Source organism: Hippoglossus stenolepis, chromosome 17, assembly GCF_022539355.2.
Source record: "Hippoglossus stenolepis isolate QCI-W04-F060 chromosome 17, HSTE1.2, whole genome shotgun sequence".
In the NCBI taxonomy this organism is placed as follows: Eukaryota; Metazoa; Chordata; class Actinopteri; order Pleuronectiformes; family Pleuronectidae; genus Hippoglossus; species Hippoglossus stenolepis.
In genome coordinates this window covers 19,023,479-19,084,426 of record NC_061499.1, presented here as the reverse complement: position 1 = coordinate 19,084,426, position 60,948 = coordinate 19,023,479, and the positions used below count along the sequence as shown (strand labels likewise).

The 60,948-nt window shown below is 41.1% G+C and overlaps 2 protein-coding genes and 1 long non-coding RNA gene across 3 annotated transcripts; all 3 read left to right on the top strand.

Moving 5' to 3' along the window:
• The first annotated feature begins 4,396 nt into the window (after positions 1–4,396).
• LOC124855029 lies at positions 4,397–19,787 on the top strand. Its single transcript, XR_007034967.1, has 3 exons — positions 4,397–4,542; positions 18,969–19,005; positions 19,599–19,787. It is a non-coding gene; the product is annotated as an uncharacterized LOC124855029 (long non-coding RNA).
• Positions 19,788–24,245: 4,458 nt separating this feature from the next.
• Positions 24,246–38,783, top strand: hivep3a (HIVEP zinc finger 3a). Its single transcript, XM_035183784.2, has 6 exons — positions 24,246–28,383; positions 28,809–28,987; positions 31,071–31,228; positions 31,317–31,391; positions 32,890–33,446; positions 37,473–38,783. Exons 1-6 carry the CDS (start codon positions 24,556–24,558, stop codon positions 38,013–38,015), a joined length of 5,340 nt encoding a protein of 1,779 aa, XP_035039675.2. The 5' UTR covers positions 24,246–24,555; the 3' UTR covers positions 38,016–38,783.
• Positions 38,784–51,986: 13,203 nt separating this feature from the next.
• Positions 51,987–55,252, top strand: edn2 (endothelin 2). Its single transcript, XM_035182040.2, has 5 exons — positions 51,987–52,165; positions 52,765–52,918; positions 53,090–53,203; positions 53,809–53,892; positions 54,005–55,252. The coding sequence occupies exons 1-5, from the start codon at positions 52,096–52,098 to the stop codon at positions 54,102–54,104; spliced, it is 522 nt and encodes a 173-aa protein (XP_035037931.2). The 5' UTR covers positions 51,987–52,095; the 3' UTR covers positions 54,105–55,252.
• The last annotated feature ends 5,696 nt before the right edge of the window (positions 55,253–60,948 follow it).

Genomic DNA, 60,948 nt, shown 5'->3' with positions numbered 1-60,948 from the left:
GCACTGGGCTACATCAGCGCAATGCCTGCGACCCGATTGTACGAAAACCAGAGTCCTTTTAAAAACATGACACTTTTATATTTACTCACCCGTCTGCAAGCGTGCATCCACGTTAAGAACACGACTGACTGTGCGTTTTAACAGCGAATGTTGCTTTATTTCTCGGCTTTCACACTACCTCTATTTGACGATTTCATATCGACCATGCGTAGTCTACTTGAAGTTCGGTGGAAGATCACAGAGCTAAAGGTCCTCATTTACTCAATTTGCCAATGCCGAACGAACACCTTGACCTTCAGTCATCAGGAGATACAGTTCGTCTTGTGTTTTAGTATACGCCTCAGGCTCTGGAGCATATTTAGTCTTAAATGAGTGATTACTTTAAAGGAACTCGGCGTCGCCTTTCTTCTCCACCACATGCAACAGAAGGCGAAAGCCGTGTACTCCAGCAGCAGCAGCATCACTGTGGCTGCACACCGCCTCTCTGCTGCTCGGACATCGCTGCGTAACCAGCCTGCAACGCAGCCAACATGACATCATGCGTGAGAAACAGTCCCGTTCTGGGCGGATTCTGCTTATTTATTTATTTACTTATTCATTTGTGGCCGCGGGATCTAATCGCCGATAACATTACATAATCACTACTGGGCTTAAATTGGGGGCTTGATTTGGATGTCGGTGGCGTGGCCAAGTGGATAAGCTTTAACGTCCCATCATGCTACAGTAAATTTAGGCATGGGGGGCGATCTTTGTTTCTGTCCCAGTTGAAATGGTATAAGAATAAATATGTGTGTGCATGAGTCGGTGTCCACACAGAGGCAGGAAATGACCGAGTGAACATTACAACTCTGCAGCGCTGACACTCTCCTCATTGCAATGAGGCGCGCTGGATTGGAGGGCATCTGAGGACAGCTGTGGTGCTGGCAACATTGCTCTGCTGCAAAACACTTCACACAATAGGACACTTGTGTTTTCCATCTCCTCAAGTGAACAAGACTGGTTTATTATAACATCTTGTGTTCTCTAAACGCACACGACACGTCTGTGCACGAAGTTAAGCAATAACTCTTGATGTGTATATTTAATCTGCGTGATAAATTTGGATGTTGTCATGCTACTAGCTTTGGGAGGGAGGGGCAAGCATGGCGCTGGAACAATTGTTATTTTCAGAAGCATTTAAAAAAACAAAATGTAAGTCTATAAAAAATCTGTAGTAAAATGCATCACGGGATCCTGGAACCCAAGGTGCCCTCTTCAGACCGTTTTTTTTTTCTGACCAACAGTTAAAGACCTATGTTCAGTTTTCAATGATAAAAAACAGACAAAAGGAGCAAATCTTTATACTATATTATAACTATATTCAACCTAATATTCAAGATGTATGCATTTTAGGCAATGTAAACCTCGTTATTAAGCCTTTTAAACACATCTAATCTCAGTTTCACTTGTTTCATGCAAACTTGCATAGATATATAACATACATTTAGTAACGTAGTTTACCTTTAAAAGCCTAATCCAAATGAATGGAACATTTTAATGCAGTTAAAATTCATATATCTTAAATATTAGGCAAAATAATATTTGAGTAAATTTAACAAATTTTACTTGGTAAAGGATTAAAATGCTTGATTATAAAAACAATTCTACCTTATGACTAATAGGTCAATCAGCATGCTTTGAGTTTTTATTGATCACCTACCGTGTAGTCTCATCTTCTCTGTATCTGAAGGGAAACATGGTGACAGGAGGCAGTAATGAGGAACAGATGCACACAATGACTTAGTGCAGGGTGAAGCGACTTATGACAGTTTTACAGTAAAATCTTTATTGTTGAACCACATGAAGTGCTGTCATCATTTAACTCGAACCCCAGGCTGCCGCTCTGTGTGTTATGTTGTCCTGCTGTCTCACTGCGCAGTGACGGGGTCAGATATTTGTCATTCCGTTGTCACACTGCGTCCTCGACGGGGGAATTTCTTTCCCCAAAGGACCTGTGGAAAAAGCCAGTATCTGTGATTGTGGTCGTGTATTATCATTTTTCCTCTCCCCGGTGTTGTCCTTCACCTTAGGAAGGATGCACAGAGGGGACATAACACTCCACGACTGTGTGCTCCAGCAGTGGGGTGTGATGCTTAGTACCTGCATCAATCACTCACCCGCAAGATGAGCAGGAGGCAGCGACTGTCATTTGTTGTCGCAGGATAGCTGGTGAGGGGAACATTGACCTCATGTACCCTTTGATAGCATTAGACATCATTTTTGAAACTGATCACGTTCCTTACGTCATAAATCTGTCAGTTGTAACATGAATATATACACATTTCGGGGGCAGTTTAACACAAGAGCAGTGAGCTCGACGTGAGGAGTAGTGTTCTGTGTGCGTGTGTAGTGTCTGCTGTCGTCCTGGAGGAGCTTTGTGAAGTCTGACAAAATAACCTTGAAGATGACATTGGGATTGTGCTGTTATCTCGTAGCAAAAAGCTGGTGTTATAAAGCAGGTGTGGAAGCGTGAAAGACATGAGCATGTACCAGTCTGCTGTGGTCTGTCCTGTTCAGATGTGACATTAACATGCGTCCTGGGTGATCGGGTTATGACAGGACAGCTCTCAGTGTGTCAGTTCACATCTGAGAGCAAAATGTGTCTCTTCATGTGTCTCCCATGACCACTTGTGATTGGATCTTTTCCCCCGGCTACATCATTGCTGCTTGCAAAAATCTAATGTTATCATTTTTAGCCAGCAGGAGGCGGCAATGCACTTCCTGTGCCTAATCTGCCAGAAATTAAAAGAAGAAGAAAAACATCTGAACATATTATCTAATCACTCACTAATCACTATATACTGAGTTCGCATTTTCATTGTGACGTTCGAATGATTAGTGACATTTTTTTTTACCCTATATAGTGGACTCATCGTTTCCCACAATGCATCGTGAAAGTAGTGTACAACCGATGGTCATTAACCAAGCAATATCTACCATAATGCATTGTGCTTGTGGCAGAGAGACAGAGAAGAGAGGGCAGCAGGAACAGTGCGACCTGTTGTACAAATATAAATAAGAGCAGAGCAGTGATTCACAGCAGAAACTGCAGCAGACAAGTTTATTTCTACATTTCAAGATGGTCATTATTTTACCTAAGTGCAGTCCATCCCCAATTTGTCTTGGATTCCACATCTTCTGTACCCCTACATTAATATACATGAAAGCAGTTTTTCTTATCCATCTCACACATTTTTCATCTTGTTTTATAATAATCAACATTTTGGGTCCTTTTTTTATCCTGTAGACTGTTTTAATGTTAAATCTATCTATTTTCATGTGATTATAAAGCATGTTGAGCTTCTTTTTTTGTATGGAAGGTGCTATAGAAATATAATGTATTATTATTATTATTATTATTATTATTATTATTATTATTATTAACTGCTGAAATGCAGTGTGCCAGCACTTTAATCCATAGCAATTTACCAAGCTCTGTGCATATCAAGCATGGACAAAACCATCATCACAGCCTTTATGGACACTGTAATCCTGTTGGTTTGTTATGGATCCCTGTAGGTTAGAATTCCCCCCTAATGAGCTTAATGTTTCATGGGTGCTAAAGTGGAAGCATAATGGCCTTACTGTGGCACTGATAGGCCCGAAGCCCAAATGGCTTTCATTGTGTTTGCCACTGGAGCCAGAATGGTGTAAGTGTTTTTTTGACACTGGGCATTAGCAACACGGCTCAAAGGGTAACCAGTCTCAGAGTTAACTCTGCCCGGCTCGTAACACACGCAGTGGTGGTATGATAAACATTTATGCGTTGCACAGAGTCTCCGAATGTGTCCTGAAGTCCCACAGCGTGCTGCTGCATTATAAAACTGCATACTCTCTTGGATTTTGCAAAGGCCCTGTCAAAGGTCCCTCTGTTCAGTGAAGGGCAGCGGAGCCTGAAAAAGGACAACATTGATATTCATACAGCTTGTTCTTATGGAGTCACCGGTGGGTGCCTCATCCCTCAGGTGTCAGTCATTACAGTGTCCTCGGTAGCAGGTGAAATGTGAGGGCACTTGTATCGCTGCAGCTTCACTGATGTTCTCCAGGCACTTAGCAAAGGGAGAATTCGCCAAGTAAACATACGGTCGGAACCCTCGCTGAAACATAAAGTGTGGTGAGGGATTGGAAATGTGTTTACCGAGGGAAAATGTGTCTTCGTCCTTCATAACTTTGCCAAAGCGGCCCCTTTGAGGACAAAGTGAAAATGTCTTAATGACTTAAATAGTTCCTTCAGATATCAATCATGTCATAATTAGGGCTCTGTATCATTTGTTTAAAGTTTGTCAATCTGTTACTCAAATGTTGGTACTTAAATAATACTTATTTTTGCCATTATCCTTAGGGGGTCAGTGTCGGATGTTGGAACAGTGTCTGAAATCCCATCACCCACACCTTTTTGATGTCTGACTGAAACGTGGGGATGCTCCAGATAGTGTCACTAACTTTCTGTAAATGACAATCCAGCAATCACGCTCCCTCTTCAGACATTGATCGGTAGAGAAGGTAAGCGTCTTCTCTCTCAAGCAATTTAAAAATGTGAAAGCACACCTATCAATCATGACATCCTGCTCTTTCTATGACAACAAGCTTTTTTCATACTGAGTTTGAGTGTTCAGAACATCTTTGCCTTCAGACGAGGTCAGTCAACATGTCACATGAACAAATTTAATTTAAGCACATCCTGGCATTTATTTTGGACATAATTTCCTACAAAAGCCTTCATTCAACAAAAGAAGCCAAAGTTCTTAAATGTTCTAAGTTTCTTGGTCACTAGTTTTACATTTTTTTATTTAAAGGTTAAGTTTGTAAGATTTAGGTGAAAGGGATCTATTGGCAGAAATTGAATATAAACTAATCCTAGTGATGTTTTCACTAGTGTGTTTCATCAAAATTGTACAACTTTTTGTTTTCTTTATCTTCTAATTTAAATCGAGAGGAGTCGGTCCTCTCTACGGAGGCCGCCATGTTTTTTACAGCAGCCCAAACTGGAGAAACTAAACACCTTTTGAGTTTTAATGACAACTGAAGGCTACCACAGGTTCTCTTTCAAGTTTGGAAGGAGAGGGTGAGGTGAGGGGTGTTCACCTGCAACATGCAACTTCACCACCAGATGCCATTAAATTCTACACAATGAACCTTTAAGTCAAACCATCAAAGCATATGTTGATAAGATTAGAAATCTGACCATGGCCAACAATTAGCTGTTGTTCTTAATTGTCTGAATCTTTTACTGCTGTGTTCTGGGTTTTACCAGTAGAGTTGAGATAGCTCAAACTCTTTGGTGCTTTAGTGTGTCAAATACTTGATGGAAGGCTGCAATTTATGATTGTTTTCATTGCTGGCTAATTTGCATGTTAATTTCTTCATTAATCAGTTTGGTGTCAAACAATTAGAGATGTTTTTATTCAAATTTTTTTCCCCATATCAGTCGATATCGATATATCACGATGTAAATCAAATCACTATTTCTGTCATTTCTGCATCAGGTGGTAAAAAATATTAGTGGTATTACCTGTCTTTGTGGGAACATGCTTTCAACGCAATTTGCCAAAATATCTCCACTCTATGAATTCCTCTGACCCTTTTTAACATCGTCCTCGTCTTTTGAGCCTCGGGCTGTGTCCGTTGAGGTGTCTTCTTCAGCAACACTGTCGATCGAGTTTTCCTTAACATTTTCTGTCGTCATTTTCTCTTTTATCTTGCTTCCACTCCTGACGTACTGGTGTGCACGGCTGCAGTAACCAAAACATTAGCACGTGTGCTGCTGCCAGCTGCTACTCCCAATCTGTATTGCTAGAGGAAACAATTTTAGAGGAACATCTTCACAGAAAATAGTGAAAACTTGCAATCAAAAACTCAAATGCATTCAGTTTACAGGATTAAGAAAAATAGTCACATTTGATAAGGTGGCGAAGTGATTACTTTTGGTCTTTGGCTTTGTAACTTTATCTTTAACTTTATTTAAATGGTTAATTGATCATCCAATTTGTTGCCAACAAATTTTAACTGTTCATTTTTATTTTTATTTAACAGTTTAAATAAATTATTGCAGTTATTTTATATTGGTTGGTACCAAAAGGTTTTGTGTTTTGATACACAGTCCTAGTTAATATATAAACTCTAAAGGGTTCTTCTACTGGTAAACAGAGTCAGTTTGATTGTGAGCATCCTCTTGCTCCTAAGAGGCCAGTACAGGATGTCACAGTACAAATTGTGATCACCATGTGCAGTTTAAGTAGGAAGTAGGAAATGACTGTATACCATTTCTTACAGTGGTTACAGTACACAATGCTGAACTTGCATTCCTCTAATTCGAACAGATCTCTTCCCAGTGCAATATATCATCAAACTCCATGTCCTTGCCTCGAACATGGAAAACAATTTTCACTTTAAGCGACTCCTGCAGCCATAAATCATAGATTTCTTGTGCAAAACCTTGCGTTTATGATTTAAGATGTGTCACGTAACCAGCAGTCACATGCGACTTATAGGATGCGATTCGCACACACACGCGCAACTGCACTTATATAAGGGTAACAACATTCCAGCTAGTCATGCAGTGGGAGACCCAAGGGTGGGCCCTGGTCATCAATCAGGAGGACTTCCCCCAGCCACAGAGGCAGAAGCTGACATGTCAAAACTGCCATAAGCGAACAGATTTCCTCCCTGCCAGCAACCGGCCAAAGACGACGGGATAGGAAATTGACTCTCATCCTTGTTAATGAAAGGACGCACTTGCATGTGTGTGTCTGTGTGTGTTTACATCCTTGCCCACGCATTTGCTTTTCCCTGGAAAATCTTGTGTGTGTGTGTGTGTGTGTGTGTGTGTGTGTGTGTGTGTGTGTGTGTGTGTGTGTGTGTGTGTGTGTGTGTGGTGTGTGTGTGTGTGTGTGTGTGTGTGTGTGTGTGTGTGTGTGTGTGTGTGTGTGTGTGTGTGTGCGCGCGCGCCTGGGAGCCTGGGAATCGAAGCATGTGCGTGCTCACTGCGAGTTGTTCTGCCTTTGGCTGCACTGCAGCCCTCTGCTGGAAGGGGTTGGATGCCGTCAGTGACCCTGGAGGCAAGCGTATGGACCCAGCTTGGGTTGCGCTGCGAGGTGGAAGGGCCTCTTGTTTCTGTGACCCCTGTGGAGAGAGCAGCCTGTCAGGCAGAAGGCCTGTCAGCTGCAGTTCTCATTCACAAATCACCTTGTGAATGCACACACACACATGCATGCAGATAAGCCACAAAATGTCCCCCTGTTCATGTCTAACCCTGCCTCTGCTCCTTTAAAACATTTAATTCAAGCTATGTAAAAATTGTATTAGACATTATTACAAATCTTTTATCAGATTCATCGTATAAATTAATTAATGTTTTACTATTTCTTTTACATAATTTAATGTCGTGTTATCATAGGTTTCGTAAAGGTTATATCCAGTAGGCAATTTGTTGTAGGAGGAGGGGAGATGCCATCTGCCTGTGTATGCAGATAGATATTTTTTTTCAGCAGGTGAGCATCCTGTAGTAAGTGCTGATATATAGGCTACATATTAGGATCCACTGTTATTATCAAAGTTGAGACCGAATGGCATCAAAAAGAACAGGAGGACATCACTCTTTGCCTTGCTCTTCCCACACAAGCACACTGAGCCCTTTGTGTTTTTATTGACACCAGTGTTTTACCTTCTGTGGCAAGTAAAATGTATGCTGTGAAATAGGTCCAAACCAGGCTTTTTTCCCTGTTACCATGTATTTTAAACACGAAACCTTTTGAAAGTGGGAGTATAAGTGCGGCTGGTATGTAGGCAGCTTATTATGTTATGATGAGCTGTAAGCACATCAACATATGACTGTATAAAGAGCTCATGGTGAAATTTGTAGCGTCCTTACCCACCCAGGAGACATGAAGCAACAGTATAAGTCTTTCAGAGTCTTGTTTCTTTCCAGCTGATGAGTGCAAGTTGAATATTCACTCTTCTTATAGCTCCTTTTTGGTCTCCACCAATTCCTGGGGAAAGCATCTGTCTCTTATAGCAGCTGCTACATGTTCACCTGCTTGTCTACCTCTGTCTGTCTATGTGTCTGCCTCTCTGTGTGTAGTCTGGTCAGGTAGTGTACAGTATGTTTGCGATAGACCTGTTCACTGCAAAGAGCTGCCTGCTGCTGAAAACGAGGTGGATGAGAAGAGTCAGAGGAAACCAAAACAGCGAAGTGATGCTGACTGCTGAGTTGCTGATAATTCTCTGTGGGTCACTTAGCACGTGTCTTTCATATTACACACAGCTATTTGATCCACTGTTGATGTAAAGATATTGATTAAAGTAACTTTAGCATGGTGTGGACACATGCACTTACTGGAGACTTACCACAGTGACGTCCACACCTCAGTGTTGCCTCCTCTCCTCTGCTTACTCCTGCTGACATTAACATTGTGGATCAAGGTCAATTTTATCTGAGTAGAGAGAGGACTACTGTATGTAGTACTAGACCGCAGGCTTTTGTATTATGTAACAGCCGTTGTGTCTATTTTTCTGGATTTGTCCCACAGTATGTCTTTTGTTCATGATCCTCCTGCGATAAAGATTGCACCACTACTAGATTCACACAGAGATACTGCTGACTCAGCAGCTACCTGCAGGCGGACCTGAGTATCATTGGCAGCCACGTCTCAATCACTGCTTTGAATCGTGAGTTTATGTCAAAATATTATCATCGCCTCAAGTAACACTATAGCTCCTCTTTGTCTGTATGTGTGGAGGATATAGATTCCTGGACAGGCAGGCTCTTTGGATCACTGCCTCATCCCTGTCTGTTGATTCAGTGTTGGTGAAATAAGAGAACATATGGCTGCTCTCTCCCTGCATTACATCACCTTGAGATCCAAGCCGATTATTTGCATTTACAGTACTGAGAAAAAAATTGGATGGATTTGCTGTGTTCGCTGCAAAAACTGGCATGCCTGGCTTCCCGAAATGAAGTGTGTCTTAATGAAGTGGATGCACAAAAGGTCAGCGACTTTTTTTTTTTTTTCTGCTTGGAATGAATGCAGGCTGGGATGTACTTTTATACTCTGTATCCCGCTTAACCCAGCGCACAGCTCAGCCAGATGCATTAGGCTCAACAGTGTTATTATTGATCCATCCGAGTTATATCACATCATGCAGAGTTAGTGCCAGCTGTACACATTCAGGCTCCTGTGAAGACTTTGCATGTGGTTGTTATCGGCTATTCACTGGTTTCCATTAGCTTCTCTCCCTGGCTCTTTTCATGCACTGATGCACCGTGGACGCTCACTGCTCTGATATTAGGAGTGATTTGGTTCAAAACATCTTGATGGCATCTTGACCTCAGCCAATGTCTCTTCTTACCAAGCCAAAGCACTCTCAGTAGAAGCTTGTTGCTTGAGCTGGGTATGGAAGCTCAGTACTTTTGGTACAGACCAGATGAAAGTCTGATAGATCAGTCTACTAACTAACTTCATCTAGAATTTTCTGTGCCACAAAGTCATCATCAGTTGATGGAATTGCCTAGTTGTTGTGGAGAATGATCTGTTGAGAAAAGCTTTCCTGTACATGTTAACGACAAGTTAAAGAAACACTTTGTAACTTTTGCCAAGCAACAGCAACCTCTGCAGCCACTTGTGGTAATTACCTCTTTTGGGCTCCAAGTTCGTGCAATTAGGGCAGATTCCATGAACAGAAAGTGTAGTCACTAGTTACAACCCAAGTTGCAGCGGAGGCTCAAGAAGTGCACAACCTCGTCTAACTGCCTACCTTTCACTGTATAAGTTTGATATAACGTTTTGAGCCAGGACAGCAAACAGTCGTGATTTTGTTGAGTGGCTAGGTGTCCCTCGCAGTGAGGAAGCAGCAAGCAGATTGGCCGATGTGGAGTGGACTGGCTGGGGTGTAAGGTTTAACCATGTCCTGAATGTAGACTGGGCCCGATCCGTTCGCAGCAAGGTACGCAAGTACTAGTGTCTTTAAGGGGATTTCAGGCAGCCACTGGTAACCAGTGAAGGGAGTGGAGGAGCGGTGTAGTGTGAGAGAACTTAGGTAGGTTGAAGAGGGAGTTGCAGTAGTCTAGGCGTTAGATGACGAGAGCCTGGACCAGAACCTGTGCTTTCTGAGTGAGAAGGGGACATATTCTCCTGATGTTGCCCTTCCCTGGAAGGAAAGGTAGCTCGCTCTTGTCAAGGTTGATTTTCAAGTGGTGTCCGGACATCCACTGAGAGATGTCAATTAGACAGGCAGAGATTCTTGCTGCTACCTGCATTTCAGACCGAGGAAAAGAGAGAATTAGTTGGGTGTCATCTGCGTAGCTGTGGTAGGAAAATCCATGTGAGTGAATAACTGAGCCAAGAGAGTTGGTGTACAGGGAAAAGAGTAGCTGGGCCAGGACGGAACCTTGAGGGACCCCAGTAGTGAGTGGACAAGGTTCTGACATAGATCCTCTCCAAGTTACCCTGTAGGCACGGTCTTTGAGGTAGGATGTGAGCAGGGAGAGTGCAGAGCCTGAGACACCCATATGCTGAAAGGAGGAAATAAGGATCTGGTGGTTCACCGTATCAAACGCAGCAGAAAGGTCCAGAAGGTTGATCACAGACGAGAGAGAGGCTGCTCTAGCAGTGTGAAGAAACTCAGTGACAGCAAGGACGGCAGTCTCAGTTGAGTAGCCTGCCTTGAAACTAGACTGGTGAGGACCAAGAAGGTTGTTCTGGGGAAGATAGTAGGAGAGTTGATTAAAGATAGCACACTTGAGTGCTTTGGAAAGAAAAGGAAGAAGAGTAGTTGTTTATTTCAGACGGGTTGAGGGTTCGTTTCTTGAAGAGAGGGTTCACTCTTGCCTCTTTAAGAGAGTTAGGGAAACAGCCAGTTGATAAGGAAGTGTTGATAAGATGGGTGAGAAAAGGAAGACGGTCGGGAGCAATAGCCTGGAAAATGTGAGAAAGGATGGGGTAAAGGGAGCAGGTGGTTGGGTGGAGGTTACCAGAGTAAGAACTTGATTGGGAGACGGGGGTGAAAGAGAATAGAGTAGGGGATGAAGATGTGGTTGATGGAAAGGTAATTTCACAGTGGCTTGGGGAAGGGAGGAAGGAGGAGAGGAGCTGGGGGGTCAAGGAGGATAGAAAAGATGGAGAAGAGTTTTTTGGGGGTTGGAGAATGAGGACTTTTGTCTGATAAAAAGAGCTTTTAGCTGCAGAAATAGAGGCAGAGAAGGAGGAGAGAAGAGATTGATATGTAAGCAGGTCGTCAGTGTGTTTTGATTTCCACCATTTCCTTTCTGTTGCCGACATAGTGTCGGCACGCACTGAGTCAGACAACTACGGAGCTGGGGAGGACTTGCGCACCTGCCGTGAAGTAAGAGGACAGAAAGAGTCGAGAGAGGAGGACAGAGTAGAGAGGAGAGTATCTGTGGCAGAGTTAGGATGTATGAGTGAGAAAGAGTAAAATGAAGGGAGGGCTGATCAAACAGATTAGGCCAGAGAGGAGGGAGAGAGGAAGTGGATGTTGCGACGGACAGTACAGAATCTGTTGATGTAATAGGGTTGTCAGATTGGGAGAGTGAGAGAGAGTAAGAGATTTTACAGTGAGGTTGGAGGTAGAGCAGTTTCTGGTGAATATGAGATCTAGGTGGCTGCCAGCTTTGTGAATAGCTGGGGAAGGAGTGAGCGAGAGAGCAAAGGAAGGAAGTAAAAGTAATAAGTCAGACGACTTCTCTGTCTGGATGTTAAAGTCACTCAGAAGGACAAGTGGAGGGCCATTTTCAGGGATGTTCGAGAGGAGGACGTCTAATTCCTCCAAGAACTTGCAAAGGACCTGGTGGATGGTAGAGGACAACAATATTGAATTGTACCGGATGAGTTACATTCACAGCACGGCATTCAAAAGAGAGTGGAGTAAAATGTGTCAGCGAGTAGAGAGAAAATCTCCATTTGGGGGTGATGAGTGGACCACCACCTGTGCCAGTGGGTCTGGGTGTGTGGGTGAAAGGGTATGCTGAGGAGAGAGCAGCAGGGGTGGATGTGCTGGTGTGATCCAAGTCTCAGTGAGAGCAAGGAAGTCAAGGGATTGCTGGGTAGTAAAGTCAGATGTGAAGTTTGTCTTGCGGGTAGTTACCTCACAGGTAGAAAGTAAATCAGAACTTAGCCCTAGAATTAGAATACAATTAAAGCAACCTTAACTAGAACTGGTTCTGGCTATCTCACACCTGAGGGAAAAGAAAATCCTAGCTCACACATTCCTAGGTAGGAAAACAGCACAAACAAAGCAGTCAAGTTAACCTAAGACAGCAGATACAGTAACAGCCAAGCAAAGAAGCCAATTTAAAGAAAGTGCTCAGCTTAAATTCAAGCAGTCCAGCAGTTGGAAACCCAATGCCCACTATGTGATGCAGTCGAAATGAAAAAAGCTGATAATCTTTCACAATAGCTGCATTGAAATAAAAGAGATAAGAGGCTGAAATTAGGGAAGCAAATCTCCCTGGATCTCACCAAGTTTAGAGTCTGGAGCTGCTACGTGTAATGAAGATTTGGAGAGAGTGTTGGAGGGAATTTCCTTTTACAGAACTGATATTGTTTTTGAATGAATCCCACGTCGGATCCAACACCTTACACATGAATTCTGTTCTGGTAGTTTTCCCAGTTCACTATGTTAGTAAGAATGGATCTTTTTGTTTGCTTTCGTTCTCCAAGAATTCATTGTTCAAATCCCAGAAATGTTGATTTACGCAGAAGTAAGAGATGTAGGCAATTCACCTGACCACAGGTGTAGCCTTTAGCAGTACGATTCTGTCATTTTAATAGTGATGAGTGTATGCAAACAGTGTCACTGTTTCAGCCAGAGCTCACACCGAAACCCACACTTACACCCTAAAACCACCAACGCTCGCAGACACAGACGAACTTAGATGTGGGGACAGATATAGCAGGCGGCTGGTCATTTTTCCTATATTTAGCTTTTCCTCTCAGCGTTCTCAACTTGTTTTCGCTTTGCTTGCACAATGGCTTCCATTCTATGGCTCTTTGTACCTCCTTCCTTGTTCCTGATTTGGTATGCTACTGCTATAATTACATATTTTTCCCCACTTTTCAGTAAATGAACCTGTGGTCAGTGAGTCTCTGACTGTAACTATCAATATAGCAACTATTTGTATTTATAGAGTGATCACCCTTGGGTTAGCTATATATAGAACATACATTGGGGACAGTGAAGTTTGAAGAGCAGAAAAGTCATATTGAGCATGAGTGTGTCCGGTAGTGGGTGTGCACGTGAATGCTGGTAAACAGAAAATATGCGACTTTAATGGAACAATGTCTTCCAAATTATTATTGTTAAGTGTGTTACTATTTGTTTGTCACATATACAGTATGTGGCTAATTGTTTGTGGGGTTTCTATACTTCAATCAACTTGTATCAGCCTGCGTTGACCCAGGACATGCTGCAACATCAGCCAGTGTCTGGCACAGCTTCCAGCGGCCTGTAAGCAGGGTTTTTCCTGGCTCAAAATAGAGATTTGGTGGTGGACCACCCGTGCAGATCAGTATGCGGAGCATGATTGACTGAAACTGTTAAAGGATTGGTTCACGCTTTGGTGGTACATGCTGCACATCTATCAATCAGCTTCTTCTTATTTTGACAAGGATAGGGCAGCATTTGTCTGTATTTATTTATGATACTGAAGCCTGTTGTCGCAAATAAAATACAGTAACATTTTACACTGTATATTGCAGTAACAAAAATAAACTGCCCTTAATATTATTGACAGAACTTGGAGTCACATCAGACAAGCATCTTTTAGAAGTTGCTGTTTCAATACTAACCGTGAGAAAATGGTAATATTGCTGATTTGTTCCACTAAAACTCCTTCATAGATGTTAAAATGTTCTAACATAAATCAAAACAACAATTAATGTAGTAATATGATGATAAACTTTATTACAGGCTCTAGACCCAATAGCAAGACATACACCATAAAGAAAAAAGAAAACAGATACATAAACACATACAAACATACTCTTATTCATGAGAGTCTTAAAAGGCACCCATACCAATGTTTCCACAGATATGATTGATATCTGACCGAGCTGCACCTGGGGCTTGTGAGCATCATTATAATACAGGTCTTAGGTCTAATAATTAGGTCTTATTGATATTATGATAAAAACCCTTTTTTTCAAGTTTAAAGACAGATTTTTGCTCCTGAGTGAAGGTTGTTGTTATAAACTCTTCTTTATGAGCACAGAATAACAAACAGTAAAACATTTTATAACCTTTGTTATATTGCTATTTATGAAAAGTACATTGTGCTAATTATTGAAAATGTTTTATTGCCTAGCTCAAGTATCGCAGAAGATCCTTTGGACAGTTCTCAGTCTCCACTTTAGCTGCGGAGTTATCTAATGTTATCATTTCACAGACTGACAGAGAACACAGGGTGAGAAACTCGTGGAATGACATGCAGTAAATGATCCGGTTGACCCTTATCCATGGTCCAGCTGCTGAGTGGTATGTGCCCTAACCATTTGGCTAATGGGTCACCTTCCCCACTTTTAAATAATTTAATTATTTTTTGGGTATACAGGCTCATTTTTTAACAACAAATAAACAAAAACTAATTGTTTTGTCCGGAAATCAGATTTTAGGACAGGATTTTTTTGCAGGACCGAAAATAAAACCCCATCAGTCACACCTTGGCACACTAAGCAGTAAACCAAATAAAGACCAGAAATCCCTCAAAACATTTTGCGATGCAAACATGCAAAGTACCACAATATTTTAATTATTGCCCCTTGCGTACATACACAGGCCTCTTTGGTCCAAAAAGGTACAATTGTAGTTGCATGGAATTTGTATGTTATTGGAACATTTGGTAGTAGGGTTTGAACCAGCACCACCCACCACAGCTGAGCCCTGCACAACATCAGTCAACACAATCCCTCCCGGAATTGTGGCAATCGTAGACTACTGTGTGCTGGTCACACTGCTGTTTTCTGTGGCCATCACGGCAGGTTAAGATTGAGAAGGGCATCTGTTCCTTTCTGGTCGGTGGATGTATGGTGATGCGGGGAGGAGGGTGGGGGGGTCTCTGGTCTGTCTGTGGCTGGTCGTCTGGTGGGGGGCAAGGGGAGCTGTGGTTATGGTTATATGTTAGGATTTATTTGCTGGGTTTACACACATGCAAAAAGGTAGACACTGTTATTTTTATAGTCAGCTACATACATGAAGAAGGCCCTTCTTCTTCTTTGCTCTCATGGAACCGACAGTCTGCTCTGGCAAAGGTGCCTTTCAAATGAAACACGCAGTCGTCCCACATGTTAAACAGTGATAATCCATTTCAGAGCTCATAAAGAAGGACACCATCCTGTACTGTACACAGACAGCTACAGTGACAGACTCTGCTGTCTCTGCGGTGTTCTAGGGCCATATGTGAATATGTGATCTGCTGGGATGCGGAGGAGGACGCTGTCTGGGGTTTCTCTCTCTTCTTTATTGGTACCGTGCCCAGAACCCCCCTCCTACCAGCCTATTTTACTATTATTGACCTTTTAGGTATAATCAGATACTGACTGGTCCCTGTTTTCGTACCTCCAGTTTGATGGAGCTTCATCTCTGACCACAGAGAGTCAGTCAGACTTCTAGGTAGAGGAATGATCTCGTTGTGGTACTAGGGGGTAGGCTTGGGTGATGACTATAGTGAAAACATTCTCCTATAAAGGTACTTTATTTTTTCATATGTTCTTTAAGTGTACACATAATGAATTATATTCTATATGAAAATACTAGCCATAGTGTTTTAATTTACAGAATAAAATCAATTCAAAAAAGTGAATTGCAGTTTCAGGTATAGAGCTGATCCATATTTGTCAACCAATACCTTAAACCTGGGTTAGGGTTAGCATTACATAACCCTGTAAACATAAACCCTACTACATCACCGTTGCCTTGTTAAGTTCAAAACAGTTCAAATGTATTCAATTTGTGTTGATATATAGATATATTTATAGCATAATAGGCAGGAATCTAAGTTAATACTTTTTTTTAACTCAAACAAGTATATCTTTATGGTTGTTGTTGAATTAGACCTGATTGCAAAATTAAGTTTCATTCAAATATGTGATGCTGATGATCATCATCAGTTACAGATGAGCTTATTGATGAGATGGACAAAAAGAGAACAGATTTCCTGAATTGTGACATTTACACATAATAATGTTACATTTTTACATAAGTCCACACAATAACATAAGTGGTGTAGTGGCAAATAAAAGCTGGGTTAAGTATGTACCTTCTTATTATTATATAGTCAGTCAACACAAAAACGACAATACAAGCAAAACACTTTCAATTTCAGAAAAGCAGTGGTGTGTGCTTTAGAAGTAAAAGCTTTTTATTTGCCCTACTTATTTAAATGGTGGCCAATCTGGAATCAGGAAGGTTCACTCTCTACATCTGCATCTTTTAAAATAGGACATTATTTCTATTCAGCCACTGCTAAATGTTAATGTATTGTGTAGCTCCAGGTACAAAATGAATTCCCAGTGTTGGGCATGGAGAAAAGAGGACAGTTTTTATCTAGTTGTTTTCATCCACTTTCCTGCCCTGAATTCCTAACAAAGAGAAATAGTCCTGTTGAGGAAATGTGTGTCTGTGGTAGCATGATATTCACAGTGTGACAAGGCCACGGAGACAGGACTCAGCTGCAAAGAGGCAATCCTCCCCTGTGGACCAGCTCAACACTGGCAGCTCTGTCACCTACAGAAAGGCTGACATGTGGAGTAAGACCGATTTACTCAACCAATATTAGTCTTCATGTCGTACTCAAAAAATATGACAACAAACCGCAATATGTTGAATGCAATAACCACCTTTATTTTCAGCAGATTTACACCTCAGTCAACAGTAATTTGTCTTCAATAGCAGGGTGTTTGAGATGTTTTTTTTTTGTAAAAACTTCAGCAAAAAAATATTTCCAGTCTTGCCTCCACCAGTTTAATATTCTCTGTAAGACGGACCCAAATACTTGCTGAGAAGGACCAGGGGCACTCTGCAGCTCGCAATAAATTATTGTTTTGCAGTGATAACATTTTTCTGTGATTTTCTGTGATTTTCCTCATGCCAAGAAAAAACTACGGGAGTTGTGGCTGCAAAGCCACCATCATGGACAGTTCCATGTAAAATCCAATATTAGTTCAATAAAAATTGATCATCGCTAATTTAAATTTATATTTAACTTGTGTGAGTCTCAATGGGGTAATCACCAACCACAAAAGTACACAAACACACAAAATGTGTGGTTTTCCTGTGATTTACTGCTATTTAAAGCTGGTGTGAATGCAATTTTGACATTGTGAGATCAAATGCTATCTAGCAATCGCACTGGATGTGAATCGTTAAAAATATCACTTTACATTTATTGTAGAGTTGATTTTTTGTTGACAAGTAGCCGGGTTTCCATCCAAATTAAAAGCCAGAAAACCATCAAATGTGAATTAATGCACATTTTCATCCATTGCTCTAAGCCTATGTGAATATTTGGAGTTGGCTCATCAAGATAAACAACTGCTGGTGTTGATTCTCCAATAAATTATATTCTAAAGTAATAAGAATGGTACCAGTCAAACTTTGAATTAATGAAAACCCTGTGGAAAATGTGATGGATGTTGTTTGTGTTGATTTAAGGAAGGTGACTTTCTCCTCATCAGTCCAAACAGATCTGGTGTTTTCCCCGGTGATATTTTATATCTCTTCAGTGGAATGGAAGCTTCAGTAATGATTTATTTGTCGTTTACATTTGACCTTGTTGCATTTTGTGTCTATCTATGGTCTATCCATACTCCAATTGTCAATCAAGAATAAAAACCTTGACATTCCAGCTTTATTCTAATCTTTTAGCATTTATAATTTTAAATACACATAAAAACATGATGGTAACTATAGAAACCGTTTTAGTGGTGACTGTTGGTTTCATACTCTTTCTAAATGCTCTTTCAAATGGTTAAAACTGTCTATTTATCAGCCTTAATTCTAAAACTTCAATATTCGAGCCTGCTTTCACACGCTATTTCTAGTCCCATGTCACAAGGACTCTCTGTTGCCTGGTGCAGGATGGTCACCCTGGGCTCTCTTCCATTCCCCTCTCAGCTTCCACTTTTCACGCCCGGCCAGATGAGCAACTGACCGCCTGCCTTCATCCCACCGGCTGGTATTCCCTCACTGCTCCACATATCTTCAAGCTCTGAGCCTTCTGAAAAAAATCAGTTGGCGGAGGGGTGAAAAAAACCACATGGCATGAAAGAGCGGAGGGTGATGTCAGAGTTGCCTGGACTCGTTTCAGCCGGACCCCTGGCAGGAGCATGAACACTTGCACTGTGGTGTGTGGACATTCTCCAGAGCTGCTCTTAAAAAGCCGAATGCCTGTGCCTCTCTTTTTTTTTTTTTTTCACGCCGGTCCTTATATGTTTTCAGATTTTCCAGGGTTTTCTTTGAATGCAGCAGCAATAGCTCTCCACCTATGCTGGAAAATTAGACCTGAATGAGTAAACTGTGTTTTAAAAATATGAAGTAACTCCCTCTACTCCCTCTCCCAGTCAAATTAAAACACCGACCACTCACCCTGCCCCTCTGCCTCTCACCGCTCTGCCAGCTGTGCAGCCCGAGACCGCTGCCAAAAGAAACACAAGCTTACGTCAACTTCCAAATAAGGAGCTGCTACTTCACTTTGACCTGAAAGAGAGACACTAAAGGGGGGGTGTATGAAAGAGGTGGAGATAGACAGGCAGAGTGTGTACCCTCCTCCTCATTCATACGCATAATATACTCAGCTACCTGTTTGTCAGCCCAGTGCACGTAGAGCCGAGACTCTCTCTTCACCGTCACTCTCATTCATCCTTTTTTGTCTCTCCTTCCCTTCACCTCTCTCTGACTGTCCCTGCTCTCCCTGTTTCCAGTCATTCACAACAGGAGGACAACACCACCTGCTACCAGGTAAAAAAACCAAAACATTGATATCTTCTTCTTTTTTTGTCATCTGCAGTCGTTTTTGATGTGTGTGAGGTGATGTTGGTGACGTGACGTGAGAGCCAGGGGATTTTCTCCATTCAGGTCTTTGTTATTGCAAAAGGCAGCTCCATCAATGAGCCAGTGAATGGTGGAAAATACGAGTCATTTGTGGAATCATACTCAGAGCGTCAGACACATTTGAAATGAGCCGAATTTTTTTGCCGTTTTAAACATATTCAGACTGCACAGTTTCTGCAATGAGGGTGTTTGTGCTGGTGTGTTTTTGCATGTGTTACTGCATGTGTTAGTGCATGTGTGTGTGTGTGTGTGTGGGGGGGTTGTGTGTGAATGAAAGGAGAGGGAGAGTGCATATAGTGAGCGGGTCGTGGGCTGTGTATGTAGTAACGCTCACTGCGCGGACAAGGAGTGAATGAGCTCCCTGTGTTGTGCATCCAACCTCTTATGCCTGGCATGTCCTCCTGAGCGCTCTCGAGGCTCTCACACACACACACACACACACACAGAGGGGTGTCTGTGCATGCACTGACTCCCAGAGGGCTCTCCTTCTCTGTCCCCAGAGAGCGCCGCTATCAGGCTGCTGATGAAGCTGCTTTCTCGGAATTAACAGCATTGCTAATGCTCAGCTGATGAGGAGGTGGAACCACAACAACAGATGAGGGCATTCAAGGTGTTGCTTAGGTCAGACAAGTCAATGAAATACCCACTTTTTGATTCAACATCGATGCTCTTAATGCCAGTGTTTAAGATAGAACCTCACTTTAGAAAACCGTAAAATGCACATTTTATACATAGATATGTTGTATTTGAGTTTTTTTGGCATGTTGCAATATTGTAGTTGAATGGTAAAACAAAAAGAAGGGTTTAAACAGGCGACTTTAGGTGGATTGTTGAGAATAATGTGGCTTGTATTGTCATGGAGATTGATCCAGTGTTCTTTGTCATCCTGGTGTGTGCATTTCCTTTCTGTTTCCCCCTGGAAGAATGAAGGAGTGTGTGGGTATAGTACAAATTCAAGACTCCCAAAGTATTGATTTTCTTTTGAGATGTGTACCGTTCCCTCTACAAAAAGCCGTAGCTTCTAGGAGGGAGGCACCTTTGCCCGCCTCCCTCTCTCTCTCTCTCTGTAGTCGGTGAGGATGCTGGAAGATAAATTTAGCCCTCCAGCTCTCCTTCCATCTGCCACCACATGGTTTAGGGCCGTTACCATAGGAACCACCGCTGGGTGTCCATTTGTGTGAGAAGAGGAAATTCACAAGATTTTTAAAAAGCCATTTGTACAATATTCGCCTTCTGTGGTGTGTGAATGGATGCAGCATTTCACAAATTTATATAACACAGTTGTATTTAGCATAACTGGAGGTGCATTCTGCAGATTGTAACTGTATGCACACACTATTTGTAGTGATATATTGTGTTACTGTTAGGATTGGGTGTTGTGTGGTGTATGGGTCCATTATTGTAGCAAAACTATTGTCTCAATCCTATAATGAGATTTGTGAATGTGTACGTGGATCTGCAAATCTGTATTGTGTGTGTGTGTGTGTGTGTGTGTGTGTGTGTGTGTGTGTGTGTGTGTGTGTGTGTGTGTGTGTGTGTGTGTGTGTGTGTGTGTGTGTGTGTGTGTGTGTGTGTGTGTGTGTGTGTGTGTTTGAACATGTGTAAAAAAAAATCCTCAAATCTGTATTTAGAATGTGTGTGTGTAATTAGATTTGCAAATATGTACAAAAACAGATCTTCAAATATATATTCAGATTTGCAAGTGTATTGATATCTGTAAATAAGAATAACTTTATTTGTACAGCACTTGTCTAAACAAGGTTACAAAGTGCTTCACAAAAAGAAGAATGAATTATAATAAAAGGTATTTACTTCAGTTCAATTTTAAGGGCCAAATCATAACATAATAAGGTCAAGACCTTAAAATCTATAGAGAAACCCAACAGTTCCCAAATCATTTAAATTATTACAATTCATTGCATATCATTTAGTTGATGATTTTATCCAAAGCGACTTAGAATAAGTGCATTCAACCATGAGGGTACAATTAGTCTTTAAAAAGCCAAACTACAAAGTGCTATATGTGTAGACAAACTCATACATAGAAATGAATGGCTGTATTTTGCTTCAAGAGCTGTAAATACAGACAATTCATCAGTTTCTGCTCAGGCGGCCTCTCAATTGTTAAAAGTTATTTTACACGTGACTTTTGCTACACTTCTGCCGTGGCAGATCCGCAAATACGTGCCGCGATCTGCAAATATGTGTGGAGATTTGTCTGGGATTTCAGGAGCTGCAGCTTTCACACCACTCTGATTACACACAGACGCATTGAGACTCACATTTGTCAAAAGTTTTGCTACAATAATGGGCCCATAGTAGAGCAGAAACTGTATGCTTTGTACAATAATTATATAAAACCACCAGGCAACCAGTGTAAAAATGAGACATACCAAATTGGTCATGCAAAGAGTTGAATTGTAACTTCATCACGAATGTCATCTCGAGTGAGGCTTGTTTCAGATCAGACATTTTGGCAGATAGTGTGATGGGTAGGTGCTGTCTTGTATTTCCACAGTATTTCACCTCCATTTGGCACATCTTGTGTATGTGTTTTTATTTTGTCCAGCTCTTTAAATCTGAAATTCAGACATCTTGTAGCACATGCCCTGGCCACACTACACTAACAGGGTTAAAGGGTCACATATCCACAGTGAAAAGGACTGTAAAAAGTAAACAGTGAAATGCATTTCTGGATTTTTGAATTAATAATAGATTATTTGAATTAAGATCGATTTAAATCAGATTTTATTCAGCCCCATCAATATATAGGCTACTATAGTACCCTGTTTACAGGTGTTAGTACCCTGTTTATAGACTGCCCGAAGCCCAGTGAGACCCAATCAACAGTTTTATTTTCTCTATAGACTGGTGTAGGCTAATGTTCATGGGCCGAAAAGGCACAGGTATAATTAGTTAAACTAATGATGCCTGCATTCCATTAATTCCATGAAGCTGCTGATGAGCACTCTTACTCACTGGCATGTCTAACTGGAACACTGAAATGGAGCAAGCCATACATTATTATTTGCCAGATCAAGGCCTATTGTTTTTTGGAAAGGATGTCTGATTTGGATTTAAACAGTGATCTACCTTTTTAGCATTGCAGTACGACAGATGGACCAAAAAAATGGATGCAGCAAAATCTGAGGTATTTTTATTTTTTTTACCAATAATCCTTTTCATCAAAAGTAAGTCTGCTAGCCTCAGACACAGACAAGGCCAGATGTTCTAATCTGATTTCTTTTTAATGCCAAACCCCTAAATTTATTTACTTTTTTGTCTTTTCAACTTGTCGTCTTCGGCCTGAACTAATGCTGACTCAATTGAGGTGACTTGAGGACATTTATCAGACTTCACTCAGTTCCCTCCAGAGCCACAAAGTGTGTGTAGTAGAACTCCCCAACTGCTGTAAACACACTTTGATGTAACCTTGAGGGTTGGAGTTTTCCTTTAAGGCGACATGTACGGATTTTTGATCAATTGTTGCCATAGAAAAACTTTGACATTCTGTCCTCATTAAATAAGCAGTGATTTACCCAAGCAAACAGCTGTCTCACTTTAACACTGAGAACATTTCACCTAGACTTGTGCTCTTCATACGCCTTACAACGGTTCACCCAGGGAGAATCACAAAGGCTGAGAGCTAAGGACAGGGGGAATACAGGATCCATGTAGATAAAGGTGCTGCAGGTTCATTTGCACTATGAAAGGTATAATGAACACTCTTTAGTTCACTCTGGAACAAGTGTGACACATGCAAGTGTAAATTAAGAGATGCATTGCATGATGCTGCTTGTTTTTTTGTGCCATTTCTGAGCAAGTGCTGCATCTGAAATGTATTTCACTCCAGTCATTGTCACCCTTATGCAGGGTATTCTCTGAACGTGTCAGTCTGAGCTGTAAAGCGTTATATTCAATAAGACGCCTGAGTCTCTGACTCACCTGCAAAAGCTTTTAGTCTAGTTACACTACCTGTCTGACCTACATAGCACCTAGTATTCTCACTGCAAGAGATCTGGTGCTGTGACATTTGAATGTTCTCTTGCAAACTACGAAAATCACAGCTTATACCTGCTTTTTCTTATGAAGAAAAGTATTGGTTCAGTATTCATCTTATGTTACCATGTATACAGTTCCCACAAGTTAAACCAAAGATGTTTATAAACCTGTTATCAGTAATTTTGAAATAATTCAGCAACTTTGCTGTCCTCCACCAGAATGTGGGTGTTGAAACCAGCTGGTCAGTGCGTGGGATGCCTTGTTTACTGTTTCTTTATGCTGCCTCAAAAACAGTTTTCTTCAGTATCTCTACCCAGTCATCTTTCATCTTCATTTGGCTTGACCTTCTAAACATCAGTTTATCTGTGAAAATGATCCATATATGCCATGAAGTAATGAAGCAGGTAGAGCCATTCACATGTGCTCTAATGCTGAAATATTGTCATGTAACACCGCCAGACAGTGATATTTGCTGGCATAACGTGTTAATCATGCAGCAGTAATTAGAGTATGTTAAAACGCTGCCAGGTTCACATGATGCCACAGTCCCTTAGTTAATCCCTGGGTAATTAACTATGCAAAGAAAACTTAAAGCAAACCAATTTCAAGGTAATACATGTGTCATTTTGATTTACTGCTGGGAATGATGTAACTCCCTCCCCAAATAAGAGAATCTATATTTGGTGTTTCTTGCAGCAGGATGATCTGACTTCTATTACGGAAGAGGTTGTGATATGTAATGTGGTGCTGTGCAACAGGAACACATTGTTGTCCATGGCTTTGACATAAATAATGCATGGTTGATTAGTAAACACTGAAGACCAGGACAGTTTCAAATTATGTTGTTATTCAGATGTTCGTGTCATAGTCATTGCAATTACTTATTTCCCCCCCAGGAAATGTTATCAGAGATTGCTTTTACTTGCTGCATGCTTTCATATTTTTGTACAGAAATATTACATAAACAGTTTCAATTTCAAAGTGTTCAGCAGCCAGGGGCATGTGGAAGCTGGATGTTATGACACATACAGTTATTATGTAAGACATGAAACATAAATATCCATATTTAGAAAAGGTTTATCTGTAACTCAAACCTGAACTGTACAAACTATTCCATATAATGAGTTTTTTGTCTTCACAGATCTTAATGTTGAGAAGACAGAAGAATCATATCTTCCACTGATTCAACTGTGTGACTGGCTGACTGCTTTATAATGGGATGCTTTAGGTCAGCATGGCAGCGGACGTCCTCCACAGCGACTGGCATATCACAGCTAAATTGCCTTTTGCCACCATTTTGCATTTGATGGTATCATTCTTCTGTCAAGCAGTAACACTTTAGTAACACAAGTGAAAATTATGAAACGTGACCGTCAGATGAAGTGGATATAAATTGAAGGAATTCACCAACATTAAGTTGTTCCACTTGTCTACCTGAGGCTGTCCTCCCATTTTATGGAGGACTTGCATAGTCGCCTGACGACTGGGGAGCAGTCCGGAGGTCAAGAACATTGTCAACCTGAGTCTCCTCACCGTGGCCTGCAGCCTAAGTCTCCCTCCGAGCCCAAACAGCAGACAAGCTCCCCAAAGCACCATGGCATGCAACAGCAACCCAAACAGTCCAGAAGACCGCATCCTGAACGTAAGCGTCTCAGGCATCAGCGGCAAAGCACTAACTCAGATACAGTGCCGGAACACAAAAATGAAGCAACAACAGAAACAAAAGGAACCACAGTTCCTTGTGACAAACTAGCAGTTGACCCAACCCAATCTAAAGCAGAAAGCCAAGAAAGCACCCCAAAACAGAAACGAGAGCGTAAGCCTCAGAGACCAGGAAAATATGTCTGCACTTACTGTGGCCGGGCATGTGCAAAACCTAGTGTCCTACAGAAACATATTCGCTCCCACACAGGAGAAAGACCCTATCCCTGTGCCCCATGTGGCTTCTCTTTTAAAACCAAGAGTAACCTGTACAAACACCGCAAATCGCATACCCACAGGGTGAAGGCAGGTCTGGCACTTGGGGAGCCAAGAAATCTCGAGGAGCAAGTCACCGAGTCAGAAGATGAAACCAGACAGCTATCATCCACTTCTTCCCTTACTGAAAGACAAAGCAGTGTAACCTTGATGAAGAGTCATGAAACAGACAAGGCCAAAGATTGTACTGCAGGAAGTGATGACTCCAATGCAGTAAAAAAGAGATTAGCTCTGCGTCTAAGTAGAGGAAAACAGACTCCTCAAGATTCATCGGATGAGAAGAATTCATCTCTTATTTTCAGCAGTAAAGGCAGTACAGAATCAGGCTATTTCTCTCGCTCTGAGAGTACTGAGCAGGCACAGGACAGTCCCCCCAACACAAGTGCCAAAAGCTATGCAGAGATCATCCTTGGCAAATATGGACGTCTCGGACACCTACAGAGGATGTCTCGTCATCATAACCAGCAGCCCTCAGATCAGAAGGAAAAAAGCATCCCATTTACAGTGCCCAAGAAGCAGGTCATTGACCATATTACCAAACTCATCACCATCAATGAGGCAGTGGTGGACACTAGTAAAATTGATAGTGTAAAACCAAGGAGATTCTCGCTCTCTAGAAAGAATAGTTCAGAGACTCAAAAGGCTTCATCTATTAAAGAACAACTTATTCATAGCCCTAAAGCTGGAGATCCCGGCTATAAAAAAAACAGTGGCTCCATCACCATGGGAGTCCCATGTGAAAAATTTCATCATCAGTCCTTGGACCAGCCACCTGGCCAAACATCCAACGCTCCTCTGGTGAGAAGTCACTCAATGCCATCTGCAGCTAGTTCATTTGATACCTCCAGTGGTGGCTCCAGTAAATTTCGCCAAAGTCAGTCCTTTGATGAAAGGCAGCCTTCTGAAATACGGGCAGCCCGGCGTTATGGGATGCTAAGACGGCAGCCTGCTATTGAAATTCCACTTGGTGCTGAACTTACAAAAGAGGACCATGAGGGTTCTCACTCATTTTACCCTGACAGCAAAACCACTACACCTGACCACAAGCAAAGTCAACCCCAGCCATATGAATGCGAGGCCTGTGGCACTGGGTGCAAAGATTGGGAAGGTTATAAGAAACACAAGCAAAGCCTGTGCTTAGCACATCATCCCAGAAATGAGGTGGTAATTAGTCAAATGGCGTTCTCACAGTTAATTAACCATGCAGTCAGAGTAGGAGCTTCAACTGTGCGCAAGAGGAGGAAAGAGGAGAGTTTTGAATTTGATGACCCTTCCTCTCCTTCATTACCCTCTCCTGCCCTCTTGTCTGGACAGCTTAAAGACGACAGCAGTGTAGCTTATGAGGGCCCCAGAAGACCTACTTTGCAAACCTGTTCAGTAATTCAACATACTAGTTCATTTGAAAAACAAGAATCTTTGTGCAATGAGAATCAAGGCCCTGAGGTAACAAAAGACTCTCCACCTCATGAAGAATGTCAACTGCCCCCTCAGAAACAACCCCAACAACAGTCAACAAAACTTTCCACACGAAAGCTGGTCCGACAACACAGTGTGCAAGTTCCAGAAATACTGGTGACAGAGGATTCCAACATGAGCACAGTGACCTCTGTAGAGCCAGCCCCCACAGCAAAGCCTTCGGAGAAGCCTGATGAATTTCAGTGGCCACAGAGAAGCTCCTCTCTGGCCCAGCTCCCTATAGAAAAACTTCCTCCAAAGAAAAAGCGCTTACGTCTTGCTGAGGTTGCCCAATCCTCAGGAGAATCCAGTTTTGACTCAATATCTCTTCCCCATAGCCCTAGTCAAGAGAGTAGTGCATCCTATGCATCAAGTCGTTCCACATCCTTTGAGGAGTCAAATAGACCAGACATGGAGACCGCAACATCATCGCCACTGAGGAGATCCAGAGCTTCTCACATGCTCACGGTGCCTGGACTGCATCAGCACAGAGAGATGAGGCGTTCAGCTTCTGAGCAGGCACCTCATGACCCCCAACCAAGTATACTAATGGCTGAGACCCGCAGCAAGTCTTTTGACTATAGCTGTCTGTCCCCTGAGCGCACTGCAGTTGGCTGGAGGGAAAGAAGAAAGTGTCTCCTAATGAGACACACTGCTATTAGAGATCCAGATGAGGAGGAGGAGGACCAGTGCAACATACCAAGCCTTAGTCCTGAACGTGTCACAAGTAGCACATCTGCTCAAGCAAACCCAACCTCTTCGTGCAGCAGTAGGCCGCCTACTTCTCCTGTTTCAGGTGACACACTCTTGCGTTATCCAGTTCCTCAGTGGAAACTTGGTCAAAATATTCAGTTATCAGGCAGCACAGAACTCTTATATAGTCACGGCCCTTCTGTAAATACTGTAAAAGAGGAGACCTCACACATCCATACAGGACAGCCCCCTCCTCAAGCACCACAGCCCTATCTCACACCCGGACCATCAGGGGCAGCCAGAGCTCGCTACCTCCCCATGTCTACAGGGCTGAAGCTAGAGATTCCCTCACAGCATGACGATTACTCAGACACTAGAGTAAGTCTCTCCTACAGTCAACACTCTGCTCCTCACATCACTTCCAGCCTGGAATTACTGAGGCCGATGGCAACTCCTTCAGTAGCAGTGCGTCTCCAAACAGACACCCTCTCCCCAGCATGTGCCATATACACTACATTGTCTCAGTCTACATCTCTGAGGCCCCAGAAGACAGTTGATGCAGTTTCACACCATGCAGGTATTCCAGCAGCTGAGTACAGAAACCACAGGGACACAAGTCCAGATTATCAGTTGTGGTCTGATGATGGTCTAAGGTTATCAGGCTCAGGGGGCAACAAGCGCATGCTTTCCCCTTCAAACAGTGTAGAGCTCCCCCCTGAGTCACAACAGCAGCAGAAACGTGTAAAAGAAGAAGAGGAAGCGAGGGAAATGGCATGTGTTGACAAGGCATCAGTGGACCCATGTGGTCAGGAACTTAAACAAGATAATCAACCGTGTCCACCAGGTGTTTGTTCTCCCATCACACATGTTGGACGTTCTTTCCCCAGTCTGCTGTCCAGCACCTGTCATAGCTGGTGCTATTTAAACTACATCAAACCAAACCCTTCTACCCTTGATGAGCAGAAGCCCTCTGTGTACTCATCGTGGTCCACTAGCAGCTATAATCCCAACCCTCCTGGCCTCTCCAGCAAAACAGCTCTCTCTCTGCTGCACTGTAAGCAGAGGCTCAGTCCCTCTATCTACACTATATCCACCATGTCAGTCAGGACAACTGAGTCAATGGAGCAAGAGGACAACAAAAGACTATGCTCCACTGAGGTAATTACTAACCTCTGATTACAATTGTCTTGCGATCTATATTATAATGTAAAAGAATGTTGAGGAGCAAGTATGTTTAGCCTTAAAGTTAAATTGAGTTTGAGGTTGGTAGATTAGCATGGTGTCCTTGCTTTTTTTCCAATAGTGAAGTGTAAGGTTTCGGCAAACTTATATATAAACAATATTTTTGTTTAATTCCCTTGGCAGCCTCAATCCCAAAAAAGACTTAACTATGATTTAACTTTGATGGAACTAAGTACCGGGGAGCTGAGTACAAAAACAAGCAAACATGACACACAAAAGGAAAAAGATGTGCTTTAACAAATGCTATAAAATACAACGTTCAATGAGAATTCCCAATTTTTGTCTCCCTGGGCATGCTGGAGCAGAATTGGTGAATTTGCCCATGTCTCTTTCGAGTGTAGGTCTACAACAGCCAGTCATACGGCAGAGACCAGGAGGGGACAAGGAAGGGGCAGCTGTCGGCAGGAGACATCAGGTCAGACGGAGACGAGGTAAAGGAGGAACAGAAGAAAAAAGTGGAGGAAGTCCAGTCATGCTCCAGAAATAAAGAACCTCCTGAAGTTTGGATCTCTGAGGAGGGGTGAGTGTGGCCTTAACTGATGACATTAGTTTTACTGATGACATATTGTCATACCTCATGACTTGAAGGCTTGCGTCACATAGTGTGGTGTGTTTTGAAAACACCAGTGGTTGGCTGTCTGCACCAACAGAGCCCGTCTGTTGAGGGGATGAAGCCAGGGAGCTACCCAGCTTCCTCTGCTCCTGCAGAGATGAATTTATACAAACCATCACAGCCAGTCACATGGAGCGGCAACCCATTTTCAATCTCTCACACTGACCCCAATGAATTGAGTAGAACATTACACGTGGACATACAGGATAGCATGAAATGGAGCCTGCTATGTAGAATGGGATAAGATCAAGATTTGTAGATTTTAATAATCTAATACTGTTGTTCATTCCACTAAACAGCAGAAAACAGTGAAAACGTCACATCACTATTTTCTCAAGTGTCTTTTTTTAAAATCCCCCAAATCCCGAACTTACAATAGGAAAACTTATGTCTGATTGGCTGTCACATATCAATTACAGCTATAAAAGTTATCTCAAACAATGACGCAAGATTTTAACATGTAGTAGTGTTCTACATCAGTGTGCAATACAGTATATTAATTGGTATATTATAATGCAAGTTACCATAGCAACATTACTTAGCACTGTTACCAGATACTCTCTCTGCATCGGACCTAGTGAGTTAACATTATGAACAAAAATGGTCTAAGACTGGAATACAGCCCACTTTATTATGTTTTGATAAGTGGCAACAGCATAAGAGAAACAGTCATCTGACAAGAGGATGTAAACTGATGCAGTCCTTGTATATGTTGTATGGTAAATGGTCTGTATTTATATAGCGCTTTTCTAGTCTTTTCTAGTCTAGTCTTGATGACCACTCAAAGTTTTATAGTACAGTTTTTTTGCTATTCATACATTCACACACACATTCAGCAGCACCTTTTCAATGAGGCGGGGTTCAGTATCTTGCCCAAGGACACTTCGGCATGCAGAGGGGGAAGACTTATCATTATTCTAAAAACAATCTAAAGAGAGCTGCAGTGTCGCAGAGTTTTCTTGGTGTGTCTCCTGAATTCGCTACATGTGTCACTCAGTACTTTTGAACAAAGCGATGCAGAGAGAGGGTATAGAGGTGCCATCTGTGTGTTTCTTTCTGTGTGTCTGTGGATAAATCCCTGTTGTGAAAAGAATGAGTCATCCTCACACCTGCACGCTTTCTCCGTCTCAGTCGTTCTGAGCCACAAAAAGACAAAAACTATGGCAGAAAGCTTGTCGAACTCTGGCATTTTTGTACTGCTGCCATTTACGGGACGGCAAGGATCTTGGGCGTGAATAGGTCCTATGACTACAGCTGCTCTATAGCGAGGGAAAGTAGCACATAGGCACGGTTGAAAAAGTGTTCTCTTTCATGAACTTGAACGTTTTTTGAGACTGTAAAAGCAACCGTTTATGATACCTGCAGAGTTTATCCAGCCGTGAAGCGTGAAGTGAAAATAGATGGAAAAACTGCCGATTATAATCAGAATGATTGTTTGTCGTAGGAATGTGTTTTCATTTTCAGTGTTTTTTCATGCTTATTTGGAGCAGCAGCTGGTCGGGGCCAGGGTTTCCCTCCCTCTCCAAACTGTTTTTATTGGCCGGCCGCAGCAAAGCCCGGACCTTGGGACACATCGTAGTCTCCCCCTTGTTTAGACTCAGTGGTGGTGTGAGCTGTGATGGGGTTATAAGGCAGTGGGAGGTGGGCGGGGGGTGTCTGGTTTTGGCTTATGAAAGCGGCTCTGTTGAAGCTGAAGTGGGTGCCTCGCTGAGAGACCCTCAGTGTACATGGAGTGTTGCACCCCAGGCCCTGCTGCCACGGTGTGAGCTCACTTTGTAGCAACGTCCAAACAGATAGCGCACTCACACTGGATAAATACAGGCACTAAAAAGCTGCTTACAGGTGCTAAATTACCTGCTGCCTGTCTTTCAGCTCCAGTTACCCTCATTGATTGTTACTATCATTCAGAAAGGAGCGGCATCAATAGACAACTGACAGGGAAACGCTCTAAGGAGCAAACTGAAACCTCTTGCTCTCTTTGCACCTACAGATCAAATGAGAAGTATGGTCCAATGCGTTGTGGAGGTGGTGGGAAGTGCCAATGTGAGGATTGCGGGTTCCCCCTTAAGAATGCTAGTGTTCTGCAGAAGTGCACAAAGTCCCCTCCCTGTAACTGCAGTGAGTGTCACATTGCCTTCAAAGCCAAAGGTAAAGGCAGGATAATAAAAAAATACTACACCAGGATTTTTGATGCTTCTCTTCTGTTGATTTCTCACTTCTTCTTGTGTATCTGCAGGGAACCTCACCGAACACCTGAGATCTAAGCCTTGTGGAAAAGAAACCTGTTGTTATACAGATGACAAAGTTAAAGGTATGCTATGTTTTTTATTATTATTTTTTTGTTTTCTACTAACTCACTGTTTATATTTGTGGATTAACCAGAACTAGCATTTTCTTATGTGGACGTGTCAAGTGGCGCAGATTTATGTCTGACTCTCTTTTAAAAACATGATTTCCTTACTGTGCTAATTTGATCAGTTATCCTGCACAGTTCTGGGATCAGCTGGTCATCTTTCTGTTATAATAATAGTCATGGTGACTAATAAAGATGTGTTGCTATTTGTTTTTTATCATGCGTTTATAACAGTATTATTGAGTGTGACTGTACAAAATGCATTTTTTCTTCATCCAAAACACAGACTCATTGGATTTTAGTTCCACTATTACAAATATATTGTTATTGTGTAACAAGCTAAATCTTCAAACTTGTATTTGAAATAAAATATACTGTATATTGGGTATTTAATAAATATGCCTCCAGACCAACTAATTAAAAACCCTTTGGTTTAGTCATTGTTTGTGAAGAATGTAAATATTCTTAACAACCTGCATCATCGTTCTGATGATGGGAAGCATCAGGGGTTTTGAGCAAGGTCACCATATTGAAACAGCTACTGCAACACACAGTAAGCTAGCAGAGGAAGTTTAAGCTGGTTTACTTAAAGGTAAGGTTGGTAAATTGTTTCAGCCGAAGCAGAGACGATTGCCAGAAGTTAGCGTGTCCCGGAAAGGTTGTCTTCTAGCAGTTGTCAGGCAGTGCATGTTCATGTGTTTTGAGGGTGTAGCTTTAGCAAGAGGGCTGATGATAGGGGGTGGGATGTATCTGTTGCATATTTACAAAGTGTGGCCTGCTCTAGCTAGCTTCTCCATATTACAAACCCCTCGCTTTAACAAGCCCTATATGGTCTTTTTAATCTGATATCTGTGCTGGATGTCATGCTACCAGGTTATATGGTCTTTCTCATAAATGTGGACCTGTGTTCCCACCTGGGAGAAATATATGGCATTCTGTGTGAGCGATCAGTTATTTACTGTAGCCAAGTGACCAAAAGTTTAGAGACCAGAGAGGGAACAAACAAAAACACAAGGTCAATAAACTTTATTACCACTGCAAGGAGACGTGATGTCTTTCCTCGGCTTGTGAGCTACTGTCACCAGTGCAGTGTGTTTACTACAGGGATGTTTTCATATGAAATGAATATCACACAGAAAAGATGGAGCTCACTCACAATTTGAATTGCTCACCTGGTGCATAAGAGGCTCAATCCACATGTTCATTAGTCCCTGTTCAGCCTACAGACTTTACATTGTAGGAAAATGTTTGTGTTGGCGTCAATGTGCCCACCAGTTAGTTGAATCCATGCGGACACTACACTACAAGGCCAATGAATACACATAGTCATCACTAAGGTGCTGTATCTATCCCAACATATGTCCGGTACACTTGATGTAGAATTCTAGTTAACATTGAAGTGGGTTTGGCAAGCAGGTGGCGAGAAAGTAAAATTTGTTGAAATTTCCTGCCCTAGGAGTCTGTGAAGACCGTCCACTTCACCCAGAGAAACAAAAAGATCCCTCTGATCTGGGTAAAGGTGGACATGATGAAGATCACAATGCAAAGGACAAAGATGGTAGACTTGAAGACAACTGGCCCAAGGCTTCTGAAAGCCAGTTGATAGAGCCTGAACCCAGCCCATCACTCATACTCCCCCCCAAGGATTCTGCCCAGAGGAGCTCGGCCAAAGCCAGGAGGGGCCTTTTCGCCCGCAGATGCCTTGATTCTACAGTATCTGTGTCCTCCAGAGGCTCCTGCTCCCCTAGTACTCCATCCCTTACTCCTCGAAGGGAGCCGTCTCCACCTCGTAGCCCATCACCCATGCCTTATCCCTCCTCCTCCCTCTCACCATCCAGTTGTCATGTCTCCACCTCCCCGCTGAGACCAGTCTCCCCCGTTAGAGGTCTTTCACCTGTTATGGTCCAGCCCCATGGAACGTACTCCTGCGGGTCCCTGGGCTCCCTCGCCGACATCTCTATTCGGCATCGAACCAGTCTTCCTCCATGGGACCGACCGTCTACAGCAAGACTGGTGAGTCACTTCAGCTTTGGTTTCAAAAACATGGTGGCATAACATCTGTTGACAGCATTTTGATTAATATTCTACAAATAATATTGATTATTTCTAGTTGTATTACCGTCTGGATTTTGCAGTGTATAATTAACACTGGTCAAAACATGGCTTTCCTTCAAACCACAGTCTTCGCTCACCTGTGACTCGATCCATCTCTGTTAGTTTAGCCTACAGTTTTAAATATATCAGCTTTTGGCTGACAAAGCTAATCTTGTGTGGCTCAGTTGAATCCCAATGAGTCAACACCTAGAACAAATATAGATAGCCTGGTACATATGAGGTTATTTTAAAGTCGTACATTTATTGGAAAAGGAAGGAAAGGCAACTCTCTTGTTTTATATCACTCACGACCAAAGCCTGCAGCTCCCGGCCTTAAAAAAAGTAGACACAACATGTTTTCCCTGGGCAGCCGCTGATAAAATGAGAAGCAGGCCTATCGTTAAATACCAACTATTGAAACCACATGTCCATGACAAAAACCACATGGGTGAATATCTCAGTTCACCCTAATAAAAATAAAAAATAAAACGTGTCTGCTCAAAACTTGTGGTTATGTCATGGTGTAACCTCACCACTTCCTCTTCACACTAATATAGGTCTCACAGGAGGAGATACTAATTTACATCCTCTACAGGTTCATTTTTTCACATCTGTACACAGAACTTTCTTTTCACATAAGCTACATCTGTAAACTGGTTGTTTTTGGAACGCAGAGTCATATTTATGTCTAAATATTGGATGCGAGGACCTACCACCTACAATGAACCTGCCTCTGTGAATGAGAAGACCCTTCACTGTCCTTAGCTGCTTTCAGACATGCACTGAACTCCAGAGATTATCCGCACTACAAATTATCTGTGGGCGTTCACCGCCTGGCCCCAGAGTGTAAAGTCCGCAGAAAGTCACGAGAAATCACTGTGAGCACACAGCATCTCCCTCTGGATTCACCGCGAACGAGTGGGGGGGTGGATGGCGCTTTTAACATGCGACAGCTGCAAAATTGAAAAAATCGAAAAGAAAAGAAATATCTCTGAGAAAAATAGCGGAGCCGCACACGTCGAAGACACCGACAGATGTATCAAAAGAGTTTGTGGTGATAAGAGCCGACACCGGTGTCTGTGTGTACTAAAGAAAATCACGTGATCTCCGCAGCAGAATTAATTTGTTACTTCCTTTCTCTGTTTGCTGCACTCGGCTGCTCCACCTCTCGCCTGAATAATGCGGAGGATTTGTTGCTGTTTTGAACGCCTCTGTGCAGAGAACCTGCGTTGTGCGTGTTTGAAAGGCATTTTACAATATACTGTATGTACTATACAGTATTTTCAACAAACTTTATTATATGATTTGGTTTCAATATTATTTTGCACACCATCTGTAAAATGTCCCACTCATTACATATTTTAATAATCGAACATCAAAAAAATTGTATAAACTTTTTTAAAAATATATATTTATAGTGGTATCAACTTAAAAAAACTGTATTGTTCAGATAACAATTTATTTCTGCTTTCAAATATTAACACATACATTATTTAATGAAAAGGTTTCTAGGGTTAGGGTTAGTTGTTACGAAATTATTCGGGCGTTGATACATTAATCCCCAACTGATGATCCTTTCTTTGTGAATTGGAGGATGTTTTCTGTCCCAAGTTGTTGTTGTCATTGAGTTTTTCCAAGAAAAATCGGGTAAAGTTTGTATCCTGGAAGTCCAAAGAAAGTGCACTTAAGGCCTTCTGCACTCACTGACTCTCTTTGTATGGGAGCGTGTCCATTACTTCACTGAGTGTGCCAGTGCAGGAACATCCAGACATTTGGATTCAAGCATGGTACCTCACCAGGAGACATGTTTGTTGTTTGTTGTTCCTGTCTGTGGTCTCATTAAACTCGCTCTCAGGCAAGGTGCCTCATAATGATGTCTTTAAAGAGTAACTCAGCAGCAGTCTGAGAAGCACTGTTTTACTGGGTTGGCTGGTGTGTACATTGTTGCACCTGTAACCACACCCAGCGGTGATGTCACAGGGTCCTGGCTTACACCTGTACATCAACGACATTAAACTACTTACCGTAAATAAAGTGGAAAATGAAGCCAAAATATCTTAGACAGGGCGCTGCGTTGTTGACATCATTTGGAGCCAGAGTCTGTGAGTAATGATCATGGAGTAGAGCCACAGTATCGAGGTCCTGCACACACACAACCAATCACGAGTCAGTCTCAGCTGTCAATCATGATGTTTCACCCTGTTTTTATGTCATCAAATGCCTCATTAAAACCAAACTTATCAAAAACGAAAACACATAAATATACACATCAGTGTGATAATAACTACTTTTGATTTACTTGAAGTGCTTAATTGATCCTGCAGGATCAGTGGTGTAGATAATGGATTGCCCATGTCCTCCCTGCCAACATGGAAGAGGTGGGGTGTATGACGTACTATGCAGCCAGCCATGCTTCTTAAAGCAACTGACTCAGAATCACAGAAAATAGAAGTGATTTATTTTTGCTATAGTTACCTTTGATGGTTTCCCTCGTGGACTGAACTCCAGACATTCTCCTGAAATTTGTGTTGTTTGCTTCAGAAAAATTGGGATAAACTAATAATGAAAACTGAATTCATTCACAACTTTATTCCTTAAACATTTTGAAATAAGGCATTTTAACTTACCATCATTAAAGACTGCATTAAGGTGTAGTGAGCCAGGACTGCAGCCAGGAAGCCCCACAATTGGCTGTGCGTCTTCGTGCCCGTCTGGTTGTGGTTCTGCTTCGGGTGGTAAGGGGATGCCATTTGCCATAGGTTGTGCAGGACACAGCACGCCAGGATTATGCTGCACATCTTCTCAGGTGTATATAGGAGCTTGCCGCCAGCGGTGTCCAAGCACATCCATCGACCCTTGAGCTGCCCAGATGTGCGCTCCATCACGGCGCGTGTGTGGGTATGGATGTCATTGTAGCGCCCCTCTTGAGGGATTTGAGGGTTGGAAAGTTGGAACAGAACTATATACTAAATAGAAATATCAGATTTTTGTCACTACCAATTAACCAGTTAAAAAGTTTAAATCAACTACAGATTTCATGGCACTAAAAATGATTGACCGATAAACAATTTAAGAAAGTCAAAACTTACATTTCAATATACATTCTCATATACTTTATTGTAAACTATCTCAACTGGTATAATTTGAAGATTTTAATATGATGAGGATGAAAGGGTTATTTAATATATTTGGTCCATACATTAGTAAATTTAATTATTGTTGTCTATTAAAGGCTTTTCTTATTTAAATAAATGGAGTTTTAATATACTATGAATTTAGTTAAAAGGGTGAGTGTTCAGATTTTCTAGGACTAGCCGGGACTTCATCATTTGTGCATACTCATAGTCTGAGGAAGTCAAACGTTCGTACGCACGGTTTAAACACAGATTTGTGCGTACCAACGCTGGTGTCGAATGTACTTTAAACATCAATTTATACGTTATGACCTGCCTCCTGCATTCTCTACCCAGACGCCACTCCTCACCTGAACGCTCCTGTTGTCGTGAACACCTCTGACGTGGGAATTTGCCTAATGTGAAAGGCAAACTCCCATTTTCTGGAGTTCGTGTCTGGAAACGGAACTAGTCTCTTTTTTAAAGGGAATGAAGGAATAAACAAACTGCCTCGACCTCTCACCACATTTTGACACATGAACATGCTGAAGTGTTGATGTAATGTGAGTCAATATGAGGCTGTTTAACGATCTCTTTTACAACTGTTCTGTAACTCAGCACTTCTCCAGAGCTCGGCTTTCATAAGTTGTTTTCTCAGCACAGAGGCTTAGTAATTGATGAGACACTGCTATTGATTTTCACTATGAACATTTTCATTTAAATCTGCTTTGCTAATGTTCTGTCCCTCTGTATCCTTGTTTAGTTTCTGGTGTAATTACCTAATTCCTCCTGCAGAACCATTCAAGTTTCATCTCCTCTTGTTTTGTTGTAGTCGGTGGATGAGGTTGGTCTGACCCACATCGCCCCGCATCCCCCGAGGCTTCAGGGAGCCTACAACCTCCTGAGTCACCTCCCTCTGCACTCTCAGCAGCCGAGCCGGGCCCCGAGCCTCCTTATTCCCATTGGGGGGATACACATGATTCAGCCTAGGTCCCCCCTCCCTCTTTACAGACTGGTGTGCAGCCCTACAGCAACCACAGCTAATCCCACCGGTACAGGGTCCTCCTGGAGACAGAGTGGCGCTGTGAAGGGGAGGTTTTCTCTGCTGCAGCGGCAGGATACTCTCCAAGAGACGTCGCCCGACAGCGGAGCCAGCCCGGCAGACCCCGTGGAATCGGGGGAAATGCCCAGGAGCAGCCGTTCGGACTCCCTGTCACACAGGAAGAGTCGAGGATACATCCAACAACTGTCGGGTCCAAGTACGCAGGTGAGGCCTGCGGAGGTGAACACGGACGCACATGTTACAGAGAGGTGTGTTTGCCCGGAGACCACCCAAGGCCAAAAAAAGACTCCTTCCTCCCAGACACAGGTGTGATTGGGGGGAGAGTCTGAAGGGACAGTGCAAAAGACTGAAAACCAGAGAGTGGTTTAGACTCCAAGGAGAAAAGGCAAGAGCACTTGAGCACCGCTTTTGAATGACGCTGTTATGTAATTATATGAATAATATATATAGACACTATGTTAGATATGCAGTATGTTTTGTAAATCTTTTTTTACCCTCTTGTTTGATGTCATTGGTGTTAATTTATTTATGTGCTATTATGCAAATTCTGTACTATATGCAAAAAGCAGCTGGAATGAAAATAGACCGTTTTAATCAATTACCCTATTTACCCCTTTGACAGCTCTAATATACTATTGCTGTGTTAATGTACTGTATTACCAAAATGGATATAGAAAGGTACTACAACTATTTATTCATCCTGACCAGTATTTTGAAGTGCAATTTTACGTCAAGATTGTGGTTTTAAAATGTCATTCTTAAAGGCTGTGATTATTATTATTATTATTTGTCAGTTTCTTTGTCGTTGTTGTTGTCGTCTTTGTTTGTGTTTGATGAAGCAGGGTTTACGATCACCTCCTTTTTCTAAAAGAAGTTTGGGATCAGGACGTTTGGAGTGCACTGACAAAACAATATCCAGAGGAAACCTGTTTCATTAACATGGTAGCTACGGTATAGTTTGTTTTTTCTTTTCATAAACAGATACATGTATTTTTGTGTTGTTGCTTTTATAAATGATACAATCACTGTCATTTTCATGTTTACCATTAAACTTCTCATTTTTACAGATTTATATTAAAATTGTGGTGCGTGTGTGGTTTTTGAGTCACTTACAACGACGGATACATTTTCTCAATGTAGGGAGGTGAAGGTCAGTCAGAGGCTGAAGGTAAGAAAGCCACATTTAAATGTGATAAACCCCTTTATGCTGTTTAGCTTTATTTCCTGTGAAAGTCACGAAATTGTGGGAAAATTCTTTATGTCAAAACTAGATCTGCTCTAAAATTAATTGGGTTCTTCCCTAGCCAATGCTCCATCCCTTCACCAAGTATAGTCCAAATCAGTTCTGGGCTTTTTATGTTTTGTGTGTCCTGATGAAAAATAGGTAATATAATAATCATTATTTATATAGCACTTATCGAAAGATGGTTACAAAGTGCTTCACAAATCGAAGCAATCAGATAAAACTCAAAGATAAATAACAATAAAATGAAGTAAGAAACAGTAAAAGGATAAAATTAACAGAAACTGAACTGCATAATATTTCCACATGGGAGCATGTAAAAAGAGAATAAAAATGGTCCTTAAATTGACCCTTGTGGAACTCCATACTTGAACTTAGTAAATGAGGACATATGGCAATTACTGGACACACAGAATTTTCTATCTGTAAAAAAGGACTTGATCCAGCAGTACCTGAGATGCCCACCCATTTCCCTTGTCTATCTAATAAGATGCAGTGGTCAATTTAATCAAAAGCTCCTCTTAAATCGAGTAGTACCAGGATAGAACACATCCCAGCATCATAGTTCATTAAAAGGTCATTTGTGACTTTGACAAGAGTGAGAAGAGCAGTCCCTGTGCTGTGGTGCTGATGGAAGCAAGATTGGAAGGTTTCCAAAATGTAATTTCCTTCCACAGCGGCAAAGACCTGCTTAGCCACAATCTTTTCCAGTATTTTAGAAATGAAAGGTAGTTTTGAGATGGGTCTATAATTTATCTAAAATCATGTGATCCAGCCAAGGCTTTTTTAGAATTGGCTGAACAACAGCTGTTTTGAAGTAATCTGGAACATAGCCGAGTGATAGTGAACTGTAAAATTATTGATAGTAACCAGGGCCCAGTCATTTCAGTAACGTTAAATAAAAGCTTAATTGGGATAAACTAGAATGGCACTTGGGACAGCACGCACCTCCACCTAGGAATAAGGTCGATCGGATCCCTTTTGTCTTAATACCTCTACCAAAGATGTTATGTTTTCATCTGTGTTTCTTGTTTGTCAAAAACTACCAAACCGATTTCCATGACATCTTGTGGAGGGGTGGGGAAGGACTCAAGGAAGAACCCAATACATTTTGGGGTTGATGTGGATAAGGATGAAGACGTAAAGAGAGTTTGTTGTGAGGATAGCCGACACCGGTGTCGATGGGGTGTCAACAAAACCATGTGATCTCTGCAGCGGAGTTATTACGTGATGTACAGCCTCGTACTCTACCCTGTATTTTGATGCAGAATAATAAGCAGAAAAACTAAGTAAACATACCTTAGTTAAGTAGATACATAGTCTGTCAGTGTCTTTCAAAATAATATAATTAAATCTAATAAAAGGATAGTGCTGTGGATAATGTGTTTTCCAGTTAAAATACAAAGGAATAAAATATAAATAGATATTTAGTTTTTTTTACATATAAATGTTTGGTTTTCATCATTTTGATTGTGGACCAAACATCAGCCACAGCACTGGTTATTCAAAGTTTATTAAAAAAGAAATCACAACAGTCACAAAAACTGCTCTTCAATCGGCCTTTGAATAAACATGTGTGTAGCTGATAAGAAGAACAGTTCTTGAGATATACAAGTCACATACTGACAGAGCTTTCTGGAATCACTAGACAGAGGAAAGGTCACTGTTATTGATAGATCGTTCTTTTTCATTTTCTAACATACAGGTAGATGGAGGAGGGGAGGGAAGAGGGTAAGGAGGGTAGGGGGTTAAGGTGTAAGGTAGTGGGGGGAGCTGGGATGAGGGGATGATTGACAGGGCAGAGGGAGAGAAAGGATGGGAGAGGAGATTAGGAGGGTTTGAAGTTGAAGAGAAAACAGGGGAACCTCCTCCTCGTCGTCCCCTCATTCTCCTCCTCTCTCTTCTTCCTTTCTTTCTTTTTCATCTTCTCCTCCTTCTTCCTTTCTTTCTTCTCCATCTTCTCCTCCTTCTTGCTCTTCTTCCTTCCTTTCTTCTCCTCTTTCTCCTTCTTGACCCTCTCCTTGTAGCTGTCAGTCTTCAAGGCCTGTTCCTGAAAACACAGAGACAACATAAGTTTCACTCTTTTCTTTTTCAAAGTCTGAATCGGAAACAAATCAACAATCCAATATTATTCAATCAGGATGAGTTGGTGTAACGTACCTGAAGCACAATGTTCTGCTGGATCGGGAGTTTTATGGCGTCCTCCAGCTTGATTTCCTTTTCTAGGGACTCCTCGTGCTCGGTGGACCTCCTTTCATCTAAGTCTCTAATTTTTTTTTGCAGCTCCTCTATTTCCTCGGACCTGCCCTCATTTTTGAGGATGTAGTGCTGCAGCTTGTCCTGCTGGAGCTTCAGGTCTGCATTCAGGGAGACGACCTCGACCTCTTTCACTTTCAACCTCATGTTCATGTTTCTGAGCTCCTTCTCCAGCTCCTTCTTTTTGGCTTTTTCAGACTCCACGAGCTGAATCAAGCTGGTCAGGTCGTCTTTGGACTTCAACAGAAGTGAGGCAGAAGACTCCAACTTCTCGACCATCTTCTTCCTCTCTTCTCCCAGGAAATATTTTCCATGGTGATCTGCTTTTTGAGAGCAGCGTTTTCAGCCCTCAGCTTCTCCAGCCGTTGGTTTTCAGCCGCCAGGTCTTTCACCCGGGCATTTTCAGCCTTCAGCAAGGCATTTTCAGCCTCCAGGTGGCCGTTTAGTACCTCCAGCTCCTTCAGCCAGGCGTTTTCAGCCTCTAGCTCCTCCAGACGGGCGCTTTCAGCCTCCAGCTCCTTCAGACGGGCGTTTTCAGCCGCCAGCTCCTGGTTCTCCCTCTGCGAGTCCTGGAGGGCTCGGCGGAGCCTTTTCTTCATGCTGCACTTGTGTTGCTCATCTCCTGAGCTGTTGATCCTCTCCATGTCGATTAACAGGTGCTGCAGTGTAGCAAGAAGGTTTCTGTAGAGTACTTTCTTCTGTAGCTGTGTACAAAAGTTTTTGTAGAGTATTCTCTTGTCTTGTGATGGTCGAAAGTCACTGGAGAGAAGTTTCTCGTGTGTCTGATGTTGGCTCACGGTCGTCGTGTCTGGTTCCACTGACAAATGTTTCTCTTAAATAGGTGAGCTAATTTGCTATGATCTGTTTCATTCTACAACACTAGTATGACCAAGACCATAGACTGTATATATAGATGGACGTAGGGTCCGTGGCGTCACCCGTTGGTTTCTGAAGAGTGAAAATTAGGCTAGTAGTAGGCGTTCACCCGGCGCCATCTTGCCGGTGCTGACTCCTCCTAGTTCCTGGCTAACCAATAAATGGGCAAAGAGGAGGAGCACGAGTGAAGACTGACAGCTGAGCCACGCCCGCAGAGCTCAACGTTACCTGGTTAGCTCAGGCTAAGGAGCTAGGCTAACGATGTAAAAACTGAATGTAGCCGACAAATTTAGTTTTCACTAACACGCTGTAAACAGGTTTAATTCTGCTCTAAAGTCGGGCTTTTTAACATGGGAGTCAATGGGAATTGACTCCTTCTTGGAGCCAGCCTCAAGTGGCCACCCAGTGAACTGCAGCTTTTTGCACTTCCGTATTGGCCTCATCGCTCAGCCCGGGATGTTGCCCCTTGGGATAAACATGTGATTCCAGGAAATTTCTTTTCACTTTCTTCAACATTGTGATATAGAACGTAAACCTTGGCTTAAATCCTCAAAGCGCATGTTTTGTGAGTTTTAAATCTCCAACAAACTACGATGACGATGAACGGGACAATCAATGTCCCAGTCTCACAAAGCAGGTACCTTTCAGCTCGACCCTGGATTTTCAGCCCTGCAGTGTTACCTCGAGTGAACGCTAAGGTCAGTTGCTATGGTAACTCATACGGCTGTGAATATTCAGTCTTGAATTAGCCTGAACCAGGACTACAGTGTTTCAAAATGCAACTCGGGGCTAATGTGAGGAGACAAATGTGAAGCCTGGTTTATTTCATGATGCTGAAACAAAAGGCCCAAGATGTCAAGTGGAGATCACATCAGTTCACAGAGAGGAATACAAGACATGTCACGACAAAACTGCTTTTCACAGCCACAGAGAAGCATATATTAATATAATTAAGTCTAATTAATTATTCTTTTTTCATTTCTAGGCACTGCTTCTTCATTTACTCCGTCTTCACATATTTTCATTTTCACTTATAATACACAATATTTTTATTTTCACTTATATTTTTGGGGACTTAATACTATATTTTTTTATTCTACTGTACTATATTGTTTATTTTGTAATAGTATAATGTAATTCATGTTTAATATTATCTAATATATAATATGAAGATCAGTATACTGTGTAATCAAAGTAAATATTTGGATTCAATGTAAGATGCACATACCATCCAACAATCTGGTGATATAATTTATTACAAGAAAATAACTTTGGAATCATTGTGATATAAGGCTGTGTCCCTTTGTAATTTTTATTTTATCGTGTCTGTCCCTTTAATTTTAGGTGCTATTTTGAGAGACAACAAATGGTGAAAATGTTTCCGCTTCCTCTTAAGTTTATTTAGTCCTCTTCAGTGTATCTAAAATGGCTTATTAAAAAAACCTGTGTAGTGAGGATTAAATAAGATCTGAATTGCCCAATAAGTGCAGTTTAGCTCTTAAGTTATTTTCCAACTATTTCTGTTGCTGCTCTTTGTAACCTTTACTTTATTGATTCAGTACTTTTTACTGCTGCAATCACTGAATAGCCAAACTAAATATATAATTTCTTATTGACTTTGTCACACTAAGCCTCTTTCACATGCACAGGTCTGAAGTTGAATTGCTAAAGCCTGTGTTGAACAAGAGGAAGTAATATAGATAATAATAATAATAATAATAATAATAATAACGATAATGATAATGATAATAATGTACACAACATGTTGGAACTACTTTCTACTGAAGATATAGTCTATATGAAAACTTTTTATAGTGTCATCTGTGGATTATTAGTGTGACTATGCTGATTTTGGAAACAAATGGGATGCTGAATGAGTTATTTTTCAAGTGATCTACCTATTTTGTCTGCACTACTGATCCTTCTGTTGTACATCCATTACTTTAATTAACTCAATTACATTTCCTATTTCTTCTTCCTTATTGCTCTTCTTTAACACTATCACTTTTCCTGTTCTTTAAATTTCAGTTCATCTCAGGGCAGTAATAAATCATGTTTTCCTGAAACCTGCTGACACCGTGTTGGCGATTGTGGCGCCACCCTGTGGTTAAGGTAAAGTCATACTTCACGTTGACATGTTTACAATCCTGAAAACATCTTTTTTTTCAAATCCTTTTTATCAACTGCTTTGTGGATTGTTGTGCTTCATTGTTTGTGTGCTGATGATATAACTGACAGACATGTGATCTTCCTCATGTCTGTGCTGCCATCACGACGGCTCGTCTTTGTTCCCCGGTGCTGAAGCTGACCAATGTAACCACTAGGTGGCAGGAGAAAGCAACTTAATCGTCTGCACTGGTTCTTGCGGCCAGTGCATTGAAATGATGACATCACACTGAAGGTATCAGACTTCACACTGTCTGAATAATGACACAGATACAGTTCTTCTTCTTCTTCTTCTTTCTTTGGCTTATTGGCGGGTGGCATCCAACCTCATGGTGCATTGCGCCCTCCCCACAATCGACAGAGAGAGAGTTGGGAATTTTATTGTAGTTTAATTTTGAAAGTCCTAAGAAACAGAAACACCAAAGAAGACAACAAAGGCATGAGAAAAGAAAACTGTTTTATATCCAGTGCTGTGATTCAGTTGTATTGTTTGTTTTTTTATCAGCTGACTGCAAACGACTCTATCTGTTAAACCTGAGGTGGCTGGTGGGAATGTTGAATGTCAGAGACGTCCTTGTAACAAATAACAAGAGCTACAAATTTCATCTACACATTTATAATATCAATAAACAAAAACAATAACCAGGAACTCAGTAGATGGCTGTTGGCCATTAAAAGGACACTTTTTGTTTAAACTCTGCATCCTGGGTCCATCTGCCTAACCGAACCTGACAGTGAAGAAGAAGAAGAACCAGAACCAGAACCAGAACCAGTTATTGTGTATATTTCCAAGTCAAGAGTTCTATGAAGAGGTAACCTAGAAGTGGAGATGTGAAAACATTTTGTGAATTCATGATCAGAAACATTTCCGGGGTTTTTCTTCCACTGTTTGCAAAAATGAAAAGCACACCAGTGACCAGAGGATTCAATACAACCTACAAAAAATATCTTTGACTTGCTTTTATTTGGCCTCTTTATTGTTATATTGATAATCATAACGGTGAACTAAAGGTGCAGGCTCAAAGATGATGTTGTGACTATAATGTTGAGAGAGAAGATAAATATACTAAGACAAATTTTAATAAAAATACATTTTGTCAAAGAACTCAAAGTCACTTTACAAAGGATTCAAAGAGATTAAAAAGATTGACACACTAAAGTTAAAAACATGAGTAGGGACCTGAAAGTGTTGTTGCAGTCCCAGAGGAAGGGGGTGGCTATAGACTAAGCTCTGTCCCTTGGGGTCAGACGCCTCGTCCTGTGTGGTATGGAGAGGAGGTTTGCATCAGAGGAGTGGAGGCTGCGTGAGGGGGTGTGGTAGTGGAGCGTGTCTGAGAGATATAGGAAGGAGCCTGATTGTAGAGGGCTTTGTAAAAGAGAAGGATTTTGAATGGGATTGCGCTGAGGGACCGGGAGCCAGTGAAGGTTCTGGACAAACAAGAGAAACCCCTTTACTATTTGTGTTTTCTTACTTTCTCCCAAAGTGTCTTCACAATAGAACAGCACCAAAACCATCTACAGTGATGAAATCAAGTCCGTAGGTTTCATTTGAACCTATTGTGAGTCAGCTGAGTCTCATGGATGCAGTAAAACCTTTAGAGAATAGCTAAATGGAGACAGTATCATCTAAAAACACCTAATTTCACTTATAATTAAGTTAAGCAGTTAATGATTCTTTCCCTATTACCCTTACGAATAAAACATGGCCTTTCTCAGAGCGCGGAACATGCACAGGTCACGTGACTTAAAATAAGTACAGTCTTCAGGCACGTTATGAACTGTGGCCACATATGGAAGCAGATTGTAACCACTGACATCTTAGTTATGGGATTTTCTGAAGAGGTCAGTTGGATCTGGTTGAAATCCTCAGGAGACACTATGTGAACGGACAGTTCAGAATATCTTATTGCAGATGTTAGTTACCAAGGTCAATCATGTACGACCACATTAGTTTGATTTAATCTTTATCTGGTAGCATCAGAAGTCTCATGGTTTAATATCAGTTGCTTTAATAGTCGGATTATTAAAAAAACACAGATGGAGCAATATACCATATTTCTTACTCATCTTATCTATGGGGAACATAGTGATGCGACTCCGTTTTCTAACATGTCTGTATCGGAACCCAGAGATGCAGCAGACACCTCCATCACTCATGTCAAACAGACCGACTGAAACTGTCTCAGTGTGGTTAGTTGTAGTTTCGCTCTGTGTAGGAATGCTGGCACTGACGCTACAATCCAAAAATCCATCTACTCATGCAGGGGGCCCATATTCTTCAGCTCACTCACATCAGGGCAGTGTGTGTTTCTGTGTGAGTCACTGTTCACTGCTCTTCTCTTACCTCCAACTGACTGTGGCCAAGTTTGCTTCCTGTCCCCAAAAGGAAAGAGGAACGACGTGACAGTCGCTTTTCTCCCATGTGGTCACATTCCTGACATTGTTTGACGTCCATATGAGAGCAGGGATGAGTGAGTCCTGCTGACCTCATAGAGAAAGTGTGTTGACATAAAGAGACCGTTCACCAAGCAGTGTCCTCATTATTCTGTATTCCCACAATGTCGGCAAGAATTGACAAAACCTATTTAGCAGAATGCAGCAATCAGACTCTGTAATTCACTCTTTGGAATTATTATTGTGGCGGTGGATTAAAAAGAAAAACAAGGTGCTACTTTTAAATTAACTGACTAGATTGTAACTTGGGATTTTATGTCAGACAAGGCTAACATAAAATCTCACAACACACATGACTTTTCTCAAGCCAAGTCAAAAAAAAATTGCTTTTTATTATTATTATTATTATGGTTGTTGTTTATAACAATAATATTAACTAATACATGTATTTATAATTTGTATTCATTATTTATTTATTTTCTCAAACAACAGCTCCATACAAAAATTAAGTAAATGTTTTAAAAGGGGTCCTCTTTGGAATTTATACAATAGATTGAAATTTGTCAATTATATAATTTAAAATATAAATATATATATTTTACATTTGATTAAAATAAAAAAATATATACAAAAATAAAACGAGATGAAACACTATAGCTATTCATTGAGGTACTGTTTGCTGTAGGTGGTGTTAATACACCAAATGATGCCTAATCTGCCATTAAACCTGAAGAAAAAGACCAAGGTTGAGGAACAAATACTGCAATGGTCATTTAGTGAATTTGTTGGGTGTTGCATCTGTCAGTGTGAAATTGTATAGAAAGTCTAGCAAAGTTATTGCAGCACTTATATACATAATTTAAAAACATGATAAAACATAACAGTGTCACTCATACATGTGGACACATCTGGTAGTTTGTCTGTAAGTGACAGTTTAGCTTAATCCCCTAGGGATTCATGAAATATTTCAGATTTTGATGATGTTAATATATAGATGTTTATGAAAAAGTAATAAATCCTGAATGCTATGCAGCTAACATCAGTGTTTTGCAGTTTTCTGTTATTTCATGACATTTGCATTAAGTAGCATTGAACTACGCGTAGTTCTCTTCGTCACTTAGTGTCGGGACTTGTTTGTGTGTAATTGTGTCACAACTCATATGTTCAACCATTTCAGAGGAATTCCTAAGGATTCATGCCATCATGGCCCCGCTATTTGTTTGTCATCTCTCCATCTCACATTCCTCTGTCTCCCTCAGCAGAGGCCGGAAGTGGGAAATAGATAAGGTCACATTTTTTACACTACAACTGCCTTGTCTGGGGAGAGCAGGGGAAAGGGGAAAGGGACACAGACGGAAGTGGAAATGAAGGGGGGGTACCTTTGAGATTGAGCTCATTCATCCAGTCTACAGCAATGAACAAATATTTGCTCTAGATGTTTTTGTTCCCTCTCTGTAACAAATTGTTGGTCGGATGCCAGTCTTCCTGTGAATGCATCCTTTTGGCACATCGCTTGCCCACTAACCTCTACAATGACCACACACAGATACGCATGTCTCAGCAGTGTTTTTTCCTGTCACTCCTTTTATCTTCTGTGCTGAAAAATTCCTCGACGCTCGCAAGATTTTCCAAACTTGAGTTGAAGCTCCTCAATGACCTAAACAATAGTTCTCCTTCCTGTTTTTATCTGTGACCTTTCTGTGTGGCTTCTACCTCATTCTGACCATTTATGGTGACGGTACATTTGTTTATATAACTACCTGTTGAAATTTCACAAAAACTTTACCATTGACTTTTAGAGAAAAAACATTAATGACTTTACCTGTGTATAATATATTCCCACTGAGTCTGATGTAGTAGGAAAAGTGCTGGAAAACATCTGCTTTCACAATTTTAGATATAGATGATTGTGGCAATGCTTAATGGATCAGAGATGGCAGTTTGTCTTTATTAGAAATGACTTAAATTGTGCATGTATTGTAATTCTTATTCTTATTTAGTGTTTGTTTTAAAAGGGGTCCTCTATAAAATCAATAGAATAAAACACAAAAAATAAATAAATAAATAATGATTAAAAACTATTTAAAAAAAATATATGTTGTAGATCAATAACATGTCAGGGACTTCTAGCAGTAAATAAATAATTATAGCATAATGTGTATAGTTATGATATATTAATCTTTTTTGAAATGATACATTTTATTAAATAATAATTAATACAATTTTATTGAAGAAAGGTATGTGTTGTAGATAAATTGAAGTTGAGGGAATTTTAACTAAAGTACCATAACATTATTCATATATTGGTTATGTAATATTAGAATATACTAAGATAAAAGTTTTGTGATAAAGAAAAAAAATAAGTAAACACAATATAATATGCAGTATTTGGTATATGAAATATAAATTTTAAACCGGTCTCTAATGAATGTTGTTGATGGATTGTGCTCTCATGCCCCAACAAGAAGCCTTTAAAATGAAAGAATCATATGAGGATTTCAGATTTGTCCTTTGACCAAATCTTTGCATGAGTTTCAAAAGTGTCATTCCAGTTTCTTCTTAGTCCCTCCAGTCCTCCTTGTGGTATCCTGCTACCAGAAGCACATACTGTCATTGGGCCTTCAAATTTCTACATGCCTGTGGATTTGCATTATGTAATCCATTCTATAGCTGATTAGAGGAGGGAATACCTCGGCATGTGGCCATGACATAGTCTACTGTAACTGTTTGGACTGTGTGGGCAGCCGGGCTGTAGTCAAACCCATGATGTCTGTTGTTGTCAGTGGTGAGAGATAGCACGTGTGTGCATGTTTGTCAGACGACTTTCAGTGGCATGTGTGTGGGCAGAAGAGAGCTGATGTGGCAGGCGGTATCTCTGTTTCCGAAGGTCAAAGCGTGTAACACACACAGAGATATTGTTTTGTAACAATGTATGAGACCATGGTGCCATGACCTCACCTCCTCCTCAGGGGTGTGTGTGTCTGTGGGGGGAGGAGGGGGCTGCTGACAGCTCTCCTTGACTTCGTCATCCTCGTATCATTGGTGTGGCACATGCAAACCCTCCGTCTGTTTGTGGGGTCCCTTCATCTGCGGCTTCTGGCGTCATCTCATCCGCATGCCCAACGCCTCTGGAAAAACAGGAAAAACGAGAGGAAAAGAAAGAAAAACACAAAGCGTGCCATGACCTCACATAACCTGAACGTCACTGTTTCATTTTGCACTGAAACACAGTATATCTACCTTCTAATTTCACAATCGTCTGTCTATATGTGGAACGCATGTCCTGCAAACCGTTCATCTTATAGGCTTCATACTTGGCATATACAGATTTGGAAAGGTGATATGTTCAATATTTAAAAATATTGAATAACTGCAGACTGAGTTGCAGACCGAGATGTCTTCTTCTTCGTCCTTAGATAAACTCCAGTAGCAGTCGACAACTGGGTCAAACCAAATGATCAAAAACCATCCTTTTGATAATTAAATTTTGTGTTTCACCATATTGGACTGACACGCTAAGGGTCAGTAAAAGGACAGTGTTTGTTTCGTTGCTGCGATCCTTCATTAGTACAGAACTTTCACTAATGACGAGAAATATTTCTAAAGTAGACTCGGGAGAATTAAAGGGATAGTTCAACAACAAACGAAAATTCACTCGTTAGCTACTAACCACTATGCCGATGGAGGGGTGTGTGTATGTGTTTGAGTCCACAAAACACTTGTGGAGTCTCAGGGGTAAACAGTGTTGCAGCCAAATCCAATACAATTGAAGACACTGGTGACTCCCTCTTCAGATGTAAAAAAAAACTACAGAAAAAAAACACAACATGCCTCCATATTCGACTCGAAATGGCATCATCTACACCGTGTTTTATGCCTAAAAGTCCTCTGATAAACAGCAGATATTGAGTGGATTTTCATTTTTCAGGTGAACTATCCCTTTAACACAAGACAAGCAAACAGACAGGTTTAGAATGGACACTACACTAGTTCATAATTAATAGGTAACTATGGTTGAAAACTCAAGTCAAGAATGAACCTCAACCACTCTTCATTTGTTTTAAACCATTTTAAACTGTACTGTAAATAGACGTCAGACTTAACTCAAATGAGGTGAAATAAAAAAAATGGATTATAAGTGATTCATTTACATCAAGTCTTCCAGTGAGCTGTTACTGTGAGTTGATACCAGGATGCTGGAACTGGCACACCTCAATGGAATGCGCTTGTTTTTAATTATTCATTTATCCTGTTATACCTGGGCTTTCTCTCGTACGACAAACCAAAATACATAAGTATCGATGATCGGTACAAATAAACTGGTAAATAATGTTTTTCAAACACAGTAAGGATTGGTTCATGTGTGTTTCTTCTTATATTAGTATATGAGTATAGCTGTGTTATACTGTATTTATTAGTCATTATACACCAGTTTGACCATTGGAAATGTTTTTAATATTTGACAAATAAACACTCATAATCTGGTACTAACATTTCATTAAGTCATAACACACTCTTTGTAAATTCTGAATAGGAAGATTAAAATAAACTACAATTATTATTACAGCTACATTTTTGTCTTTAATCTTGTAGCATGTGATGGGGTTTGACGACACAGTCTTAGCTTACAATTTTTAAATTATTTTTCCTGTTTCCTCTTTACTTCTTCTTCTCTTTTATCTTGCCACAATCTGTGTCACATTCTTTTGCTTCTCTCACTTCACCCTCTGATACAATCACACCAACTGTGGCAGAAAACAAACACACACCCACTGTGATACATCAACATGTGCACACCAACCAAATTGGTTTCAATCTCAACAAAACTCTCATATACCTCCTTCCATAAACATTGATTTTAAAGTCAAATATTGTATATGTTTTGGATTTCTTTTAGTTTATTAACATATGAGAGGTTTGGTTGTTTTTTTTGCCTTTTGCCTCTTTATGTTTATGTCCCACGTGTGCTGCTTGGATACTTTTATGTTCTGACAAGACAAAATGTGGAGCAAAAACAATTTTACTGACATAAATAATCCACTTTGATGATGCGTGAAACCATCATGGAACAGGAAGTGCCAAAAACAATGACTGTCAAAAATTAGTGGAAACCTTCTGACGTCCCCTTCTTTTGCTCATCTTGGCCAGTAGGAGGAGCTGACACAACTGTACACTGAGGTCAGTGCTGGAATGCGAGGAGGGCAGGTGGAGTATGTGTGTGTTGTGTAACAGCATTTTTCTGCATAGACAGATGAGAAAACAAAGGTGGGAGGGGCCATGGTGATATCTCACACTGAGTGGGGGTATAAGAAGACGTCCTGGTAGGGACATGAACACAAAACACCTGTTGCTGCTCTCCTGCCTCAACACACCAGACCTTTTAGACTTGTCTGCACCTCCTGGAGACTGTGAACTTACAGCTGCTGCACTTCCACATCTGAACATCAGACATCGAGGATGGTGATGGATTCCTTTGCGTGCAAGACCCTGATGAGTTTAATCATCATCTGCATGGCTCTGCAATATGGTGAGAGACTTGTCTTATTGGTTTAGATTGTTTTTTTTTTAAAGTAGCTGTGATTGCATTACCATTTTTTGTTTAAAATTTGCTTTCAAAATATATTACATTTGGTTGTATAAATAATATAAACCAGTTCTTTCTTAATTATGGGCTGTTTAAGTAAGGGTTTCAGTGGTATGGTTAGAATTTGCTGAGCAATGTTTCATTATCAACAATAAAGGATTTCAACCTTTAAAATGCTTTCACACCGTAAACTAAATGATTTAATTTGACCATCTGCAGGAAGATTAGATGCAATACGAGAGCTGGCCTCATCTTTCCAGTTACTTTAATAAGTTACCCACCTTTTATTGAAGAATTATCACATTCTTACCACAGGATTACTACTACAACCACCTTGAACTTGCAGGATTGTTTGACTTGGGTTAAGTTCCATGACTTATATGATAAATAGCTTCCAGAGTAATCACAGCCACATTTGTTTGAGACACACTGATGGGTGTTAGCTCGCAAAGTGAGTTTGTGTGACAAGCATGAACTGCAAAGTCATAAAGCAAAGCATTAGTTGGCGCTTTTTAATCTCTGGATCCTTTGTGTTTTTCTAGGTTGTGGACACCCCTTATCAGAGCGGGCAGAGCTGCAAGCTCAGGCTCCACATTCACAGCATGTCAGGACCAAACGCTGCTCCTGTAGCAGCTGGGATGATAAAGAATGCATCTACTTCTGCCACCTGGATATTATCTGGGTCAACACGCCAAGGTGAGGCTGCTGATTGCTTCAGATCCTTACATCTAGCCCCTAACACCCAGACCCTAATGCAAACTTGACCCTAACACCCAGCAGCAATCAGGGATTATTTCTAAACCAATGCCTGATTTCTACACCCTCTCAGCAGAGTTGTTGCTAATACATTTCCTTTTCCTTTTACAGTAAACTGATTCCCTATGGTTTGGGAAGTCCCCCGTCTCGCCGCCGCCGTTCAACCGACCGTTGCAAATGCGGTAACTCCTCGGATAAGACTTGCACCAGTTTCTGTCATAACAGGTGAGCCCTCTACCCTTCTAACTTTTTTCCATCCACCTAGACCTACACCACAGTGAATCGTCATCACGTAGCCTCCTTTGGATGCTAGATATTATCACAGTAGCTTTTCTGTCTCTCTCCACTTTTAGTCAAGTGTAACAAGCCTGAGCAGTATGTTGTTGTAAGGGACGAGTCAGTGAGGAGACAAAAATGATTCAGTCTGTGATAATGTTACAACATTATGAGGGTAGCAGTCGCAGCGGAGGGAATGGCCCGCATTTCCCTAGAAGGTTGAAAGAAATCACAAATGTTTATTTGCTATTTTAGGAAAGTTTAGAATGTTTGTTACTTCCTTACAGTTACTGACGCCATAAAACTGCCACAATGGATTAGTAACCATCTCTAGATCTTATCCTAGGTGGTGGTTTGTGAGGCACGCCCTGCATTTCTGCCCATAAGGCATCTAAAAATATATTAGCTAGGAATTCAAAGGAATTTGTTCAGGCAACCCTAAACTACTTTTGCTTCAAGTAACATGATAATGCAAGACAGGACCCACATTAATTCCCTGAGGTACTTGGAGGGTCATGTCCTTGTTTTAATGCTCTTGTTCTCTCTGTCCACAGCTCTCAGAACCCAAGCACTGATGTTTTGGGCTCCTCAGTAAAATCTGGAAACATACACAGCAACACACTGCTGCAATCTTTCAGGTGAATGAGAAAAGAATTTACAGATGTACCTTTAAATCCATATGTTTGGTGGCCATTTTAAAGATGTGACAAACCTCTAACCTGCTATTCTTTGATTTTTTTCCCCCTGCAGATCTGTGGTCAAGTCCAACATGGCCATCGCAAAAGACGTTCTGTCATCAAACAAGAGCATAGCTTTAGTCAAGATGCTCAAGGGCAGAACGAGGAGATAGAGGATTGAAAGGAAAACCAGAAGGGGTTTAATTGCCGTGGATTCAAATTCATGGACAGGGGACTCCTCCAGCGGCCTTCAGTGCGGGCACCAGGGTTCTACAACATTTCAAGACTCTTACCTGAAGGCAGGGGAAGCACGTGGATCAAGCCTCTGATCAACAAAATAATGCGATCCTCAAGATAGAAATCAAGTCTTATGAAAGGAACAATGCTGGGTGGAGACGTTAAGAGTCATTTCTTGAACTCTGCTTGAACCTTTCCGAACCTCATAACGATCTACATGCCAAGGAAGGATCTGTCAAAACCAATGACATGGGAACTGACTTTGGGACAATTGTGCAACCACATCAAGAAAAGGCTTCAATGACCAAATGGTGACCAGTTGTTTGGTTACTCTGGACAAAGCTCTGGGTTGACTCATCTGTAAGGATACTTTTAGATCCAGAACTTATCTGCCCTGAGGATTATAGGATCATTACATATTCCAGAGCTGTATAAACTCTATTTACTTTTTCCATGGATACTCAAATGTCCTTGAAACTATTTATTCACTCTTCATTGCTGACCTTTGGTTTGGTTTAACATTCCTCTGTATCAGAGCAGATATCTGCTGTTTATGGCAAATTAGCCAACAGCTTTTTAATTATGAAGCTTACTTGAAGATGTCATCTTGCTGGCACACACTGCTACGGTGAACTGAAGGCCACAACTTTGGGATTTACTTAACAAACAATCAGCTTTATATTAGGTCTAGTAGGACTATTGTGTTGGTTACGTGTTAACTGCATAGCTCCTCTTTAATATTTGATTGACGTTAAGAGTTTCACTGATGTGCTGCATGTAAAAAAATGCTGTTTTTCTCCCTCTGACAAATTCACACTTACCTTCTCTGCATCGGCTCTGTATCCATTGACTCCATCTGTTTGACCTCAGAGATCAGGAAGTGATACACATGGACATTGTAACTCATGTAACTCAAATACTCATCCTCAGTGCCGTGCATGATGGCTACTTCACCAGCTTACTGTTTACTGTTGAATGCTGAACGATTTAATTTATTTATTTTCTAACTTATTCCAACATGTATTTATATTTGTGAATGATCCGCTGAATTGTGTATGAGAAAATAAAAGTGAAAGAAAGTATTCTTTGGCCCAATTGTGTTTTCATTATTTGATTTATGCCATTTTTATTGCTGTGTCACTTATCCTCATTTACAAATGGCATGAAATAGTGTGAACTATCATTTGAACTTTTCCAATACTGATATGATAGTCAAACTATTTTGGGATAAAATACAGAATTTCCTCCTGGAACATGCGTGTGTACTATGACTGTACACAGCATTTGACTGATAAACATAAAAGCCTGATGAATGCTGGAAAGTAATACAAGTAAGTAATAAAGGTTGCAAACTTTTGCATTCTTTCGAAATACTTTTGCGTTATCTCACAATAGTTTCCAGTTCCCATCATGCAACATCATAATTTCATCAAGTGTGCTATCAACTGTATCCATGCAGTTGTCCTGTGTACAAGAAAGAGCTCTTGGTCTAACAATTTGTTCAAGTTCACTTTAATATATGTTTTCATGCCTATTGAGGAGTGGTACTATATCAGCGTACTTCAAACCCATTTCACAGGTTCACTCGATGAATTGATCCATGCTGTGGGATTGCACTGGAAGGAGATAAGCAGAAATGTGCAATGTATTAGAGTATGGATATCCAACAAGAGCCTGTCGGGAGGCAGGGCTGGTTCGGAGGCATATTTTTAAATGAAAGCTGATAACAAAAAGTCAGTGCAGCTTACATCTACTCCATCAGGCTCAGGTCGGGTGCGGACACAAAAACAGAATACCTGTCGGGATCAGATCAGGCTCGGTTAGTTTTGTCTTGGGCTCGAGAATAATTATCTGAGACCCTAACCGCGCTCTACTCTTCTCTCTAAGAAGGAAAAGTAGATGAAAAGTATTGGGAGGTAAAAGTATAACGTAAAACTATTGGCAGATAATGCAATATGTATTGTGACATCAAGCAAAAGTATTGCAAGAACACAAAACACCATTTAGGTGCTCCGAAGAGTCCATACTCCCGCTGAAAAAGGCTAGAGTCATTAAAAATATAAATGGATTTGATGAGAAATCTGTAATGAATAAATACATGCAGTTGTAGCTGAACTCCAAAGTGTCACTTTATGAACCAAGGGTCTAATCAGTATCAAACTGCATTTGCTGGCATGAGCCTATGTGCATTATAAACTATGTTCAAGGATCAGAAGAGAGTGACCACCTCCTGCATGTCTCTGTCCATAAAACCCTCATAAGCCCTCACTTGTGCAGACAGAGGGCAGGAATGTCTGCTTTGAAGTTGTGCTTAACATTTAACTGCTGAACGGCCCCACAGTGAGTAGCGAGAGCAAAATAAAGAGATGTATGCGGTTACTACACACACACACACACACAATGTCTTTGTCTGTAGTGTAACGTGTGGTGCTTATCTCCTTGTAGTGGGTTGTCTGTCCCCTCGTCGCTCCGCAGGCCGATGTTTACTTTAGATAGTCTGTTGTGCGAGAGGAACATGAGCTCAGAAAATGTTTAATAAGGAGGATGGTGGCGACTGCTGGCCTCCTGGTATCTGCAGGATGTCCTTGGTTATAGGTCAAGTGTTTCAGGAATGACAGACAATGAGAATAAGTGTTGTATTAGCACTATTCAAACTTCACAATCATCTGTACAAGAGGTTTCATTGCTCGTATTTTGGTGAGGAAAACGTGATCAGCTCCTGTGTTGGAGTAGAGGTGGAGGGATGACATACAAACTGGGTCAGTTTGACTGCAGGAACAACATGCACCTGCGTCTCCATTAGCCTCACGTGGTGACTTCCTAGTTATTTACCATGACGTCGGTATGAACTCGCAGACCCCCAAGCGTGCACTACAGAGTGTGAATAGCTGACTCAGAGAGTGGAATGAAAACAGGATGCTTTTTCTGCATTCCTGCTGAATTCCTTTAGTGCAGGAGAGACGCGGCGGAGGAAGAGAAACACAGGAAAAACAGGAGCATGTCTGCTGTTTGCTCAGGGAACTGATATGGGCTGGATGGAGGAATGAGATTGCAACCTTAATCACACCGTTGTCATAACACGAGCCGCATTGTTTTGCTTTGTTTTAGTCTTTAAATGTTGTTGGTTCCCTGACTGTTTTTTCTCCTCTAGATGCTGGGTGGTAGTAAATCATGATTATGCGATTGAGGCTGTTTGTGAGAGTCTCCCTGGGGCCCAATTGGAGCAGTTGTGTTATGTTTTTGAATTCACATTTATATGTGACAGAACAGCTTGTTTCATGATTTCATAATTTTGCTGTGATTTAATTTCATCAATACATTTCAACAGTAGTTGACCAAAATAAAATGAGTAACTTTTAATGATTGAGCCATTTGCATTTTTTCATTATCTTTATCTTTAACCCAACAATTAAGTACATTTTATACATTTTGGGGTTAAAACAAACAACAACAACATGCTGGGTCAAACCCATCAGCCTTACTGGGCTGTAATAAACACTGGATCGGTTCATATTTTATCCACAGCTTTGACTGTATGAGCTAAATGCTAATGTAACGTATTTACATGACCACATTGACAACACTAACTTGCTATTGGTTTGCAGTTATAATGTTTACCTCGTTCACCAACTTAGCTTAGTGTGTTGGCATGCTAATGGGTTTTAGCTAGCACTAAACACACATTGCTATTGTACAGATACTCTATAGCAATCTGGATCAAAGTGGTGGACAAATCCAAAACGTGGCAACATAAAGAATAAAGAAACAGAAGAAACGAAAAGACGAAAGGCAACGTCAAAAATTTCCCATTTTTCTCAAAGATGTTTCTGTCATTTTAGGTTTAGTTCACAGATGTATGTTCAAGATGATTGACAACTGCTACCGCAGCTCCTTTCCCTGATCACAATGCAGGATCTGGCTCCTAATGCACAAGATGGCAGCGTTCGTATACAGGATATGTTGGCGACATTTCTGGATAATGGGTGGAGGTGTAGACGTGTCGCCCATCTAGCCTATGCATGATCTAATGAAACAATTTTATACACAAGGGTATAAATCACAATTGGAATTACAAATCAATAAATGTTGGGGCAAATATACATAAAAAGAGGCTGAATAATAATAACCCCATTTTATAATAATAATTATAAAATGGGGTAAAAGTTGTTATATTTTATTTTTCTAATGATGCATAAGAAAGTGCAGGAAGAAATGTTTGGTAAATACTACATTGTGGGATGTGGAAAAATTAAAAAATAAATCCCTGAAATAGTTTCTGACTTCTAAAATTAAGACAAACCTTAAAGAATAATTTGTGGCTTTGTGTCTGAACAACAAAAATTCTTGCAACATCCACTGTTTTTGTTGCTGTTGCACAGTTCTAGTCCGAAACGGTTACAATTACAGTAAGAACCGTTGTTTGCCACATTCCTTCTCTTCCTGGTTTTGTTTGCAAGGACTGGAGCGGCTTGGGGACAGACTGGCCTATCAGCACTGCCGGTCCAAACATGCATGCTGCTACCAAAACATGAAGTCTAGCCGCAACCGAGCCACCAGGACAAGCAGGAAGGAAGCAGGCTCGGTCAGGAGCAGAGGGAGAAGTTTCACTCAAGGTAACTTTCCAGTCATTTCAGAGCAAAGTGTCATGACTTCAGAGAACTGGCTCACAGTGAATAAACACTCGATGTTATGCATGGAAGACATTCCTGGATGCTTCCTCACCAAATTCAAATTAATCAGATTAATCATTCAAAGACAAAAAAATGTCAAACAATATGAATATTTAACAGTATACGTGGTCGATGTTTCCTATGGGACATGACCTGCCTGCCAGTAATGGCCTCAGACAACAACACATTCCCTCCCCCAGATGAAAACTTGTGTCTTTATGTTTCAACACTACCTTGCTGGCATGCCTGTACTGGATGGCATTCTTCACAATATGGTCTAGAGATGGTCTAGAGATGGTCTTCGCATCCCATGTGTGCGGGCACACGTACACGAGATACAGTGATAGCTGCACACGGTGCGTCTGCCGCTCAAATTGCAACAGTATAAACAATGTCTGTAAAATTCTGTAAACGACCAGCGTCCTCCGAGCGACACGGAAGATTGAAATCTTAATTTGCCATTCAGGCACCTGACGATGGCTGGCTGCTATCTCAGCAGGTAAATGCGGGGCAGGTGGATACGTGACGAGCTGTGGCAGGAAAAGTTTGAACGAGGCAAAGGGACGATGTTTACATGCACGTCCACAAAGACCTGATGGACAAACACTGTGTGGATGATGGCAAACACAATGAAATCTATACATAATTAAAGTAAATATATATGTTTTAATTAAAGATAAACACGTAGACATACATGGCATGTCGGTTACAAGTACAAAATTTACATTAAAATTATTTATTAGAAAAATATATTAGCAATTCAAATAAATTATTGATTTGAATGCAATTATATAAAATAATAAATTATGCTTTTTACTCTTTCTTCTCTCATAGTAAAGATGAGGAGAGAACTTTTCTGTCTGCAAATGAAGAATTGTAACAGTTAAGTTGCATTTTAAGGAAACCTTATCTCAAACTAAGACCAGCAGGTCCACACATATTTAACACATACAGGAGGGATGTCTTTCTCAGAGAGGGACAGGGGCATGGTGGTAGTTTTCTTCAAGCTTTCAGTTTCCTTTTATTCATTCATCCGCAGCAGGCAGAGGCGCAGAGACAGTGACAGCAGATACATGCCAGGCATGCCAGCTGATTGCTCGGGTGCATCAGAAAGGACGATCACAGACCTACACAGCTCATGTGATTTAACAACCACAATAACACAAATTGACTCACAACCTTGTCTGCAGACGTCCACACAGATTCCGGGGACTTTTGGTTTCTGACATGCAGTGAGAATTGTGGGACATTCTATACACATATTCTATGTCCAATCATGTCAGTTTCCCACAGGTGAACATACAGTCCACACCTTATGGATAATTAAAGTAAACCAGACGTACCTGACTAAGAAATTTTAAGAAAAGAGGTGAGATCATTTTAACATTATAGGTTATTGAGGTGTACAATAGTAGCAATTGTATCCAAAATCAACAGGACAAAGGGAAGGGGGTGAATACTTTCTGAAGTGTTGACGGTGTCCTGATCTTATATTAATAATATATGATCATAATAATATGTTTCTGAGTGTGGTGTCGATGGACACAACACAGCTAAAAAAAAAGTTTGTATGAATTGGTTAAAGATAACTTTTATCTGACTTTTGTTGGACACTAGAAAATGAGGGGAAACCCAGAGACAGAAAGAGGGAATAAGTTAATTTAAATAAAGGATACCACAGTTGCATTGGATGCATCCTACACCTCTTAGCAACTGTTTCAGTACAACCTTTTGAAGGCGAAGGAGGACTGACAGATTGAGGAAAAACCTGGTGACATAACAGCATACTGTGACTGAGTGTAAGAACTATCTGCAATGATATTAGCCAGAAATAAATTCCTAATTCCGTGTGTGACTCGATACACTGAATACAGAGTTTTTGAAAGCTGCAGCTCACCAGAATTTGTGGCTCCCCAACCGCAATTTCTTCCTAGGAAAACCTCAGAGAGGACTTTTATTCATTCAGAGATCTTCCATTAAACTTTGTTTTACACTGGACTCATAACAGAGACTGTAGATGCCTAAAGAAGGTGGTTGATGTTTAATACTCCACAAAAGTGACAACATGCATTTGTGTCCCGTATTCAGAATGATTTTACATGGCTGGATT

Excerpts from the sequence above, each read along its gene's own strand:
- hivep3a (XM_035183784.2), top strand. The coding sequence starts at position 24,556 with ATGGAGGACTTGCATAGTCGCCTGACGACTGGGGAGCAGTCCGGAGGT. Across the intron at positions 28,384-28,808 it reads AAAGACTATGCTCCACTGAG|GTCTACAACAGCCAGTCATA; the intron begins GTAATTACTAAC and ends TTTCGAGTGTAG. Across the intron at positions 31,392-32,889 it reads TACAGATGACAAAGTTAAAG|GAGTCTGTGAAGACCGTCCA; the intron begins GTATGCTATGTT and ends TTCCTGCCCTAG.
- edn2 (XM_035182040.2), top strand. The coding sequence starts at position 52,096 with ATGGTGATGGATTCCTTTGCGTGCAAGACCCTGATGAGTTTAATCATC. Across the intron at positions 52,919-53,089 it reads ATCTGGGTCAACACGCCAAG|TAAACTGATTCCCTATGGTT; the intron begins GTGAGGCTGCTG and ends TTCCTTTTACAG. Across the intron at positions 53,893-54,004 it reads ACACTGCTGCAATCTTTCAG|ATCTGTGGTCAAGTCCAACA; the intron begins GTGAATGAGAAA and ends TTCCCCCTGCAG.